We start from the raw sequence: 72,089 nt of genomic DNA on the forward strand, positions 1-72,089 counted from the left end.
CGCAATTGTCCTTTAAAGTAACGCAGTCCTGAATCGCAAAAATGGCCTGGTCATTAAGGGGGAAAATCTGCCAGGGCTGCGGGCATAGTGCAGGGGCTGCAGACATGGTACAGGAGATGCAGGGGTTGCTGGAATTTGCAGGGGCTGCGGACCTGGTACATGAGATGCAGGGGTTGTTGGCATGGTGCAGGGGCTGCAGACATGGTACAGGAGATGCAGTAGTTGCAGGCATAGTGCAGGGGCTGCAGACATGGAGATGTGGTGCTGCGGGCATGGTACAGGCATGGTACAGAAAATGCAGGGCTGTGGGCACTGGGCAGCATGTTACAGGAGATGCAGGGCTGTGGGCACTGGCAGCATGGTACAGGAGATGCAGGGCTGTGGTCACTGGTCACTGGCAGCATGGTACAGGAGATGCAGGGCTGTGGTCACTGGTCACTGGCAGCATGGTACAGGAGATGCAGGGCTGTGGTCACTGGTCACTGGCAGCATGGTACAGGAGATGCAGGGCTGTGGTCACTGGTCACTGGCAGCATGGTACAGGAGATGCAGGGCTGTGGTCACTGGTCACTGGCAGCATGGTACAGGAGATGCCGGGCTGTGGGCACTGGCAGCATGGTACAGGAGATGCAGGGCTGTGGGCACTGGCAGCATGGTACATGAGATGCAGGGCTGTGGGCACTGGCATCATGATACAGGAGATGCAGCAAGGCTGTGGGCACTGACAGCATGGCACAGGAGATGCAGCAAGGCTGTGGGCACTGGCAGCATGGCACAGGAGATGCAGCAAGGCTGTGGGCACTGACAGCATGGCACAGGAGATGCAGCAGGGCTGTAGGCACTGGGCACTGGCAGCATGGTACAAGAGATGCAGCAGGGCTGTGGGCACTGTGACTGAGCAGCATAATATAAAAGATGCAGGGCTGTGGGCAGCATAGGCAGCATAGTACAGCCGATGCAGGTGCTGCGGGCATGGTACAGGAGAATATCCTGTACCATGCCCGCAGCACCGGCATCTGCTGCGGAGGAGTCCGAGTCACTTACCTTGAGGCGCCTTCCATTTAAAAATGGCGCCGCCCGGCGCCATTGCGTCACCGCGCAGGCGCCGCCTGCCCGGGAATAGCCGAACATCATGTTCGGGTTTTCCCGAGCGGCGGCGGCGGCACATGCGCAGTGCGCATGTCGGGCCGCCGCGGCTTTTTTTTTTCTTTCAGGTTCAGCGGTGGAATCGGGGGGGTTTTCATGCAGGGGGTCGGCTTTTTTGCCGCCCCCCCACAAAGTGCCGCCCTAGGCCTAGGCCTTGTCGGCCTAGGCCTAAATACAGCAGTGCCCACACCATTACACCATCACCACCAGCCTGAACCATTGATACAAGACAGGATGGATCCATGCTTTCATGTTGTTTATGCCAAACTCTAACTGTACCATCTTAATGTCGCAGATGAAATTGAGACTTATCAGACCAGGCAACGTTTTTCCAATCTTCTATTGTCCAATTTTGGTGAGCCTCGGTTTCCTGTTCTTAGCTGACAGGAGTAGCACCCGGTGTGGTTGTCTGCTGCTTTAGGCCATCTGCTTCAAGATTCGAGAGATGGTATTCTGAATACCTTGGGTGTAACGCGTGGTTGTTTGAGTTATTGTTGCCTTTCTATCATCTGAAATCAGTCTGACCATTCTCCTCTGTCCTCTGACCTCAATAAGGCATTTTCCTCCACACAACTGCAGCTCACTGGATATTTTCTTTTTTTCGAAAACCATCCTCTGTAAACCCTAGAGATGGTTGTGTGCGTAATTCCAGTAGATCAGAAGTATTTTTAAATACTCAGACCAGCTGTCTGGCACCAACAACCATGCCATGTTCAAAGTCACCTAAATTCCCTTTCTTCCCCATTCTGATGCTCGGTTTGAATTTCAGCAAGTCGTCTTCACCATGTCTAGATGCCTAAATGCATTGAGTGGCTGCCATGTGATTGGCTGATTAGCCATTCGTGTTGCCAAGCAATTGAACAGGTGTACCTAATAAGGAGGCAGTTAAATGCTGGCTTCTCTGTTCACGAGCCTATTTAGCAATAGGTTTAGCAGCTCTACTCAATGTCAAGCAGCAGCTGCAAAAGTAAATTAAATCTTGGGGTGTTAAACAGGAGAAAAAAAAATGTGTGATGCTAATATAGTATTTTCTCTGTACAATAAACTTCTAAGGCCACATCTAGGACAACAGGTCCAGGTTTGGAATTTTGGAGAGGTTTCAAAGGCAACTAAGGAATATTAGAGATGGAAAATCTTGCAGTGAAAGATTAGATAAACCAGGTATGTTTTGTATGGAAAATAATATATCTTAGCAGCAACCTGTTTAAATATATCCAAGGTACGTCTAAAGATTTGGCAAAAGAACATTTCACACCAAGAACTGTAAAGAGGTCAAGAGGACACCCGTTGCGTTTGGAGGAAACAAGATTTTCCATCAATTCAGGAAGTATCTGAGATACTTTTTATTACTTTCCTTATAGTGTTAGCCAGGGCTTTTTTTCAGCGGGAACGCGGGGGAACGCAGTTCCGGCACCTCCAGAACTGAATGTATGTAATGGCAAGGGGTGCTGGAGGTGTGGTGCAGGGTCTGTTGATGCTGGTTGCTCGGGATCTATTGTCACTGGAGGGAATCTATTATTGCAGGGGGGTCTGTTGCTGGGGAGATCTGTTGTTGCTGGCAGGGGATCTATTGTTGCCAAGGGTGGGTCTTATGTTGCTGGGGGGGTCAGTCATTTTTTCTGGGAGGGATCTACGGTTGAGGAAGAGGTCTATTGTTGCTGGCTGCTGTTGTTGCTTCCGGGGGTCTATTGTTGCTGAGGAAGGGGGTGGTATTTTCTTGAAGGTGGTCCATTGTTGCTGGGGGGGGGAATCTATTCTTCAAGAGGGTCTGCTGATGCTGGCTGCGAGGAGATCCGTTGTTGCTGCTAGGGAGGGGGTGGTATTTTCTTGTAGGTGGTCCATTGTTTCTGGGGGGGGGGGGAATCTATTCTTCCAGAGGGTCTGCTGATGCTGGCTGCGAGAAGATCTGTTGTTGCTGCTAGGGAGGGGGTGTTTTGTTGTGAGTGGTCCGTTGTTGCTGGCTGCAGGGGATCTATTCGACTTCTTTTCTTGTTATCATTAACAAGCTCAATACAAATTAGTTAGTGCTACAAATGTTACTGTATTATCTAAAAGGGGTGGTCTTGGGAGGTGGGTAATGGGTGGAACCAAGAAACGGTGCTCGGAGGTGGGTAGGGGCGGAGACAAGGGGTGACTTGAAAAGGGGGAGTTCCGGCACCTATTCTCTGAGAAAAAAAACCCTGGTGTTAGCTGTGACAAAAAGTCAGAAAAATGTGGAATTTGCATAGAAATACCAAATTCATTACGGGATTCCACGAGCCTCAATCCTATTGAGGCCATACTATACCCTAAGGATCCTCCTCTTCATTCCACGTCGCAATTTTATAAAGCACTTATCTCCCTGCAAGATCAAGCCTACCTGGACTTTATTCGCAAATGGGAATTGGACATAGGTACCCAGATCTCTGATGCTCGGAAAGATAAGATCTTGGCCTTGGCACATGTCTCCTCTGTCTCCACCAGAGTGGCCAAATCCAATTATAAGCTTCTTTCCAGGTGGTATTGCACGCCACAGAAATTGCCTATTATGTCTCCGGCCATCTCCCCGTTGTGTTGGAGGGGATGCGGAGACGAAGCTTCTCACGCACACATATGGTGGCACTGCTCAGAAAAACGGCCATTCTGGTTGGAGATTCTTCGCCTTATCCAAGTGATCACGGAGGATTCCATCCCACTGGACCCATGGATTGTTCTCCTTTATGTCACCACTAAGCCTTTATCTAAATACAAACGCTAAGTGATACCCCACATGCTTAACGCTGCTAAGGCCCTGATACCTGTCTACTGGGGCACCTCTACCATACCCACGATACGGCAATGGCTACGTAGGGTGGATGAGATATGCCAATTTGAAGAACTTACTTTTATCGCGCGAGGAAAAGTGGAGAGATTCAGGTCCATTTGGCTCCCTTGGTCGTCTTATAAGACTACTTCGTCCTACATTACCTTGCTTGCGGCTGACACCTCTGAGGGTTGATTATACTCTGTTGTTGGTCTCTGCTCTTTGTGAAAACTTCTTTGTATCTCCCATATTGCATGTGCATCACCCGTGGCCTACTCCCTCCCTTCCCCTCCCCTCACCCCACCTTCCTTCCCTTCTTCTTTCCTTCTACTTTTCCCTTCTCTCCCGTCTGCTTCCCCTCATCCTTTCTTTTACTTCTCCACTCCCTCTTTGTTTTCTCCGACATTGACTGTTCTCTGCTAAGTATATTACTCTTGTTATATGCTACTTATGGTTGGCGTTTGAATTTTTATACGATGTCTTCCATGCTTTGTGATGCTACTATATCATTCCATTGTTTGTTGGAATTCGTGGTGTCGGATTGTGTTGTTTTTGTTTTGTCTTTGTTTCTTGAAAATTTTTTAATAAAGAGAAATTAAACAAAAAAGAAATACCAAATTCTCCAGAATTTGCAATCCATGTCACTCTGCACCACATGCTACTCTTCACCCAGAAGGACTCCACTCACCAGTTTAGTCGACCTCGGAATTATAAGCGGGTCATATCAGGTTTGCCTCAGGACTTCTTCTCAAAGCTCAACAATGAGCTCCAAGACGCATGCATTGCCTGGTTAATAATGTACGCTGAACTGGTCATTATAAATTTCAACCATATATTTTATTTTTGACTTCAAGTAGAGTAATAAAATACACTTGACTCTATTACAGTCTGTAGGGCTTGCCTCTCATATGATATACTTCCCTCCTTGTAGACCGTTGAGGGGAAATTGACGCTCTGGGGCCGTGTGGTCTTATGAAAGATCGCTATGAAAATTCTGGCGGCGGTGATCGCTCTCCCAATAGAGATGACGTGGTGTCAGCTCATATAAAAACTCCCAATGGGAATGTTCCTACAACTAATTTATTCCCCCATAATTAAAAAAACGACACAAGTTCGGTGGGATGGAGCAGAAATCCCAGATGTTCTTAGTTTTACAGTCCATTATTAAACGTGTTCAGCTAATGAATAAACATAGTTTGATCCTCTAGCGGGATTTTTCTCCGGAACAGCTGCACCAACGCTCTACTCGCTGCACACTGATGGTTCCCTAATAACGGGGCAGAAAAAGGGAACAAGATTTTGTATATGGGTGGACTTTTACTATTTGAAACTGAATCCTATATAGCAGAGGTATCCAGATATTATAATTATTATCCTCCATTTATGAAATGCCGAAAGGAACACAATTTATAAACTGCAGAAAGGAACAAGAAAAAAAAAAAACATGACCAGATACAATAGGGAAGGGAAATTGTGCCTTAACCTCCCTGGCGGTATGATTATGTCAGGAATTATGTACCAAAAGCGGTACAATTTTTTGATATTTATAATTTATAATATATATTATATATATATATATATATATATATATATATATATATATTATAAAATATTTGAGGCGTATATGACCCTTTTCTTAGGGTCATTTGGAAGGGTTCCCATTTATGTCTTTGTGGCTGACGTGGCATCATGGGTCCTAACGAGTTAACTATGTTCATGAACTAGGTGAGCAAGATGAAAAAATGTTATCTATCAGTGCCCTGTTTTGCTTTAAGGCACTTATTTGAAAAAATTGCATATATAACAAATATTTATATGATACTGATATATATGTTCTCTTCTCTTTTCCTCGTTTGTAATTAGAGATTATATGTTCTGATCATATCGGTTCCTGAAGAAGCCATTTTGTATTTGGCGAAACGTGTCGAACTACATGACTGCATGAATGTTATGATTAGACCTATCTATGTCTACTTACCCCTGATTCTACCTATTAATGCTGTAATGTCTTTTTGCTTTGATTGATTTTAAGCAATAATAAAATGTATACCTTTTAATGTTTTGAATTGCTTACTTTATGCTTCACCGGTCCATTAAAGTCCTTTCACCATGGTAATCCATGCGGAGTTTATCCCACAACCCGCTGAGATTTACTTTTCCCTATTTTAATTATAAAATATGAATATATTATAAAATATAAATATTATAATATATATAATATATATATAATATATATTAATAATATAATTTATAATTTACAATTTATAATATTTGATATTTTTCTGATACTAAGGTGATACAGTGTAATCCTCTCAGATTACACCGTATCACCTCCTTTTTATGTGTTTGTGTTTTGTGCAACTTTTGAATTTCCCTCCCAGTTCCGCTCCCGTGCACCATTGCTGCTACAGGGAACGGAACCAGGAAGTCATCAGAGCGACGGACGAGCGGCGGGGATCTCGGGGGCGATCACAGCAATGGGAGATCATCGCTGGATTGCCAGGAGAAGGTAAGGAACCCTGCTGCAGGCTCTGCTCATCTACCCTGAGCGTGACTCGGGGATACTGATCCTAGCATGAAAAAAAACACCCCGAGTCACGCTCGGGGTTACCGCTAAGGGAGTTAAAGCATCCTAAAGAGGAACTAAACCAAAAAAAACAGTAACATTCCCAGCATGTCAAGATAGAATACTAACTGTCACATTTGCTTCTGCACTCAACCAAAATGTCAAACCATTAACCACTTTAAAGCGGAGTTCCACCCTGGATTTTTTTTTTTTTTTTTTAATACCCCCGGGACAGTCAGGGCTAGTGCATTCCACAATGGCTAGCCTCTGATCTGTCCCGGGTTGCACTTACCTGTTAGGACAAATACTTACCTTGCAAACGTCTTGTCCAGCGCTGCCATCTCAGATGTGGGCAGCTTGAAGCCAGCACGTCCTCTTCGGCGTCTTCTTCCGCCTTCTTTGGTCCCACGATGCTCTGCGCCGGCCCCGACGTCACTTCCGGGTCGCGCGCGTCATCCCTCCACAGCTTCTGGGCATGCCCAGAAGCTGTTTAGAAGGGGATGACGCGCGCGACCCGGAACTGACGTCGGGGCCGGTGCAGGCGCAATGATTCCTGGGAGCGATGACGTCCAGCTCCCAGGAATCATTGCAGAGCCAGGAAGTGACGACGGGCCGCGGCCGAGGAAGGAGGAAGAAGGAAGTAAGGTAAGTATATTTTCTTCGCTACGAGGTAAGTAAAAAAAAAAAAAATATGCGATTATCCATTTCTTTTTCAGGTGACCCGGAGCGAGAAGATGGAGGTAAGTATAAAAATAGGGTGGAACTCCACTTTAAGACGGGAAGGCTTTGCCCTCTTAATGACCAGGCCCTATTTTGCGATTCGGCACTGCGTTTCTTTAACTGACAATTGCGTGGTCGTGCAATGCTGTACCCAAACAAAATTTACATCCTTTTTCTCCCACAAATAGAGCTTTCTTTTGATGGTATTTGATCACCTCTGTGATTTTTATTTTTTGCGTTATAAACAAAAAAATGCAACAATTTTGAAAAAAACCCAATATTTTTCACATTCTGCAATACCACATTCCCCAAAAAAAAAAAAAAAAAAAAGTAAAAATTTTAATTTTTTAACATTTTAGGCTAATTTGTTTTCTGCTACATATTTTTGGTTAAAAAAATCGCAATAAGTGTATTTTGATTGGTCTGCGCAAAAGTTATTGTGTCTACTAACTACAGGAAAGATTTATGTCATTTTTATTGTTTTATTTTTTTCTAGTAATGGCAGCGATCTGCGATTTCTTGCGGGACTGCGACATTGCGGCGGACAGATCGGACCCCTAACTGACATTTTTGACACTTTTGGGGGGACCAGTGACATTACTACAGTAATCAGTGCTAAAAATATGCACTGTTACTGTAATAATGACACTGGCAGGGAAGGGGTTAACACTGTGGGTGATCAAGGAGTTAAATGTGACCCTAGGGAAGTGATTCTAACTGTGGGGGGGTGGCTTCTGAGATGACCACAGAGACATATGATCCTATATAGAAGGATCACAGGCGCTCTGTGATCATTCCAGGGAGAAGAACGGTCAGCTGTGTTTACAACAGCCAACCGTCCTTCTCTCTCAGCGGGGAGCGATCGCGGGTGTCAAGCGGGAATCAGAGCCGCCTGACACACACATCGGCTTCCCTGCTGACGATCGGGGGCGGGAGCACACCGCCGGCGGCACGCACTCGCCCCCTAGCTCCTCCCAGGCGAGCAACGTAGATCTACGTCGTTTTGCCTGTACGAGCCACCCTGCCGCAATAAATATAACGTAAGCGGTCCGGAAGTGGTTAAATGGCTGGTTTCATAACTGATCACATGGGCAGCATCATGGTGGTTACAGTTTAGGCCCATTTCACACTTGTGCGACATAAAAGTCACGCGATTTTACCACTATTTTTTGCCGCAATTTTACTGTGATTTTGCCACAAATATTTTGACGCGATTTTGACTGGACTGGAAGCAAAGCCTATGTCTATGGACCTCAAAACACATTAAAACCGACCCAAAGTCAGTGCAGGGACTACTTTGAAGTTGTTGCGACTTGAAGTCGTTCAGATATGAATGGTACTCATTGGAAATCATGGAATACGACCTGCTATGTGACTTTGCAGTCCCAAATCGCAGGACAAGTCGCACAAGTGTGAAAGGGGGCCTTCAACAGAGACAAAGATGGCAGCTCCTTTGCCTGAAAAGGATAGGATGGTTTTGTTCCGCTTTAACCACTTTAATACCGGGCCCTTTCACCCCCTTCCTGCCCAGACCAATTTTCAGCTTTCAGCGCTGTCACATTTTGAATGAAAATTGCGCGGTCATGCTACACTGTACCCATATGAAATGTTTATCATTTTTTTCACACAAATAGAGATTTCCTTTAGTGGTATTTAATCATCGCTGGGTTTTCTATTTCTTACCAAAAAAAAAAAGAAAAATACAGGAAATTTTGAAAAAAAAGAAAAATGTTTCTTATTTTCTGTGAGTAAAAATTCGCTGATGTGCGCTGAGGAGACGGCACTGATGAGGTGGCACTGATGAGGAGGTACTAATATGCCGCACTGATGGGCACTGATAGGCGGCACTGATGGGCACTGACTGGCAGCACTATGGGCACTGATTGGCACTCTATTTCACTTTTCTGTAATCAGGGCACTGATGATTAGTGCCCGGATTACCAGTCCTGTGAGGAGGAGCCGCTGATCAGCTCTCCTCACCACACACTCCGACAGTGTGAGGCGAGGAGAGCCGATAAACGGCACTTCCTCATTTATATTGGACACAGCCGATCACATGGGTAAAGAGTCATGTCAATTACTTTTTACCAAGATCGGGGTCGCGCCGTGTCCTAGAAACATGGCGCGGCCACGATCGCCGCTCTGTGCGCCCATGCGGGCGCGCGAGAGAGGGAGTTCTGGTGCGCCGTTATATGACGGCATCCCAGAACAATAGCTGCACAGCTCTGCCATCATTTGACGGTGGGCGGGTAGCAAGTGGTTAAAGAAGAGTTCCGCCCCGCCAGGAAAAAATTAAAAGTCAGCAGCTACAAATCCTGTAGCCGCTGACTTTTAAATATTAGAACTTACCTGTCCAGGGTTCCCGAGATGTTGGCACCCGAAGGCAATTTTCGTATCGGCTCTCAGGTGCTGCCGCCGCCTTTCAGGGTAAGGGAACCTGGCAGTGAAGCCTTTCGGCTTCACAGCTGGTTACCTACTGCGCATGCGCGAAGCGCCCTGCCGTTTCTAATTTGTCCATCGGCACAGGAAGAAGTAGGGGAGCTGAACTTTTGAGGGACAGCGCCGCGGTGCTGTCTCCTGAAATCGGGGAAGGGTACCTGTCAAAAACAGATACCCGTTCTCCCCTCCCCTCTGAAAGGTGCCAAATGTGGCACGGGAGGAGGGAGGAAGCATATAAGTGGAAGTTCAACTTTTGAGTGGAACTCCGCTTTAAGGTGATGGCATCTGGGCACGCTAGATACAGTAGAGAAGGTTGATGGCAGAGGGTGGAGGTGATGGCAGTTGGGTACACTAGATACAATATGGAAGGGAGATGGCAGTGGATGGAGGTGACGTCAGCCGGGTACGCTAAATACAATAGAGAGAAGGGGGGGTGGCAGTGGAAGGATGTAACGGCAGTTGGGTAGAGACTTGTGCGGTTAATTTCGTTTTAAATAAATATTTTGTAACTCAGAGATTTGTATATATCCGAATACCTGAATTGCAGTATAAACGAAGCTTACCAAATGCTCCAAATAAGGAAACAAAATTTGTCTGAATTTCGTAAATTCGAATGGAAATTCGAATCTAATTTTACATTGAATTCTAGTCGAATTTGAACTGTAAACATATTTCTGAAATCAAAGACTGTGTGTGTTATTAGAGTACCATTTCAAAATAATGCTGTTTTTGTTAAGCCAAAGATGACCAGGCCTATTTCTGACACATGTTGTTTACACTTTAAAATCAGTATTTTTAGCTAGAAAATTACTTAGAACCCCCCAAACATTATATATATATATATATATATATATATATATATATATATATATATATATATATATTTTAGCAAAGACTCTGGAGAATAAAATGGCTATTGTTGCAATATTTTTTGTCACACGGTATTTGCGCAGCGGTCTTTGAAACGCAATTTTTTTGGGAAAAAAAACATTTCACTGCATTAAAAGAAAGCCAAACAGTAAAGTTAGCCCAATTTTGTATATTGTGAAAGATGATGTCACACCGAGTAAATAGATATGTAACATGTTACGTGTTAAAATTGCGCAGTGACCCATGGCTGCAGGAAGAAAAATTGCATTATCTATGGCCTGCCTTATGATAAACCTGGTAATCCCCAAAATCATCAATAAGTAATAGCATTAAAAATCAGTGAACTCTGCACTCTGTGCATAGGGCACCTCTGGAACTACACTCTGCACAAAGCGCACCCCTGAACTCTGCACGCTGTATGTAGCGTAATCTTGAGCTCTGCACTCTGTCCATACCTCACCCCTAAACCCTACACTCTTTACACAGCACACACCTGAACTCTACACTCTGCACTCTGCATAGGGCACCTCTAAAAGTGCACTCTGTACAAAGCGCACCCCTAAACTCTGCACTCTGTACATAGCACACTCCTGAACTCTGCACGCTTTACGTAGTATACTCCTGAAATCTGCACGCTGTACATAGTTTAATCTTGAACTCTGCACTCTGATCATGCCTCACCACTAAACCCTGCACTCTGTACACAGCCCACCCCTGAACTCTGCACTCTGTGCACAAGGCACCTCTGGAGCTGCACTCTGTACAAAGCGCACCCCTGAACTCTGCATGCTGTACGTTGCATAATCTTGAACTCTGCACTCTGTCCTTACCTCACCCCTAAATCCTGCACTCTGTACACAGCACACCCCTGAACTCCGCACTCTGTGCATAGGGCACCTCTGAAAGTACACTCTGTACAAAGCGCACCCCTACACTCGGCATTCTGTACATAGCACACTCCTGAACTCTGCACGCTGTACGTAGCATACTCCTGAACTCTGCACGCTGTACATAGTGTAATCTTGAACTCTGCACTCTGTACATACCTCACCACTTATCCCTGCACTCTGTACACAACCCATCCCTGAACTCTGCACTCTGTGCATAGGGTACCTCTGGAGCTGCACTCTGTACAAAGCGCACCCCTGAACTCTGCACGCTGTACATAGCGTAATTTTGAACTCTGCACTATGTCCACACCTCACCCCTAAACCCTGCACTCTGTAAACAGCACACCCCTAGAATCTGCACTCTGTGCATAGGGCACCTCTGAAAGTGCACGCTGTACAAAGCACACTCCTAAACGCTGCACTCTGCACATAGCAAACTCCTGAACACTGCACGCTGTAGGTAGCGTACTCCTGAACTCTGCATGCTGTAGGTAGCGTACTCCTGAATGCTGCACACTGCACATAGTGAAATCTTGAACTCTGCACTCTGTACATACCTCACCAATAACCAATAAACCCTGCACTCTGTACACAGCCCACTCCTTAACTCTGCACTCTGTGCATAAGGCACCTCTGGAACTGCACTCTGTGCAAAGTGCACCCCTGAACTCTGCATGCTGCATGTAGCCTAATCTTGAACTTTGCACTATGTACATACCTCACCCCTAAACCCTGTACGTAACGCATCCCTCAACTCTGTACCTAGCACACTCCTTAACTCTGCACACTGTACTTAATGCACCCCTGAACTCTGCACACTGTAGGTAGTGCACACCTAAACTGTGCATACTGTAGGTAACACACTCCTGAACCCTGCACTCTGTACGTAGCGCACCCCAGATACATCCAGTCTTTAGGGCAACCATACTGCTGATGCGGCCTGCAATTAAATTGAGTTTGACACCCCTGCTTCAGACCTTCCCACCTTTTTAATGAGATTTTGTTGGTTATATCCTTAAAACAATGTGCTCTGCATTCTGGTGATCTTTGACCTCTTCCATGTTTGGGTAGATTTCCACCTCTCCAAGTTTGCCTACCTCTGATATAAATCATTAAAAACTATGAATAGAAAAGAAAGGTTTGTAAAACATTTTAATACATTGTTAAGATTTATACATTAAGCTGAACAAATTTAAATGTAAACCTAAAATTGCTGCAAGGAGACTAAATATTCCCTCTAACCTCGTCTTTGCCTTTCTGGTAAATCTCAATTTGAAGGTTTGACAAAAAAACAGAAAACGTAGTTCACGAAGTTGACCACTTACAGCGGATCTGTCTGCATAGTGTTTCATACAACTTCTGTACTAATAGGTGAAGGACAGCTCATGTAAATTATGTGCTTGTAACCCCCCCCCCCTCCCCATCCTGCCCCCACCACCCCACCCTGCCTCCCCCAGATTCAAAGGCTTTTCCTGCCTCTCCAGCTGCCAGGCCGGGGACTGAGCATAGCCGCAGCTATTAAGGGAAGATTTGTGGGCTGGAAGGGGGATTAGGGTCTCATTTTGTCTCTGTGAGGAGCCTGGAGCTGGAGGGAGAAGCAGGATGTATCACAAATCCAGCCTTCCAGCTGGAATCCATTGGAGGGAGCTGACCTCAGTTCCCCTCTCTCACACCTATGTATTCTATACATTAGAAAATTCAGTGGGGAACATAGCTCTTAAAGGAGCAAATCCAGCCCAACAGCCAAAAATGTAAAACAAAATAACAAATACTGGAACTCTACTTGCAAGGATATTTGTAGAATTATAAAGTTGAATAGTATTGTTGTATAGTTACATGGTTACATAGTTACATAGGGAGGGTGCCATCACTTTCCAGATCATGCTTTTCGGCAAGCCTCAAGTTCCTGTCTGCACTCACCTGAGCTCTCCTTCCTGCTCACCTGAACTCTCCTTCCTGCTCACCTGAGCTCTCCTTCCTGCTCACCTGAACTCTCCTTCCAGCTCACCTTAGCGCTTCCTCCTGCTCACCTGAGCTCTCCTTCCTGCTCACCTGAGCTCTCCTTCCTGCTCACCTGAACTCTCCTTCCAGCTCACCTGAACTCTCCTTCCTGCTCACCTGAACTCTCCTTCCTGCTCACCTGAACTCTCCTTCCAGCTCACCTTAGCGCTTCCTCCTGCTCACCTGAGCTCTCTTTCCTCCTCTCCTGAGCTCTCCTTCCTGCTCACCTGAGCTCTCCTTCCTCCTCTCCTGAGCTCTCCTTCCTCCTCTCCTGAGCTCTCCTTCCTGCTCACCTGAGCTCTCCCTTCTGCTCACCTGAACTCTCCTTGCTGCTCACTTGAACTCTCCTTCCTGTTCACCCGAGCTATCCTTCCTGTTCACCTGAACTTTCATTCCTGTTCATCTGAGCTCTCCTTACTGTTCACCCGAGCTCTCCTTACTGTTCACCTGAGCTCTCCTTCCTGCTCACCCGAGCTCTCCTTCTTGCTCACATGAACTCTCCTTACTGCTCACCTGAGCTCTCCTTCCTGTTCTTCTGAACTCTCCTTCCTGCTCACTTGAACTCTCATTCCTGTTTATCTGAACTCTCATTCCTGTTTATCTGAATTCTCCTTCCTGCTCATCTGAACTCTCCTTTCTGCTCACTTGAACTCTCCTTCATGCTAATCTGAATGCTCTTTCCTGCTCACCTGAGCTCTCCTTCCTGCTCACCTGAGCTCTCCTTTCTGCTCACCTGAACTCTCTTTCCTGTTCACCTGAACTCTCCTTCCTGCTCACCTGAACTCTCCTTCCTGCTCACCTGAACTCTCCTTCCTGTTCACCTGAGCTCTCCTTCCTGCTCACCTGAGCTCTCCTTCCTGCTCACCTGAACTCTCTTTCCTGTTCACCTGAACTCTCCTTCCTGCTCACCTGAACTCTCCTTCCTGCTCACCTGAACTCTCCTTCCTGTTCACCTGAGCTCTCCTTCCTGCTCACCTGAGCTCTCCTTATGCTCACCTGAACTCTCCTTCCTGCTCACCTAAATGTTCTTTCCTGTTCACCTGAACTCTCCTTCCTGCTCATCTGAACGCTCTTTCCTGCTCACCTGAACTCTCCTTCCTGCTCATCTGAACGCTCTTTCCTGTTCACCTGAACTCTCCTTCCTGCTCATCTGAACGCTCTTTACTTCTCACCTGAGCTCTCCTTCCTGCTCAACTGAGCTCTTCTTCCTGCACACCTGAACTCTCCTCCCTGGTCACCTGAGCTCTCCCTACCAATTATGGATAGCCACTCCCACTACCAGCATGATTTTAGCTTTCAGCTTGGTTGTGTCAGCTCTATAAAAACGTATTACTTAGACCAGGTTCACACCTAGTGTTTAGTGAATGCATGTTTTTGTGCGTGTTTTTAGTGCTACATGCATACAGCAGCCAATTTATTTCAATAAGCTGCCCTACACGTGACAAGCACGCCAAAGTAGCTTTATAAATCTTTTTGGGCATTAAACTTTGCGCATTATTTACCTCGTTTGTTGCACATTTTGACACATGCAAAAATGAGTGTCTGCTTGCTGCGTTTGTGGTACCCCATAACAATAAATGGCACAGCAAGAGCAGCACATGTTATTTGCATGTTTTGTGTACAACCCCCCCCCCCCAAAAAAAAAAAAAACATTCGCTTTTGCGTCCTCACAGAACACTCAAGTGTGAACCTAGCCTAACAGATGAATACACCCATACATAACAGCTAGGTTCACCCCTGAGCATTCCCAGATTTGGGGCCTCTGTGCCCAAACCAGCAATAACTGCCCCCCCCCCCCCCCGATTCTAAGCAGAAGATTATAAACAGCCTAAAACAACCTAATGCTGGTGTCTACTGCTGCTTTGTGTAAATCTGTTTCTTAAAATGTCTTTCTCTGATTGTATAATTCCCCCATTGAGTGCCTCCTAAGTGTGAATTCCCATTGTTAATTGAGTCGCCTATTCTTTCTGTCTGTCTGTCTGCTAATCCTCTTGGAGATGTGAATAGCATTGTGCCCACTTTACCTTGTTACCAAACTATTGTGGAATGTTTATGTGTTTATGTTAGCTGTTCATTAGATGTACTACTAGATGTACTGATTATATGACTGTTTACAGTTTACATTGTTTAGGATAATGTGATCAAGCTCTTATTTGATTTTGTGTGGTATATATTCTGTGTGAATTTACAATAAAGTGAGTTCCAGTTTGCACCTAAGCTAGAGTTGTCTAGTTCTTGGGTGCAATGCTCAGCTATAATACCTGGTTCCTAGTTTCAGACTTGAGGAAGCTGTATCTTGGCGGAAGGAGCTAGGCTGGGTACCAGACGGTCCGTCACGCAATGATTGTCACACATGTGGTGCCATTCATTGTTATTGCAACAGACATGTTTTTTAACACGTGTCAAAACACATGACAAAAAAAAACGCACATCCACATCGCAGGTCTACATCCAATAAGGTATATAAGCTACTTTGACACATTTGTTGCACATAGGGCAGCCCATTGAAATGAATGGGTTGCCCTATGCATGTAGTGTGAAAAACGCGCAAAAAGAAACATGCAACAAATGGGCAATAATGGATTGCTAGTGTGAACCAAGCCCTAAAGTAGAACCAAGCCCTAGAGTAGAGGTTTTAGAACGTCTTTTACGTTTTTATTGCTGCTAGACTCCCAGTTGGAGATATTTTCCCCACTTCCTGCCCCAAAAACGTGTCAGGAAGTAAGAGGAAATCTCTCTCAGTGGATCAGGTGTCCCCATTGGATGATTTTTCCTATATATTCTTGATCTAGCTGCAACTGCAATGTTTTGGATTAAAATAGTCCACTGCCCTCTTGAAATTTTTTCCCCTCTTACCTTGACATACAAATCCACCCAGTGAATCTAGTATTGTGTGGTGTAAGCCGGCACTTTGTTGCAGCACTCTGGGTCCTGTGCCAGCATCTCTCTTGTGATGTAATCAGGAGGCTGGCTGGCTCTTCGAGATCCATTGAGCTGGCCCCCTCATGAAGCGCAGAAGGCAAGCTGTCTTTTCTGGATTTTTTCAGCTGATCCCCTGATGAAGCGCAGTGGCACATTCACAATATGGCATAGATTGACTCAGAGCCTCCTGGAATGCGTGATGTCACTCTGTGTTAAATATTACTGACCTCTGCACTCTGCATTACCTACTCCTGATCTCTGCACTCTGCATTTAATACTACTGAATCCTGCACACTGTTTTGCATACTACTGACTCTGGCATTCTGCATTACATACCAATGACCTCTGCACTCTGTGTTACATATTACTGACCTCTGCACTCTGTGTTACGTATTACTGACCCCTGCACTTTGTGTTACCTACTACTGATCTTGGAACTTTGTATTACTTACTCCTGACCTCTGCATTCCAAACTACTGACTCCTGCACACTGTGTTGCAGACTACTGACTCAAGCATTCTGCATTACATACCAATGACCTCTGCACTCTGTGTAATGTGCTACTGACCTCTGCACTCTGTGATACATACTACTGACCCCTGCATATTGTGTTGTGTGCTACAGACCCTGTCATTCTGCATTACATGTTAATGACCTCTGCACTCTGTGTTACATACTACTGACCCCTGCACATAGTGTTACATACTACTGACCCCGGCATTCAGCATTCCATACTACTGACCTCAGCTCAGACATCCTAATGACCGCTGAACTCTATTATGTACTACTGACCCCCTGCACACTGTGTTACATACTACTGACCCCAGCATTATGCATTACATACTAATGACCTCTGAACTCTGTTACATACTACTGACCCCTGGGCACTGTTACATACTACTGACCCCAGCATTCTGCATTCCATACTACTGACCTCTGCACTCTGTGTAATGTATTACTGACCTCTGCACTTTGTGTAACGTATTACTGACCCCAGCATTATGCATTACATACTAATGACCTCTGAACTCTGTTACATACTACTGACCCCTGCATATTGTGTTGCATGCTACTGACCCTGTAATTCCACATTACATATTAATGACCTCTACACTCTGTGTTAAATACTACTGAACCCTGCAAATTGTTTTACATACTACTGACCCCGGAATTCTGCATTCCATACTACTGACCTCAGCTCTGTGTGTTGCATACTACTACTGACTCCAGCACACTGTTGCATACTAATGACCCCGGTATTCTGCATTACATACTAATGACCTCTGCACTCTATGTTGCATACTACTGACCCCTGCACACTGTGTTACATACTACTGACCCCGGCATTCTGCATTACATACTACTAACCTCTGAACTCTGTGTTGCATACTACTGCATTGATTGACTCAAAGCCCCCTTGGGATGCATGACACCAATTCATCCTGAGGCTTTGGGCAGCAAGGGGGAGATTAGTGCGCTATTCTCACCTAGGCAAGAAAGCCAGAAGTTTCTGGCTACGAAATGCTGAAGAGGTACTTTTACTGCTCTACCCCTTCCCCCCAGCTCCCCCTCCCAAAAAAAAAAAAATAAATAAATTTCCATGGTATAATGAGGAAAAGTGGGGTTTTGGGGGGGGGGGGGGGTTTGGTGAAGGTGTAAGACGAGGGTAAAGGTCCACTCTAATGACCATATAATAAACTCTGTTACACCTTTAACAAGCGCTGCATCACAACATGCATTTATTTAAACAAAAAGTGATTACAATGTCAATAAAAAAGAATAATTAAAAAAATAAAGTGTAATAAAAACATCCATTTATTACACTTAATAAAAAAACAAACTAAAAACATCCCCTCATTTTCCCAAAGCTGTAAAACTTTTCCCCTTACCTTCATATACAGTATATACAGTAAATGTTCATTTCACATGTATTGGAACCTTTATATAGTATAAAAGGGTAGTTGCTGTTTATGAATCCAGGAATGTAAATTAATTATTCCAGCATAAAGTTACATTTATACATTTTATACGCTTGTGGGTTAAAACGTATGTAAACTCCCGCCTTGTAAAACATCCTATTAAGTTTAAAACAGAACTGAAAGGCAAAACATTTTTGTATAGATATATATATATATAAAAAAAAAACATTATAAATACCTTTTTTCCCTTTTTTTATAAGTAATCACATTCCCTCTGTTCTCAGCTGCAAAGGAGCTGGGGGGAGGAGAAACAACAGAACACAGAACTTCCCAGTGAAAGGCTGTGCAGGGGGTGGGGGGCAAATCAGGACAAGTCTGATCATTGGAGGAGATCAGGCTGAGTTCCCAGCATAGCTAAGAACTTACCAACATGCTTAGTGTGGTCAGTTTTTAAAAGGAAAGCAGAGGGACTGGCAGGAACACCAGGGATTTCACACAAAGGAAGGCACATATCAGGTATTTGAAATGTTGGGTTTACATTTTTCTTTAATCCTAAACCAGAGGCGTAACTAGAACATTGGTGCAAGAAACTATAAAGGGCCCCCTTGACCCAAGCTGGGTCCCTTTCCTAAAGACCCTTTACAGAGTTCCCCTTTACATCATACTCCACAGAGTTGCATCCTATATCAGAGTCAACAGTGTTCCCCCTTACATTAGAGTCCTCCCTTACATCAGACTTCCCAGCGTTTCCAGATCCCGCTTTACATTAGAGTTCCCTTTTACAGTACATCATAGTCTGCAGGGTGCCCCCTTACAGTGCAAGGGGGAACTCTGTGGAAACTAATGTAAAGGGGTAAAGGGTCTGATGGTCAGCATCCTTCAATCCACTTTCTTTGGGCCCATCATCCCGGACGAGCCCCCATTTCCAGCCATCAAGGATGGTTCACCTTCCGTTACTGTTGCTGATGGCAACTTAGTATTGTGATATGCTTTTACCAAGAACTCATTTGTGAGTATTTTATCCATTTATTTAATAAAGCCTTTTATGGAGGATAATGCGCTAGGCCGGTGCGCCCTTGTGTTTGTTTTTTGAGTACAGTGATAAGTGACTTTGATCCCTTTCACGTTACTCTCTGCGTATCTCTTGTCAACCCATGAACTAATTGGCCCAGTGTGCTGCTTTTTTCTCTCACCTTTCCACCCTGCTGTACAGGGGCTACAGGTGGCTGATACCAGGTTAGATTCAGGTATTTATACTTATGATGAAATAATGAATACAGAGCTGCAATCATTTGTCTAGAGTGTGTTTTTGCATTAGATGCATCATATGGAAAGTCTTACCTAGTCTAGCTGCGTTTTGCTGCATGTGGGCTTTCCATGTAGTTTGCACTATAGGGAGTACTAGTGGTGACCCACAGGTAAACTTGCCTTAAAGCAGTTGTAAATCTCTAAAATGGAAAATGATATCCTTCTCATACTCAGACTGGTCTGAGGTAGTAAGCGGGGTCCCCCAAGGCTCAGTCCTAGGACCAACCTTGTTCAATTTATTCATAAACAGCATTGAGGACGGGATCTGTAGTTCAATATCAGTTTTTGCAGATGACACAAAATTAGGCAGGACAATAACTGCACAGCATGAAGCAGATATCCTACAGAATGACCTGGACAAAATAACGGAGTGGGCAACGACTTGGCAAATGAGGTTTAATGTGGAGAAGTGTAAGGTTTTGCACTTGGGGACTAGCAACATAAAAGCACAATACACGTTAGGAGGGGAACCCCTGGGAGAATCAAAAATGGAGAAAGATCTGGGAGTCTTGGTGGATGATAGACTAGGCAACAGCATGCAATGTCAAGCGGCAGCTGCCAAAGCTAGCAGAATATTAGCATGCATAAAGAAAGGGATGTATTCCAGAGATAAGACTATAATCCTTCCACTTTATAAAACTCTGGTCCGACCGCATCTGGAGTATTCCGTCCAGTTCTGGTCGCCAGTCCTCAGGAGGGATGTGTTGGAGCTGGAGAGGGTCCAGAGAAGGGCAACTAAACTAATTAGGGGATTGGAGGACCTTGATTATGAGGAGCGTCTGCAATCGCTTGATTTATTCTCCCTGGAGAAGAGACGCCTGAGGGGGGACATGATAGCAATTTTTAAATATCTCAATGGGGATCTAGGCTTAGAAGAAAAGCTGTTCAGTCGCAGGGATTGCATGAGGACTCGGGGACATACAATGCGATTAGAGGAGAAGCGTTTTAACCTCAGGCAACGCGGGGGGTTCTTTACTATTAGGGCTACAAGATTGTGGAATTCTCTACCACAAGAGGTGGTTTCTGCAGGTAATATGGTGGCTTTCAAAAGACTTCTAGACGTACATCTCAAGGATCAGAACATTCAGGGGTATGCAATATGATTACAGCCACACACACCTACACAGGTTGAACTGGATGGACTATTGTCTTTATTCAACCTCACCTACTATGTAACTATGTAACTATATTCTTCTGAATGTCTGAGTGTGTACTCGCCTCTATCCAAAGCACCGAGTATGATATCTGTCTTCTCTCTCATTTCTATGCTATCTGCATGAGTCAGTCTAATAGTCTTTGCAGACACCAGACAAGCCCAGGAGACAAACCTGTCCCTCCAGCACACAGCCTGTGGTTGATAGCCTAAGCTGTGCAACTTTCCTTATGAGCAGGGCTTTTTTTCAGCGGGAACACGGGGGAACGCAGTCCCGGGGCCTCCTGCTCTGAATTTATGTAATAGCAAGGGATGTGCCGGATGGCCTATTGATGCTGGCTGCTGTGGGATCTATTGTTACTGGTAGGGATTTGTTTTTGTGTCAGGGTCTATTGTTGCTGGTTGGAAATTTATTGTTGCTGGGGGGGGGGTCTTATGTTGTTGGTAGGGATCTACTATTGAGGGAGAGGTCTATTCTTGCTATATGCTGGAAACTATATTGATGCTGGCTGCCGGGAGATCTGTTGTTGCTGCTGGGGGGGGTCTATTGTTGCTGGGGTGGATCTTTTGTTGCTGGGCATGGTATTTTGTTGTGGATGGTGCATTGTTGCTGTGTAGGGGAGGGTCTATTGTTGTGTGGGGGATCTGTTGTTGCTTGGGGGGACCTATTATTGTTGGGGTAGGTTTCACTGTTGCTGGGGGAGTCTATTGTTGTGTGAGGGATCTATTGTTGCTGGGGGATATATTGTTGCTGGCTCCAGGGGATCTATTTTACTGCTTTTCTTGTAATTGGGCAAGAACAAATTCCATGAAAATTATTTATCACCCCAAAATGATACTTGGGGCAGTACTGGGAGGTAGGTAGGGGGTGGAACCAAGGGACGGTGCTCAGAGGTGGGAAGGGCACAGGGACAAGGGGGGAGGGGGGGGGAGTTCCTGCACCTATTCTCTGAGAAAAAAAACCCTGCTTATGAGACTGTGTAGAGGGGAGGTGCATCCATTCCCTCCTCTCAGGTCTCAGAACACATTTAGCTCCCTGCTCTATGTTGTGCAGTGTGTGACCTCAGATCCCTGCCCTCCGCTTTGCAGAGCTCGTAAATGCTGTGTAAATTCTGTACTTTGAATGTCTGTAGAGGAGAGAGGGTTGCATATAAACAGGTACAACTTATGTAGGAGAATTTGCTTCATCTCTGTGTATCACCTGATATCTGTGGGGGTCTACAATCACTTTAAATTCATTTAAAGGGTAACTCCACTTTGGTGGGGAAAAAAATAGCAAATAAAGAAAAAAACAATATATCGTATACAATTGCGGCACAAATCATATTGTAATTGAATGTTATTAAAAATGACCTTTCCTTTTCTATCTGCAGCTGTTGTCATTTTCTGAAAATGCAATGCAATATGGCCGCCTGGAGCTGTTCTGTACACAGAATGTATACTGACCACAAACCCAGGAACATCATTTCCTGCTTGTGTGATCGGCTCACCAATTTTCCCAGAAGTCTGCACTAAAGGCCCGTACACAAGTGCAGATTGTCGGCCGAAAAGATTCGGCCGACGACCGATTTTCGGCTTGTTAGTATGATGCTTCCGACAGCCGACAGCGCACTTTCGGCCGAACACAATCTGTCGTGCAAGCATTAAAATTTTTGTATGCCGACACCAGAACGCCCGATTGTTCGCCAGTCAGTACAGAATTCGGCCGACAGACAACAGATTTGCAAGACTGGGCATGCTCAGAAAAGAAAAAACACATGGAAAGTTAACCATCACATGACATCACTTCTGCAGTCGGCTGTTGTTGGCCGACAAAATTCGTGTGCAGTCTTTTGCAGTTTTCAACAGACACGACAGCCCTGGACAAAAGACGGCCGATCGTTCGGCCGACGATCGGTACGTGTGTACAGGGCTTAAGATACAAGTCAGATTTCTGGCATCCCCTGCAACAAAAATGTCATTTTTGGTGAGATACTCCCAATAGGAACACGTCTAAAGGGATGCAGGCCCAGCAGATTTCCTCATTAGAGCCCTGCAGCTGCCACAACTGATAGATAAATATGAAACCACTCCCATTAGACCATCTCAGCACAGAGGAACAAACAATGAATTTCTTCAGAATAACAAAAAGGTAGAAATCTGCAACAAAGTTTGTTAAAATCCCTGCAATGTACAGAGATCACCCAGAGGGGAATGTTTTTTTTCCTCAACAAAAGTGGAGTTACGCTTTAATGCTTATCCATGGCCCACTGTTGGCACTCTCATAGAATAGAGGAGGACTGCACCATGGGGATGCCGATGTCCAACTTCCTTTTACAGGTATGCTGTAATCTCTGTTGTGACATTTGCAACAAAGTTAGACAGGTCCTCTTTGCTGATTTGCTAGGATGTGTGCCGGGAAAGTTTGGTGGATGGTGCAGTTGATAAATTGTGTTTATCCAATCTACGATTTAAATTCATGGCCCAGCTTGCTCTATTTCTAGAAGATTACACCGGCCAGGCGTGTGAAGGATGATGTCGGATCTCTCGGATGAGTTTATTCCCCATTTGTAGGTGAAGAAGAAGCCTGTTTGCACCTCGTTAGGTGCTTCTGGTGATTTATGTTCTGCAGAATCGCAGGTGACACGTTCCTATTCTAAACGGCGTATCGTTGACTCGGCTCCAGCCATGGGGCCCCAGTCTCATTTGGTGGTCTTTATCTTGGATGGGCTAAGAGAGATATATATCAGAATGAACCAAATTACCCGAGACAGTGTCATATTGTATCTTATAGCTTCATATTAGCAACGTGGCCCCGATAAATCTTCCACCCCATGAGAGATCAGTCCATCCTGAGGGTCGGTGAGGTGCTTCCAGGCTGAGATTGATGCCAGTAAAACTCCATAAAAAATGTCCAGCATGGTCATTGCACCCCAAAGAGGGGGGGGGGGGGGTCTGAAAAATCTTCTGCTGGATAGCGTGTCTGTTTTTAGTTTTAACCCCTTCATGATTAAAGTAAAACAAATCCTAACGCATGAACACAACTTTGCAACTTTGAAATGTGTAGTAAAACTGTATATATCACAACTACTTAGTGTATCTCAGTAAATTATGCCGGGTTTTTCCGGGTACAAATCGGGCTTTCATTTGGCGGTAAATGGTAATGGATATCGTTTTTTTTTTTTTTTCTTTTTTTTTATATCAAAGGAAAATTAGCTCTAAATAGTAAATAAATATATATTTTTTAACCACTTATGGACCACAAGGATTTGCCCCCTTAACCACTTGCCGACTGCCTAACGCCGATCTACGTCGGCAGTCAGCCCCTCACAGGCAAAGTGACGTAGGGCTACGTCACTAGCTTGTGAGGGTCTAGGGAGCGAGCGCGCGCCCCCGGAGGCGCGCTCCCGCTCCCGCGTGGTCACGGACCCCCCCCCCCGCGCGTGTGACCAGCGGATCCGATGTCTGCCGGTCACTCGGCGATCGGCGGGGGAGAGGGAGAATGTCAGGCAGCTTGTGTAAACAAGCCACCTGTCATTCTCCTCGCTGTAAAGACACTGATCAAACGGATCTAGTATGTAGATCCATTGATCAGTGTCCTTACAGCTCAAGCCACAGCCAATCACAGTAGAAGGCACGCCCCTAGGGATACACACAGCCCCTCCCTCCCAAATAAAGTTAACCCCTTCACAACCAGTGTATTTTTACAGTAACAGTGCATATGTATAGCACTGATTACTGTAGAAATGTCACTGGTAACCCCAAAAGTGTCACAAATGTCAGTCAAGGGTCCGATCTGTCCGCCCCAATGTCGCAGTACTGCAAAAAAAATCGCAGATCGCCGCCATTACGCGTTAAAAAAAAAAACAACAAAAATGACAAAAATCTTTCCCTTTGTTAGTAAACGCGATAACTTTTGCGCAAACCAATAAAAATACGCTTTTTGCAATTTTTTTTACCAAACATATGTAGCATAAAACAAATTGGCCGAAAATTTTAAAAAATTTTGATTTTTACTTTTTTTTGGGGGGGAATTTCATATAAAAAAATGTGAAAAATATTGTTATTTTTGCAAAATTGACGCTCTTTTTTTGTTTATAGCGCGTGATCAAAAAATCGCACAGGTGATCAAATACCACCAAAAGAAAGCTCTGTTTGTGGGAAAAAAAGGACATCAAATTCGTTTAGGTACAGCGTCGCACGACCGCGCAATTGTCCGTTAAAATCACGCAGTGCCGAATCGCAAAATACCCCCTGGTCAGGAAGGGGGTAAAATCTTCCGGGGCTTAAGTGGTTAATGACCATGCCATTTTTTGCGATTCGGCACTGCGTTACTTTAACAGACAATTGCGCAGTCGTGCAACGCCGTACCCAAATAAAATTCATGTCCTTTTTTTTCCCCACAAATAGAGCTTTCTTTTGGTGGTATTTGATCACCTGTGTGATATTTTTTTCTTTTTTTTGCACTATAAACAAACAAAAAAAAAAACGACAATTCTAAAAAAAAAAAAAAAAAAAAAACACAATATTTTTTTAAATTCTGCTATATAACATTCCCAATAAAAATATTTAAAAATCACATTTTTTTTTATCATTTTAGGGCTCTTTCACAAGGACGGTCCAATTAGATCCGCCTGTCAGTTTTTTAGGCGGATCTGATCGGATGCCCCATTCAGCCCTATGGAGCAGCGGATGTCAGCGGTGACATGTCCGCTGACACCCGCTGCCATTCGCATCCGATCCTGTCCGTGAAATCCGGACGGATGGAAACCCTATTTTCCATCCGTCCTGGGGATCGGATCGGATGGGATCGGATGAGAGCGGACAGGCGGTCCGCTCTCATCCGATTCCCCATAGAGAGCAGCGGATCCCCGCTGAGCAGCACGGATCCGCCTAGGGAGGCGGACCGTGTGAAAGAGCCCTTAGGCCAATTTGTATTCTGCTACATATTTTTGGTAAAAAAAAAAAAAATCGCAATAAGCGTATATCGATTGGTTTGCGCAAAAGTTATCGCATCTACAAACTAGGGGAAAGATTTATGTCATTTCTATTTATTTATTTTTTACTAGTAATGGCGGCGTTCAGCGATTTTTAGCAGGACTGCGGCATTGCGGTGGACAGATAGGACCCCCTAACTGACATTTTTGACACTTTTGGGGGTACCAGTGACATTACTACAGTAATCAGTGCTAAAAATATGCACTGTTACTGTACTAATGACACTGGCAGGGAAGGGGTTAACCTAAGGGTGATCAAAGGGTTAAATGTGAGCCTAGGGGAGTGTTTTCTAACTGTGGGGGGCGTGGCTTGTGAAATGATCATAGAGACCTGTTATCCTATATATAGAAGGATCACAGGCGCTCTGTGATCATTTCAGAGAGAACAGTCAGCCCTGTTTACAACAGTTAAGTGTGAGCCTAGGGGGGTGTCTTCTAACTGTGTGTTTACAACAGCAGACCGCCATTCTCTCTCCATGGGAAGTGATCGCGGGTGCCTGGCGGCCCCGTGGATCAGCTTCCCCGCTGGCAGATGGGGGGTACGCCGATTCACATAGCCAAGCCAGCCTGCCGCAGTATATCTGCAGCGGGCGGTCAGCAAGTAGTTAAGTGACACCTCCCATCCCCCTGATGAAGAAGAGTTTCTGCTTTCTGAAACGCGTCGGGTTGGGGAAGTTACAACTTCATCATCGCATCCCTTCACAGTTGGTGTAGTTGCAGTCCATCGTAATATGTATACATTGTGTCCTGTGAACATTATCATGTATTTTTTGTGTATGTAATAACCAATTTTTTTATCATGTATTAATAAAATAAAATATATAATTGTTTTATAAACATTTTTTCATCTGTATGATCAAACATAAAAGTGCCCAAAAAGTCCCAATATTCAGGGGAAACAATTTTGTATAGTTCATGAGGGGTGTGGCACAGGCAGAATTTAACCACTAATATTTTGATGATACGGTATATTTATTGCTTTAACCACTTGCCGACCGCCCGCCGCAGTTTTACTGCGACAGGCTGGCTCAGCTGTGCGAAACAACGTAGCCCTACTTCGGTCGCGCGTGTTGCTGGGGGCGGCTCCCGCCCCCACTAGGCAGCGGGGAGGCTGATCCACGGGCTAGGCAGGCCGCGACTGCCGCTGGGCACCCACGATCGCTCCCCGCTGAGAGAGAACAGCAGTCTGCTGTTGTAAACACAGCAGACGGTTCTTCTCTCTGAAATTATCACAGAGCTCCTGTGATCCTCCTATATAGGATCACAGGTCTCTATGATCATTTCACAAGCCCCTCCCCACACAGTTAGAAAACACCCCCTAGGCTCACACTTAACCCTTTGATCACCCCTAGGTTAACCCTTTCCAGAGATGTATAGTAACGAAGTAGAACTACTTAAGTACTGTACTTAAGTACCGAAATGCGGTATCTGTACTTTCCTAGAGTAGAATTTTTTTCTCCTACTTCTACTTTTACTTCACTACATTTTTTCGATGATTTCGATACTTCTACTCAAGTATTTTTTTTTTGTGCTGCATAGTTACTCGTTACTTTAAAAAAAATTACCACTGCTAACAAACACAGGTTAATCATTTGAATAAATCATTTGAAATAATAAAAAACAATATGATGTTCAAACTTTTGACTTCTTTCTTTAATAACTACATAACACAGTACTTGTACTTTTACTTTCAGTACTTAAGTAGAATTTTTTTTTTCAAAACTACTGGTACTTTTTACTTTTAGTACTTAAGTAGCACATTTTTTGAAAAAACTACTTGCAATACTTAAGTAAAAAAAATGTTGAATACTTTAGTACTTCTACTTAAGTAACTTTTTCTGCGAGCACTTCCACTTCTACTCAAGTCACTTTTTGATCGAGCACTTGTACTTTTACTCAAGTAGAAATTTCGAGTACTTTATACAAGTCTGACCCTTTCCCTGCCAGTGTCATTATTACAGTAACAGTGCATATTTTTAGCACTGATTACTTTAGTAATGTCACTGGTCCCCCCAAAAGTGTAAAAAATGTCAGTTAGGGGTCCGATCTGTCCGCCGCAATGTTGCAGTCCTGCTAAAAATCGCAGATCGCCTCCATTACTTGTAAAAAATAAATAAAAAAATTACATAAATCTTTCGCCTAGTTTGTAGACGCCATAAGTTTTGCACAAAACAATCAAAATACGCTGATTGCGATTTTTTTTTTTTTTTTTACCATAAATATGTAGTAGAATACAAATTGGCCTAAATGGATGAAAAATTTTGATTTTTAATTTTTTTTTTTTTTTAGTAATGTTATATAGCAAAATGTGAAAAAAATATATATTTTTTTTTTTTCAGAATTGTCGCTCTTTTTTTGTTTATAGCGCAAAAAATGAAAATCGCACAGGTGATCAAATATCACTAAAAGAAAGCTCTATTTGTGGGAAAAAAAGGACATCAAAACAAACAGCATCGCGCGACCGCGCAATTTTTCGTTAAAATAACGCAGTGCCTAATCGCAAAAAAATGGCCTGGTCATTAAGGGGGCGAATCCTTTCCGGTCCAGCACTGGTTAACCATAACCTACTGCTAAGGAGCAACCCAAAATAAAATGTTCCTGCTCCTGATGATTGCAGCCATACCGCATACTCTATGTGTATGTTATTTGTTGTTTGTACCGGTAGTTGACTCGGAAACAATGGTGCGCATTTTACTTGTGTTATCCTGCCTAAAACACACTGACACTTATTGACACCGATACTAATTAAAAACATTTTTAATCCTGCCTACAACACCATGCCCCCCATCTTTGACCTTGACCCTAACTCTAGCCCTGACATTGACCTAGATCAAACCCTGATCTAGCCATTGTTTCTTTTTTTTTTTGTTATTGACCCTGATCTTTGTCTCAGACATTGACCTTTGACCTTGACCCTAAGGGACCTTTCACAAGACTGCCTCTTGGAAGAAGAAGGTTAGGATGAAACGTAGGTCAGGCAAGGCACAGGAAATAGCCAGCAACCTCCGCATGCCCTTGGAGGGTAGAGGGCGGATTGTGTCTTTTTCAATGCTTGTTTTTGTCCTCGCTGCTGTAAGTAGATTTTAACCACTTGCCAACCCCCCTGCCGCAGATATACTGCGGCAGTCCGGCTCGGCTGCGCCAATCGCTGTACCACACTTTGGGGGAGCGCACGCATGGCGATTCGCAAGAGGGGAAGCTGAACTGCGGGGGCCGGCAGCCGCCATTGGCGCCAGGACACCCGCGATTGCTCAACGTGGCAAAAGAACGGCGGTCTGCTGTTGTAAACACAGCAGACCGTTGTTCTCTCTGGTATCAACACAGAGCTCCTCCTATTTAGGATCACAGGTCTCTGTGTTGATGTCACAAGTCCACCCCCCCCCCTACAGTTATAAAACACCCCCTAGGCTCACATTTAACCCTTTGATCACCCCTGGGTTAACCCCTTCCCTGCCAGTGTCATTAGTACAATGACAGTGCATATTTTTAGCACTGATTACTGTAGTAATGTCACTGGTACCCCAAAAGTGTCAAAAATGTCAGTTAGGGGTCCTAAAATTAGTTCAAAATAGTAAATAAATATACATTCTTTTAATTATAGTCCAAGACTATAATGAATGTGCTCAGGTTGTGTGTTTCCAACCGATGACACCTTACTACACACCATCCTGTTTCCGGGGAATTCAATGCTTGAATCCTACCTGAGCACATTCATTATAGTCTTGGAGTTTCAGGGATGGAGTCCTTTAGGTCTCAGTGACACCAATTTTCCACATTTGTGGCTGTTTTACCACAAAAAAAAATTCAAAAATTCTAAAATTACAACTCCCCGCCATTATTTTCCTATGAACAAGCCTGGGTTACCCCCTTCCCTGCCAGTGTCATTAGTACAGTGACAGTGCATATTTTTAGCACTGATTACTGTAGTAACGTCACTGGTACCCCCCAAAAAGTGTCAAAAATGTCAGTTAGGGGTCCGATCTGTCCGCCGCAATGTCGCAGTCCCGCTAAAAATAGCTGATCTCCGCCATTACTAATAAAATAAATTAAAAAATAAATAAATAAATAAATCTTTCCCCTAGTTTGTAGACGCGATAACTTTTGCGCAAACCAAAATACGCTTATTGGGATTTTTTTTTACCAAAAATATGTAACAGAATATAGACGCGATAAATTTTGCGCAAACCAAAATATGCTTATTGGGATTTTTTTTTAACCAAAAATATGTAACAGAATACAAATTGGCCTAAAATGATGAAAACATTTGATTTTTTCTTTTTTTTTTTTTTTTTTTTTTGGGGGGGGGGGGGGATGTTTTATAACAGAAATTTAAAAATATTGTTTTTTTTTTTTTTTTTTGGGGGAGGGGATGTTTTATAACAGAAATTTAAAAATATTGTTTTTTTTTTTTTTTTTCAGAATTGTCCCCCAAAAGAAAGCTCTATTTGTGGGGGAAAAAAAAGTACATCGATTTTATTTGGGTACTACGTCGCACGACTGCGCAATTGTCCGGAAAAGTAACGCAGTGTCAAATTGCAAAAAAATGGCCTTGTCATTAAGGGGGTAAAACCTTCCGGTCCTTAAGTGGTTAAATAAATAAATAAATAAATAAAGCCTCTATGATTTTACTGGATGTTGCGCAGAGAGCTTCTTTTCTCATTGTTACATGGAATCATCTTGCCTGAGACTGTCCTGGCTGAGCCTGTGAGGCGCTACCCAGCATTAAAATTAATAAGTCCCACGAGCAACCAAATGATAAAAGAATTGCTGCAAGCAGTCCACTATCTCACACAGTGTAACTGATATATAATATATAATAAATGCTGCGCAAAAAATTCATGTATAAAAAATAGATTTCCAATATATATGTGCATAAAATAGACTTAAATAAATATGTTAAATGGATACGTCAAACCAATAAAAAATTAAATATATATATATGTGAGGTGCAATACCAAATAAAGTGCCCAGTAGAAAAAACAAATATATATTTATAAGCCTATGAAGTGAACAAACCAATGGCAGCGGACGGGATCTCTAAAATAGGTGCCAACAGTGCTAAATAAAACTAGAATCTGTGCAAAGTAATTTGGTGAAAAAAATCATTCATTAACCACTTTCAGACCGGAAGGATTTTCCGCCTTAATGACCAGGCTGTATTTTGCAATTCGGCACTGTGTGAATTTAACTGACAATTGCGCGGTCGTGCGACGCTGTACCCAAATAAAATTGACGTCCTTTTTTCCCCACAAATAGAGCTTTCTTTTGGTGGTATTTGATCACCTGTGCGATTTTTATTTTTTGCGCTATAAACCAAAAAGGAGCGACAATTTTGAAAAAAAAAAAACAACAACAACATTTTGCACAATCGCGGCAACATCGCGCAAACAAAATCGCGGGACGCAATACGCTCCAAAGAAGCTCTTGTACTTTTTTGGAGCGTATTGCGTCCCGCAATTTTGTTTGCGCGATGTTGCCGCGATTCGGCGGGCGTAAATCGCGGCAACATCGCTGGGCGTTTGGGGGGCTATTGCAAATCAACGGGCAACGCTAGGCGTCCCGCGATTTGCAATAAATCTCCGAATCGCGGGCGGAACCGCGGCGGTTCTGCCCGCGATTATAAGCTGACATGTGAAGGCAGCCTAACATTCCCAAAAGAAAAAATTTAAAAATCAAAATTTTTTTAACATTTTAGGCCAATTTGTTTTTTTTTTTTGTGCGCTATAAACAAAAAAAGAGCGACAATTTTGAAAAAAAAAAAAATATTTTTAACTTTCTGCTATAAGACATTCCCAAAAAAAAAAATTAAAAAATCAAATTTTTTTAACATTTTAGGCCAATTTGTTTTCAGCTGGTAAAAAAAAAAAATTGCAATAAGCGTATTTTGATTGGTTTGCGCAAAAGTTATTGTGTCTACAAACTACGGGAAAGATTTCTGTCATTTTTATTGTTTTTTTTTTTTTTTACTAGTAATGGCGGCGATCTGCGATTTTTTGCGGGACTGTGACATTGCGGCGGACAGATCGGACCCCTGACTGACATTTTTGACACTTTTTGGGGGTTCCAGTGACATTACTACAATAATCAGTGCTAAAAATATGCACTGTTACTGTAATAACGCCATTGGCAGGGAAGGGGTTAATACTATTGGTGATCAAGGGGTTAAATGTGAGCCTAGGGGAGTGATTCTAACTGTGGGGGGGCTTTTGAAATGATCATAGAGACATGTGATCCTGTATAGCAGGATCGCATGGTCTCTGTGATCATTGCAAGGAGAAGGACAGGCGGCTGTGTTTACATCAGCCATCCGTCCTTCTCTGTCAGCGGGGAGAGATCGCTGCCTCTGCACTGAGAACTGAGCCAACGAACACCGTCGATCCCTTGGTTCTGACAGCTCCCTGAGCAGAGAGCCGCTGACTGTCAGTCAGCGGCTCTCTGCTCAGCCCCCACCCCTCGCTCATTGGAGCGCTGGGCTGTGGAGGGGGCAGAGCAGCCGACTCAGCCTCTCTCAGCAGCTCACTGATAGGTTTGTGAAATGATCATAGAGACCTGTGATCCTACATAGAAGGATCACAGGCGTTCTGTGATCATTCCAGAGAGAAGAACGGTCAGCTGTGTTTACAACAGCTGACCGTCCTTCTCTCTCAGCGGGTGGCCAGTTGCAATCAGCACCCCCTCAGCACCACGCGCGTGACCGACGTAGGGCTACGTCATTTCGCACTGCCAAGCCAGCCTGCCGCAGTAAATCCACGGCGGGCGCTCGGAAAGTGGTTAAAAGAATCTGTGAATTTTATTATGCAACTGTGTACGCTTCTCTCAATGGCCTTTACAATCCGAACTTTTTTCGGGGGTTTCCCTGTTTTTTCTTTCTTAGGTGAATAACACTTTTTCTTATCTTGTGCATTATATTCCTACATTCACACTGCATGATTATATTTGTTTTTTTGGCATTCGAATTAATGTTATAATTATTGGTTTATATGACATTTATACACGTTTGAGTTGTGTATTACGGTCGCTTCACACTATGGCGACACGACTTCGGGGCGACTTGAACAAGTCTCCGTGCACCGCGACTTCGGCGTGGCTTGCACGGACTTCACATAATGGAAGTCAATGCAAGTCGCTCCAACTTTGGACAAAAGTAGTGCAGGAACTATTTTCTAAGTCTAAGATTTGAGTCGCTCCTATTAGAACGGTTCCCATTGCACAGAATGGAGCATGACTTGGAGTAGTGTGAACCGGCACTTATACACATATGGCAGCACAACACTGTGACATTTCTATTTGCTATTATTGGTGTGTTCAATATTGTGACTGCAGCTGCTTCAGCTCACTAATTATTAATCATTATTTATTTATTTTTATTTTTCAAACCTTTCACATGGGTTCCTTCTGCTCCGATCAGCAGGGGATCTGTCTGCTGGTTGGAGCAGAGATGACAGCTCCATGCCCACTCAGTTTCTGCAACCAGAACCCAAATGATGGGTGCCGCTCAAGGCTCCAGCTGGGTCCTCTCCTGTGCTAGGGAGTGCTGGCAAGGACGGATCTCATCCCAGCTCCAGTAATGCAAGTGAGAACAAAAATGTCCCATTGCTGCATGACCCTGTGAAAGTTTTAATGACAGCCCCAGTCCGGGGTCCATCCCAGCCACGGCTCCAGCCCCGGGGCTTAGTCATAGTTTCTGTTGAGCGTATACGGACAGGAATGGGCATCCACAGAACTTTTTTCGGGGGGGGGGGGCATAATTTTAAGGTCACCCATGCTCCGCCTTTTTCGCCCCCATAGATGCCCCTTTAGAGCAGGCCAGGGTCCCTTATAGATCCCCTTTAGAGCAGGGTGCCAATAGATCCCCCTTTAGAGCAGGCCAGGCCAGGGTCCCCCATAGACTAGTGTCAGTGTGCGGACACCTTGTCGATCCCTGATTCCAGGGGGGGCACTTGCCCCCCTATATGGATGCCCATGCAGACAGGGCCAGCTCTGCTCTTTAGGCGGCCAGGTGCATCCCTGTTCACTGTTTCAGGTCCGATTTCAATCCAAATTTTTGGCTGAATTCAGACCTGAAATGGACCAGAAGACACACAGAACTCCTGTGCAATTCGCACTGGAGCCGCCCGGAGATATGTGAACCGACTCCATAGAGATCCGGTCACAATCTCCTGACATGGGAATTGGATGCCGGAAAATCTGCATCCAATTCGCAATAGTGTAAACCCAACCTTAAACATCACTCCCTACCTGAGTATTGTTGCTGACCATGTCCATCCCTTTATGACTACAGTGTACCCATCTTCTGAAGCAGACAGAACAGGGAAGGGGATCAGTGTCAGATAAGCACTTACAGGAACGATGCCCGGTGTCTGTGTCTTTCCCTGCAGCAGCTCAAAGCTGGCAGGAGGGGGAGAAACTGGCTTTCAGCTGCTGCAGAGAGCTGCACAGGGCTGCCTTCTGTAATTGCACCTCCGCCCAACCGCACCAATTCCCTGTGTTGTTGGGGCCTCCCTGTATGCCAGGACTCCCTAGAGGAGGACTGGTGGTCCCCCTATCAGCGGTCCTGTATATGTGTTTCTTTATCCTCTTCGATGGGAAGAGGATAAAGAAACACCAGTGCTAAAATAAAAGTGGTTACAAATGTGGCCCTTGCAAAAGAAGATATGGAATACTCACCTGTCCTGCTGTCCACATTGTATAATCCTTTAGAGCCGGTTCACATTAGCGCGACTTGTCAGGCGACTTGTCAGCCTGACAAGTCGTGCACCGTCGCGGTCCATTGACCGCTACAGGACCCGTTCTAATAGGAGTGACACAAGTCGCTCCGACTTAGAAAAAGGGTCCTGTACTATTTCAGGGCGACCTCGGAGCGACTTGCATAGACTTCCATTATGTGAAGTCCCTGCAAGTCGCTCCGAAGTCGTGGTGCACGGGACTGAGAAGTCGCCTCCCGAAGCGCATACTCAGACTGGTCTGAGGTAGTAAGCTGGGTCCCCCAGGGCTCAGTCCTGGGACCAACCTTGTTCAATTTATTCATAAACAGCATTGAGGTCGGGATCAGTAGTTCGATATCAGTTTTTGCAGATGACACAAAATTGGCCAGAGCAATAACTGCACAGCATGAAGCAGATATCCTACAGAATGACCTGGACAAAATTACAGAGTGGGCAACGACATGGCAAATGAGGTTTAACGTGGAGAAGTGTAAGGTTTTGCACTTGGGGACTAAAAACATAAAAGCACAATACACGTTAGGAGGGGAACCCTTGGGGGAATCAAAAATGGAGAAAGATCTGGGAGTCTTGGTTGATGATAGATTAGGCAACAGTATGCAATGTCAAGCGGCAGCTGCCAAAGCCAGCAGAATATTAGCATGCATAAAGAAAGGGATGTATTCCAGAGATAAGACTATAATCCTTCCATTTTATAAACTCTGGTCCGACCGCATCTGGAGTATTCTGTCCAGTTCTGGTCGCCAGTCCTCAGGAGGGATGTGTTGGAGCTGGAGAGAGTCCAGAGAAGGGCAACTAAACTAATTAGGGGATTGGAGGACCTTGACTATGAAGAGCGTCTACAATCGCTCGATTTATTCTCCCTGGAGAAGAGACGTCTGAGGGGGGACATGATAGCAATTTATAAATATCTTAATGGGGATCCCAGCTTAGAAAAAAAGCTGTTCATTCGAAGGGATTGCATAAGGACTCGAGGGCATACAATGCGATTAGAGGAGAAGCGTTTTAACCTCAGGCAACGTGGGGGGTTCTTTACTGTTAGGGCTACAAGATTGTGGAATTCTCTACCACAAGAGGTGGTTTCTGCGGGTAGTATGGTGGCTTTCAAAAGACTCTTAAGGCCCGTACACACGTACCGATCGTCGGCATACAAACGTCGGTGGACGAAGGATCTGCCGATTGTACGCGTGTTAGTATGGTGCCTCCGACAGATGTCTGCGCACAATCCGCGGACAAAAGTCTTTCTTGCAAACATGAAAATATTTGTATGCCGACACCAGAACGGACGATTGTTCGCCTGTCAGTACACAATTCGGCCGACAGACCGCAGATTTGCAAGACTGGGCATGCTCAGAAAATAGAAAACACAGGGAAAGTTAACCATTACATGACATCACTTCTGCAGTCGGCGGACAAAATTCTTGTGCTGTCCTTGTGCTGTCTTTGCACTTTTCAGCAGACACCGACATCCCGGGGAGAAAAGAGGAACATTTGTAAGCCGACCATCGGTACGTGTGTACGGGGCTTTAGACTTACATCTCAAGGATCAGAACATTCAGGGGTATGAGAGATGATTACAGCCACACACACCTACACAGGTTGAACTGGATGGACTATTGTCTTTATTCAACCTCACCTACTATGTAACTATGTAACTATGTAACTATGAAGTCGTGCAGAGTCGTGTCGCCCCAGTGTGAACCGACTCTTAGACTCTACTGTAACCGGGTAAGCAACATTGTATTTGTTGCTAAATAAAACCTTCTAAGCCATAATGATATCTCTGGATTCTAACCACCTCCCAGCCCGCACTTCTCCTAATAATAATAATTCCCAAGACTGAGCGGCTCTAATTTTTACCAAATGTATAAAACCATCTTCTCCGCTCCGTAATCTTATAATGGGCTCTGGGCTTAGACGGACTCCGGACCCGACCTCAGTGAAAGGATCCTTTATGTAGTAAATTCTAATTTCCTGCTGCAAGGAGCGCGGCCTCACATCATCGGCGTTATCGGCACCTGTTAGAGCCGTATTTTATGAAACCCGAGAAGAAAAATCCACGGAGGAACATTAAATATTGAGCCACTAAGTGTCTGATGGAGGAAGATTATTATCCAGGTATTTGGCCGCTTCATTCCAGAAGACAGAAAATATCTGAGCCCCGGGACGTATATTATTCTTCCAGGGTTTAATGGGCCATGATAATGACCACACGTTTCCAGTTCTGCCTCTCGGCGCTGGTTTTTTCTATTTCCAGCAAGCACATATTTGAAAGTATTATTGGAGATGGAACTCGGAATTTGTAAACATTTTTCTAAAGATTTTTTTTTCTTCCCATAGAGGTTTATTTAGGCATGGACCCTGCTGTGTGCACTGGGCGCTCTAATTCATCCCAAAGGTGTTCTATTGGGTTGAGGTCAGGACTCTGTGCAGGCCAGTCAAGTTCCTCCACCCCAAACTTGCTCATCCATGTCTTTATGGTCCTTGCTTTGTGCACTGGTGTGCAGTCATGTTGGAACAGGAAGGGGCCATCCCCAAACTGTTCCCACAAAGTTGGGAGTAGGAAATTGTCCAAAATGTTTTGGTATTCCGATGCCTTAAGAGTTCCCTTCACTGAAACTAAGGGGTCAAGCCCCCCCTAAAAACAACCCCGCACCATACTCCCCCCCTTCACCAAATGATTTGGGCCAGTGCACAAAGCAAGGTCCATAAAGACATGGATGAGCAAGTTTGGGGTTGAGGAACTTGACTGGCCTGCACAGTGTCCTGGCCTGAACCCAGTAGAACACCTTTGGGATGAATTAGAGTGGAGACTGTGAGCCAGACCTTCTTGACCAACATCAATGCCTGACCTCAGAAATGTGCTTCTGGAAGAATGGTCAAACATTCCCATAGACCAGTGATGGCGAACCTTGGCACCCCAGATGTTTTGGAACTTCATTTCCCATGATGCTCATCTACACTGCAGAGTGCATGAGCATCATGGGAAATGTAGTTCCAAAGCATCTGGGGTGCCAAGGTTCACCGTCACTGCCATAGACACACTCCTAAACCTTGTGGACAGCCTTCCAAGAAGAGTTGAAGCTGTTATAGCTGCAAAGGGTGGAGCCAACTCAATATTGAACCCTTCGGAGTAAGACTGGGATGCCATTAAAGTTCATGTGCGTGTAAAGGCAGGTGTCCCAATACTTTTGGCAATATAGTGTAGGTAAAATGAGGAAAAAAAGCCTAAACCAGTCTGTCACTCAATTTATTCTCATTAAACATGTAGCCAGGTTCTTGTCTAAAAATGGAGGGTGAGAGAAACACTGGCTGCAGCTGCTCCCTATAGCTGTGACCCTGTGGTGCTGAACTGGTTAATGTGGAAGTAAACTGCTGGGTGTGTTTTTCTTTTCTAACCTGAAAGGCAATGTCATAATGTGCTGGTATGCATCGCATACCAGCACATTATGTGACACTTTCCTGAAAACGCAGCCTTCCAGCGCCACACTGTCACCGCTGTAGGCACTTCCATATTCACTCAGTCTTCCTTCCGGGTTCACAGACTCCAGCTGTGTGAGTGGCTGGAGCCGCCATAATGCCACTGTAAAGGAATGGCCCAGGTGGCCGTTCCTTCAGAGCGCATGCGCCGGTGACGTCACCTGCTGCATGTACAGTACATATCTCCTAAACAGTCCACATTTATGAGATATTTACAGTACCTATAGGTAAGCCTTGTTATAGGCTTACCTATAGCTAAAAGTCAGAGATGGGAATTTACTCCTACTTTAACAAGAGGAGGGCACTGCTAAGCAGGAAGAGTTCCATAGACTGAGTCAGGCAGCACTGCGCTGTGGGAACTGTAGTCCAGAGGAGAGAGACTCTACTGCAGCCTTTCTCAAGCTTTTCAACACAGAGGAACCCTTGACATAAATTTCTGGTCTCAGGGAATCCCTGCTAAATATTTAAAATCTACAGCTCATGACACATTAGTGTGACAGTCAGTGGGAAGAATGCTCCTTACTCTTGTCATCATTGGGAAGAATTACCCCCCTTACAGATAGCTAAAAGGAAACTTTCATTGGAAACTTACAGTATCTGAGAGGCAGAAATTGCCCATTGCTCAAGAAACCCCTAGCAACCTCAGTAGGAACCCTGGTTGAGAAACCCTGCTCTACTGTAACTAAGAGCTTTAGAACTACATTTCCCAGAGGGAGATTGCCAGGAGGACTGAAAAGAGCTGCATTGTCTTAGGCTGCATAGGACACAGCTTCCTCTTGCCACGAAGGAGCCTGGAGAGTGCACATTGCTGTCCAGTGTGCACCAACACTGCTGCATATTGGCAGCCTGAGCGGGATCCGGAGTGCTGAGTCCAGGTGTGCCGACAACCAAAGTCACCTGGGTGCAGAACAGAGAGTGGAGTAATCGCTGTGTGAGCAGATGGTGAGCAGAATTATCACTAGGACTGGTGAGCTGCTGCTGTGGGGATTTACTATGTGATGCTAGAGAGACTGAGCCCTTTAGGAACTGACCATACAGCCATCTAGTAGCTCTATTGCTGCCGGCAGGCTTGACTGGGACTATTCTCATGTGCACTTGAATATCCCCCATAGAGAGAAAAATCATCATTTACCACTTCTGGACCGGAAGGATTTGCCCCCTTAACGACCAGGCCAATTTTTGTGATTCAGCCCTGCGTTATTTTAACTGACAATTGCGCGGTTGTGCGACGCTGTACCCAAATAAAATTGATGTCCTTTTTTTCCCACATATGGAGCTTTCTTTTGGTGGCATTTGATCACCTGTGCGATTTTTTTTTTTTGCGCTATAAACAAAAAAAGAGCGACAATTCTGAAAAAAATATATATATTTTCACTTTCTGTTATCTAACATTCCCAAAAAAAAAAAAATTAAAAATCCATTTTTTTCATCATTTTAGGCCAAATTGTATTCTGTTACATATTTTTGGTAAAAAAAAAAATCCCAATAAGCATATTTTGATGGGTTTGCGCAAAAGTTACCATGTCTACAATCTAGGGTAAAGATTTATGTCATCTTTATTTATTTTTATTTTTTCTTTCTAGTAATGGCGGCGATCAGTGATTTTTAGCGGGACTGTGACATTGCGGCAGACAAATCAGACCCCTAACTGACATTTTTTACACTTTTGGGGGGATCAGTGAGATTGCTACAGTAATCAGTGCTAAAAATATGCACTGTCACTGTACTAATTACACTGGCAGGGAAGGGGTTAACCCAGGGGTGATCAAAGGGTTAAGTGTGAGCCTAGGGGGTATTTTCTAACTGTGAGGGGTTTGGGCTTGTAATATCAACACAGCGACCTGTGATCCTAAATAGGAGGAACACAGGTGCTCTGTGTTGATAGCTGAGCTAACAATGGTCTGCTGTGTATACAACAGCAGACCGCCGTTCTCTCTTCACGGGGAGCGATCACGGGTATCGGCTCCATGCCTCGGCTTCCCCCACAGAATCGCTCCCGCAAACTGCCTCCCGGGAACCTGCCGACCTGCCGCCGTATAACTGCGGCGGCTGGACAGCAAGTGGTTAAAGGAGAGTGACAGCATACACTTCATTTTATAACATCAGCATTGTAATAACAATCCAATACAGTTCTATTTGACTATCCAATATAATATTACCTCCTTTCATGCATTGAGTGCTGCCTGTCTACTAGCCGTCTCCTTCCACAACTTCTTGGATTCCCAGCATGCTTTGAAGCTTCTCCTAAAAGGACTACATATCCCATGGTATCGTGCTGTCTGCAAGCAGTATTCCTCCACTGACTCCGCCTCCTGAAGCTCCTCCTCTCAATCAGAAGGCGGACTCTGTGAAATGTGTGACACAGCAGTGCCTACTCACAGGACATCGTGATTACAGGTCACAGAATTCAAGGAAATAGATGTGCGGGAATCTTCACAAAGTAAGTTTACAACTTTAAGATGATTCCAATAATTAGGAGTAGGCTAGGAATATTGATAGTCAGGCTTGGATCTAGGGGGGTGCTGGGGTGGGCTGTGCCCCCCTCCCCCCCAACTCAGAGAGTGCATCCACTGATCCATGAGACGGCCTAAAGAGGCATTAGATGTAAGGGGGGCACTCTGATGGGGGACACCTGATATAGGGGGGCATTTTAGTGGGAGACAATAGATGTAAAGGGACACTGTGATGAAGACACCTGATATACGGGGACACTCAGATGGTGACATCTGTTGTAAGGAGGCACTATAATGGTGATAATAGATGTAAGGGGAACTCTGACGTGTGTAAGTTATGTAAAGGGGTACTGTGATGCTGGCAATTGATGTAAGGGGGGGCCCCCTGATGGAAGTGGGGACTCTGGTGGGGACACCTTATGTAAGGGAGGGCTCTGGTGGGGACACCTGATGTAAGGGGGGACTCTGGTGGGGACACCGGATGTAAGGGGGGAACCCTGATGTAAGGGGGAACTCTGATGAGGACACCTGATGTAAGGGGGGACTCCTGATGTAAGGAGGAACTCTGATGGGGACACCTGATGTAAGGGGGCACTCTGGTGGGGACACCTGATGCGAGCGGGACTCCTGATGTAAGGGGGAACTCTGATGGGGACACCTGATGTAACGGGGGACTCTGGTGGGGATACCTGATGTAAAGGGGAACTCTGATGGGAACACCTGATGTAAGGGGGAACTCTGATGGGGACACCTGATGTAAGGGGGGACTCTGATGGGGACACCTTATGTAAGGGGCAAATCTGATGGGGACACCTGATGTAAGGGAGAACTCTGATGGGGACACCCAATGGAAGGGGGGACTCTGGTGGGGACACCTGATGTAAGGGGGGGACTCTGGTGGGGACACCTGATGTAAGGGGGGGCTCAGGTGGGGATAACTGATGTAGGGGAGAACTCTGATGGGAACACCTGATGTAAGGGGGCACTCTGATGGGGACACCTGATGTAAGGGGGGACTCTGGTGTGGACACCTGATGTAAGGGGTATCTCTGATGGGGGACACCTGATGTAAGGGGGGACTCTGGTGGGGACACCTGATGTAAGGAGGAACTCTGGTGGGGACACCTGATGTAAGGGGGAACTCTGGTGAGGACATCTAAAGTAAGGGGCAAATCTAATGTGGACACCTGATGTAAGGGGAACTCTGATGGGGACACATGATGTAAGGGGAATTCTAATGGGGACACCTGATGTAAGGGGGAACTCTAATGGAAACACCTGATGTAAGGGGGAACTCTGATGGGAGCACCTGATGTAAGGGGGGACTCTGGTGCAGACACCTGATGTAAGGGGGAACTCTGATGGGAACACCTGATGTAAGGGGGGACTCTGGTGGAGACACCTGATGTAAGGGGGAACTCTGATGGGAACACCTGATGTAAGGGGGGACTCTGGTGGAGATACCTGATGTAAGGGGGAACTCTGATGGGAACACCTGATGTAAGGGGAAACTCTGGTGGAGACACCTGATGTAAGGGGGAACTCTGGTGCAGATACCTGATGTAAGGGGGAACTCTGGTGGGAACACCTGATGTAAAGGGGGACTCTGGTGGAGACACCTAATGTAATGGGGGGGAAATGATGGTGACACCTGATGTAATGATGTAATGGGGGGGGGGGATTCTGTTTAATCATCATAATCTAATGACAGCCTAATACATACTAGTGTTCCCTGCGCATTCCCGCACCCTCTCCGCACTGCCTGTCAGACTTTACTTGAATGAATGAATGAGGAATACTGGTTCCCTGCATCTCTGTCACACTATTGACCCTGCTCTCTCCATCCCTTCCACTTCCTGTCCGTGTGACAACACTTCCCTCTTCTCTACAAAACTCCATAATAAAGTTCTGCCTGAGGTCTGCACTGTATTGGAATGATCTGGTCCTGTCGCCTAACTGTACATGAACCATGGTTGGCCATAAGCTCACAAGACTTTACATTGGGGGCAGAAAAGGAAGATCAGGCGATCCCGAGGACGTCGGTTTGGTTCAGCGCAGAGTTCCTGGCAGGCGTTCAGCTCTCCGCCGGTCTGGAAGGAGTTTTCTTAAGACGTCTTTAATGGGGAGGATTGAAGAGGTGAAGAGCGATGGGGGGAGATATAAAGCAGAATTGCTGAAAGATGGTGACAGGGAAGATGAGGAGGATGAGTGAGCGATTGTACGGAGGTGTCACCCAGCAGACAGGAGGAAGAAGAGAAATGAGGATGAATCAGACAATCTGACACACAGATTACCGGAGATGGAAACCAAATTGTTACAATTGTATATGATATTTAACCAATTAAGGATTTTCCCCCTTAATGACCAGGCCATTTTTTTGCAATTCGGCACTGCGTTAATTTAACTGACAATTGCGCGGTAGTGCGATGCTGAACCCAAATAAAATTGATGTCCTTTTTTTCCCACAAATAGAACTTTCTTTTGGTGGTATTTGATCACCTCTGCGATTTTTATTTTATGCACTATAAACAAAAAAAGAGCGACAATTTTGAAAAAAATAAATATATATATTTTTCACATTCTGCTATGTAACATTCCCAGTAAAAAAAATAAATAACCACATTTTTTTTCCTCATTTTAGGCCAATTTGTATTCTGCTACATATTTTTGGTAAAAAAAAATCCCAATAAGTGTATATTGATTGGTTTACGCAAAAGTTATCGCGTCTACAAACTAGGGGAAAGATTTATGTCATTTTATTTTTTTGATTTTTTTTACTCCGAAAGCATTTTATTAACCACTTAACAACCGCCTACCGCAGATTTACTGCGGCAAGCAGCTGCTGCTCCTGGGCAAAGCGACGTAGGCCTACGTCGCTCGCTCTCAGGAGGCTAGGGGGCGAAGTCGATGCGTGTGTCAGGCGGCTCCAATTGCTGCCTGACACCTGCGATCGTTCCCTGCTAAGAGAGAAGGACGGCCGGCTGTTGTAAACACAGCCAACCGTCCTTCTCCCTGAAATGATCATAGAGATCATGTGATCCTGCTATATAGGATCACATGTCTCTATGGTCATTTTAGAAGCCACGCCCCCCCCCCCCTCCACAGTTAGAATCACTCCCCTAGGCTCACATTTAACCCCTTGATCACACATAGTGTTAACCCCTTCCCTGCCAGTGTCATTATTACAGTAACAATGCATATTTTTTGCACTGATTACTGTAGTAATGTCACTGGTCCCTCCAAAAGTGTCAAAAATGTCAGTTAGGGGTCCGATCTGTCCGCCGCAATGTTGTAGTCCCGCAAAAAAATCACATTACACAAAAAAAAAAAAAAACAATAAAAATGACATAAATCTTTCCCGTAGTTAGTAGACGCGATAACTTTTGCGCAAACCAATCAAAATACGCTTATTGTGATTTTTTTTACCAAAAATATGTAGCAGAAAACAAATTGGCCTAAAATGTTAAAAAATTTAGATTTTTACATTTTTTTTTTTTGAGAATTTCATATAGCAGAATGTGAAAATTATTGTTTTTTTTTTTTTTTTCAAAATTGTCGCTCTTTTTTTGTTTATAGCGCAAAAAATAAAAATTGCACAGGTGATCAAATACCACCAAAAGAAAGCTCTGTTTGTGGTACAGCGTCGCATGACCGCACAATTGTCCGTTAAAAAAGGGCCTGGTCATTGAGGGGGCAAATCTTTCTGGTATTAAAGTGGTTAAAGCATTCATTTAAAAACAAAAACAATTTTCATAGTTTTGGATGGAGGGTGCAGGGGTCAGAACCCTTTAGGTTTCTACTATCTGGTGCTCCAAGAGATTTTGCCTCGCTTCCTGTCCTGACAACACTTATCATGTAGGAAGTGGATGGAAATCTGCACCTCCTCACCAATCTAGTACTCAACCATCAAAAATTCAGGGTTTCACCCTGTGTAATAGCACCGCAGCCAATCAGCAAACAGGCACCACCCTAAACTACATTAGAGCAATGTGTCGCTTCGCCTGAAGCCAAGAAGCTGTGGCCTTCTGAGACATGCCTGCACCCTGCATTTTAGACACCTCCATGCACCACAAGTTTATATGTTCCGTCATGTCCCGTGCCTCCTATGTGCACTTCAGCTGCACCTTTGTGTCTCCAATGACTCCAGCATCTTCTAGGACCCCTGTGCTTTTATGTCTCCAGTGACTCCTAGAAATCAGTGTCTCAAGTGACCCCTGAACTCTTGTGTCTCCAATGACTCCTGGAACCCAGCATCTCCATGGGCCCCTGCGCTTGTAGGTCTTCAGCAACTCCAGGATCCCTATTTCACAAGTGACCCCTGCAGTCTTGTGCCTCGAAAGACTTCTGGTCCCCAGCGTCTTCTTGGACCCCTGCACTTTTATGTCTCCAGTGACTCCTGGAACCCAGTGTCTTAAGTGAACCCTGCACTTTTTGCCAGCAAAGACTCCTAAACCCCAGCATCTTCAGGGACCCCTGCACTCTTGTGCCTTCAAAGACTTCTGGTCTCCAGCGTCACCTGGGACCCCTGCACTTTTATGTCTCCAGTGACTCCTGGAACCCAGTGTCTTAGGTGACCCCTGCACTCTTGTGCCTCCAAAGACTCCTGAACCCCAGCATCTTCAGGGACCCCTGCACTTATGTCTCCAATGATTCCTGAAACCCAATGTCTCTAGTGACCCCCTGCACTCTTGTGCCACCAATGACTCCTGGACCCCAGCATCTCCATAGACCCCTGAGCTTATATGTCTCCACGACTCCTGGAACCCAGGATCTCAAGTAATCCCTGCACTCTTGAGTCTCCAGTAACTCCTGGACCCAGCATCTCCAGGGCCCCTTTACTTATATGTCTCCGATGACTCCTAAACCCCATTGTTTCAGGTGTCCCCTGCACTCTTGTGCCTCCAAAGACTCCTGGACCCCAGCATCTCTAGAGACCCCTTCACTTTTATGTCTCCAGTGACTCCAGGAACACCATGTCTCTAGTGACCCCTGCAGCCTTATGCCTCCAATGACTCCTGGACCCCATTATGTCCAGAGACCCCCGCATCTTTATGTCTCCAGTGACTCCTAGAAATCAGTGTCTCAAGTGACCCCTGAACTCTTGTGTCTCCAATGATTCATGGAACCCAGCATCTCCATGGGCCCCTGCGCTTGTAGGTCTTCAGCGACTCCAGGATCCCTATTTCACAAGTGACTCCTGCAGTCTTGTGCCTCGAAAGACTTCTGGTCCCCAGCGTCTTCTGGGACCCCTGCACTTTTATGTCTCCAGTGACTCCTGGAACCCAGTGTCTTAAGTGAACCCTGCACTTTTTGCCAGCAAAGACTCCTAAACCCCAGCTTCTTCAGGGACCCCTGCACTCATGTGCCTTCAAAGACTTCTGGTCCCCAGCGTCACCTGGGACCCCTGCACTTTTATGTCTCCAGTGACTCCTGGAACCCAGTGTCTTAGGTGACCCCTGCACTCTTGTGCCTCCAAAGACTCTTGAACCCCAGCATCTTCAGGGACCCCTGCACTTATGTCTCCAATGATTCCTGAAACCCAATGTCTCTAGTGACCCCCTGCACTCTTGCGCCACCAATGACTCCTGGACCCCAGCATCTCCATAGACCCTTGAGCTTATATGTCTCCACGACTCCTGGAACCCAGGATCTCAAGTAATCCCTGCACTCTTGAGTCTCCAGTATCTCCTGGACCCAGCATCTCCAGGGCCCCTTTACTTATATGTCTCAGATGACACCTAAACCCTATTGTTTCAGGTGTCCCCTGCACTCTTGTGCCTCCAAAGACTCCTGGACCCCAGTATCTCCAGAGACCCCTGCACTTTTATGTCTCCAGTGACTCCAGGAACACCATGTCTCTAGTGACCCCTGCAGCCTTATGCCTCCAATAACTCCTGCTCCTGGACCCCATTATGTCCAGAGACCCCTGCGCTTTTATGTATCCAGTGACTCCTTAGACCCAGTGTCTCCAGTAGCTCCTGCACTCATATGTCTCCAGTGAATCCTGTTCCCCAGCTTCTCTAGGGACCCCTGAGCTTTTTTTGTCTTCAGTTACTCCTAGAACCCAATGTCTCAAGTGACCCCTGTGCTTTTATGTCCCCAGTGACTCCTGGACCCCAATTTCCCAAGTTACTCCTGCACTTGTGTCTCCAGTGACTCCTGGTTCCCAGTGTCTCGAATGACTCCTGCACCCTTATTTCTCAAGTGACCTCGGCGCTCTCCAGAGACTTCTTTTTATGCAGTGACCCCAGCATCTCCAGTCACCCCTGCACTCTTGTGTCTCTAGTGACTCCTCTGTCTACGGTGACCCCAGACCCTCCTAGTGACCCCAGGGCCTTCAACATCACCCAGTGACTCCACAGCAGCCACTGGCTTCCATTGAGCATCCTGTGACTCCAGTGAGTCATAAGCACCACTATGAAACCAGTGTCTTACCACAGCCCCTGTATTTCCTGGACCGTCCCCCTCTTAGTGAATGTAGACTGACAAGAGGGATGCAGACAAAAATAAAAAAATCTCTTTTTAGTAGAGAAGGGGTAGGCTAGAACCCCCATCAGATTATTCCTGTCTGTGTCCCTGTTGCAGGGAAGTGGGGGGAAATCATTCTAGAAAACCCTTGATAGTAAACATGCAACAAAGGTTCTAATTCTTCCCCACACCATCCAAAACTCTAAAAAATTAGTAGTACATACATTTCAATCACACAGCAACACATCATATTACATAGCGGCAGTATATAAATCGCCAGCAACAATGTATCATAAAGCAAAGTTTTGCATGGCACAGCAATGATATAACCCATCACTCAGACATTGTATAATGATGTATATCACTGAGATGGAGAGGAAGAAACAATCACTCTGCAACCGTATCAGAGATTTCAATCATTCATCAAATTGTTGTTATTTTTCTAACAGGTACCTGGCAGGCATTGCTTGTCCCAATTATCTTCTGTTTGTTGCAGCATGTCAGTAACGGAGGATGGCAGCTTCTGCTGTTACCTGCGTGAGAGTCCCATTTCTAGGAAATGCCCGCACCCTTATTACAATTTAATTCCATTAAGTTCTCCTTTCTAGGAGGTTCCTGTACCCTCACTCTAAATCCATTCCATGAGATTCTCCTTTCTAGGAGGTCCTCATACCCTCACTCCAAATCCATTCCATGAGATTCTCCTTTCTAGGAGGTCCCGTACCCTAACTCCAAGTCCATTCCATGAGATTCTCCTTTCTAGGAGGTCCCGTACCCTCACTCCAAATCCATTCCATGAGATTCTCCTATCTAGGAGGTCCCGTACCCTAACTCCAAGTCCATTCCATGATATTCTGCTTTCTAGAAGGTCCCCATACTCTAACTTCAAGTCCGTTCCATGAGATTCTGCTTTCTAGAAGGTCCCCGTACCCTAACTCCAAGTCCATTCCATGAGATTCTGCTTTCTAGGAGGTCCCCATACCCTAACTTCAAGTCCATTCCATGAGATTCTGCTTTCTAGGAGGCCCCAATACCCTAACTTCAAGTCCATTCCATGAGATTCTCCTTTCTAGGAGGTCCCAATACCCGAACTTCAAGTCCATTCCATGAGATTCTCCTTTCTAGGAAGTACCCATACCCTAACTTCAAGTCCATTCCATGAGATTCTGCTTTCTAGAAGGTCCTTATACCCTAACTTCAAGTCCATTCCATGAGATTATGCTTTCTAGAAGGTCCTCATACCCTAAATTTAAGTCCATTCCATGAGATTCTGCTTTCTAGGAGGTCCCCATACCCTAACTCCAAGTCATTCCATGAAATTCTGCTTTCTAGGAGGTCCCCATACCCTAATTCCAAGTCCATTCCATGAGATTCTGCTTTCTAGGAGGTCCCCATACCCTAACTCCAAGTCCATTCCATGAGATTCTGCTTTCTAGGAGGTCCCCATACCCTAACTTCAAGTTCATTCCATGAGATTCTGCTTTCTAGGAGGTCCCCATACCCTAACTTCAAGTCCATTCCATGAGATTCTGCTTTCTAGAAGGTCCTTATACCCTAACTTCAAGTCCATTCCATGAGATTATGCTTTCTAGGAGGTCCCCATACCCTAACTTCAAGTCCATTCCATGAGATTCTCCTTTCTAGGAGGTCCCCATACCCTAACTCCAAGTCCATTCCATGATATTCTGCTTTCTAGGAGGTCCCCATACCCTAACTTCAAGTCCATTCCATGAGATTCTGCTTTCTAGGAGGCCCCAATACCCTAACTTCAAGTCCATTCCATGAGATTCTACTTTCTAGAAGGTCCTCATACCCTAACTATAAGTCCATTCCAAGATATTCTGCTTTCTAGGAGGTCCCCATACCCTAACTTCAAGTCCATTTCATGAGATTCTCCTTTCTAGGAGGTCCCCATACCCTAACTCCAAGTCCATTCCATGATATTCTGCTTTCTAGGAGGCCCCCATACCCTAACTTCAAGTTCATTCCATGAGATTCTCCTTTTAGGAGGTCCTCATACCCTAACTTCAAGTCCATTCCATGAGATTCTGCTTTCTAGGAGGTCCCCATACCCTAACTTCAAGTCCATTCCATGAGATTCTCCTTTCTAGGAGGTCCCCATACCCTAACTCAAAGTCCATTCCATGAGATTCTGCTTTCTAGGAGGTCCCCATACCCTAACTTCAAGTCCATTCCATGAGATTCTACTTTCTAGGAGGCCCCAATACCCTAAATTCAAATCCATTCCATGAGATTCTCCTTTCTAGGAGGTCCCCAATACCCTAACTTCAAGTCCATTCCAGGAGATTCTGCTTTCTAGAAGGTCCTCATACCCTAACTTCAAGTCCATTCCATGATATTCTGCTTTCTAGAAGGTCCTCATGCCCTAACTTCAAGTCTATTCCATGAGATTCTGCTTTCTAGGAGGTCCCCATACCCTAACTCCAAATCCATTCCATGAGATTCTGTTTATAGGAGGTCCCCATACCCTAACTTCAAGTCCATTCCAAGATATTCTGCTTTCTAGGAGGTCCCCGTACCCTCACTCTAAATCCATTCCATGAGATTCTCCTTTCTAGGAGGTCCCAATACCCTAACTCCAAGTCCAATCCAAGATAGTCTGCTTTCTAGGAGGTCCCCATACCCTAACTTCAAGTCCATTCCATGAGATTCTGCTTTCTAGGAGGCCCCAATACCCTAAATTCAAGTCCATTCCATTCTTTTGTTTTCTAGAAGGTCCTCATACCCTAACTTCAAGTCTATTCCATGAGATTCTGCTTTCTAGGAGGTCCCCATACCCTAACTCCAAGTCTATTCCATGAAATTCTGCTTTCTAGGAGGTCCCCATACCCTAACTCCAAGTCCATTCCATGAGATTCTGCTTTCTAGGAGGCCCCAATACCCTAACTTCAAGTCCATTCCATGAGATTCTGCTTTCTAGAAGGTCCCCATACCCTAACTTCAAGTCTATTCCATTAGATTCTGCTTTCTAGGAGGTCCCCATACCCTAACTCCATGTCCATTCCATGAGATTCTGCTTTCTAGGAGGCCCCAATACCCTAACTTCAAGTCCATTCAATGAGATTCTGCTTTCTAGGAGGTCCCCATACCCTAATTCCAAGTCAATTCCATGAGATTCTGCTTTCCAGGAGGTCCCCGTTAGATATGTGCAGATCAAAAAATTTGTTTAGTTTAATTTCAATTCCTTATTTGCATAAATTCGTTTAGTTACATTTGTTTAATCCATTTAATTTGTTTTCGGAATTTGTTTCCTTTTTGGTATTCGAATATATTAAAATTTTCCAAATTCGAATTTGAATAGTTTTCAAATTAATTTTGAATAGTTTTCGAATTTGAAAAGTTTTCAAATTTGAATTACCGTATTTATCGGCGTATAACATGCGCCGGCGTATAACATGCGCCGGCGTATAACACACACCTCAATAGTTGGAGAGAAATTTCAGGAAAAAAGCTTAAATTTAAAATAAACCGTTTTGAACTCAGAACATTTTTTTTTTTTTAATCAAATGACATCTCACCAGTGCCCATGAATGCAGCCTCATCAGCAGTGTCCAGCAATGCATCCTCATCAGCAGTGTCCCTATATGCATCCTCATCAGCAGTGTCCCTATATGCAGCCTCATCAGAAGTGTCCATATATGCAGCCTCATCAGCAGTGTCTATAAATGCAGCCTCATCAGCAGTGTCTATATATGCAGCCTCATCAGAAGTGTCCATATATGCAGCCTCATCAGCAGTGTCTATATATGCAGCCTCATCAGCAGTGTCTATAAATGCAGCCTCATCAGCAGTGTCTATATATGCAGTGTGACGGTGTTCACCGTCACTGGAATTTAAGGACAGGTGGGTGATGGTTTGGATTGCTTCATATTTGTCAGCAAGGTCTCCATGTAGAAATATTGAGATGTGTTCCCATTTGCCATGAGGTCTTTTGACCAGGAAGTACAACTCCTAATATGGTCATTCCAGGAAGTTCAATGAGGAGACTGACTGTCTAACAATGTTGCTTTTGTCTGAGGTGGTTTTCCATTCACCTATTGTCGGGTGTGCTAATGAACCCACCTGTTGTCTGCTAAGGGATGTATTGACACTCAGAGTAATGTGTATTAGGGGGGCTCATTATGGAACCATTGTTCCTTGTCTGGCTATTGTGTACATTGATTGTCCCCTGGGGGCTTCTGTCTCATTACACATAACAGTCCTTCTGATCAAGCTAACGGGCCAATCCCTGCTGACTCATTTTCAAGTCCTCATTTGCATGGCTAAGGAGGACCTGAAGGAGAACGGCATGTACTGTGCAATTGACCAATGGGAAAGCGGTTGTTGGGGGCAGGATGTTCCAAATTCTGTATAAAAGTGTGTTGTGTACTTCCAATAAATTGTCTTCCTGTTTGAACTTACATACAGCCTGCTTGGTGTTTGCTCTAATGGATTCCGAACGGCACATAGCTGTAGTTCGGATCCCGGAGCCTTGGTTGACCGAACCATCAGACGTTGCGATCTGCAAGCTGACTCACTAGAAACAGAAGAGTGTCGGGAGAGCGGAAGCGAGCGAGCAAGGGTCTCGTTACATGCAGCCTCATCAGCAGTGTCTGTCCATATATGAAGCCTCATCAGCAGTGTCTATTTTTGCCGCCTCATCAGCAGTGTCAATATATGCAGCCTCGCAAGCGCAGTGTCCATATATGCAGCCTCGCAATCGCAGTGTCAATATATGCAGCCTCGCAAGAGCCACTGGAACTATCCGAATCTGTTTTTAAAAAAGACCGGGAAGTCCCGCCTCCTCTGCCGAGACGTGTGACGTCTGTCATAGGCGGGACTTCCGATGACTGCGCTCGCTCGTTCTCCCTTCTCCTCGGCCCGGCCCGCCCCCTTCTGCTCTTATGACAGCTCCTCCTTCCTTCTTCTCGGCCGGCCCGCCCCTTCTACTCTCGGCGCTGCTTCCTGGACTTTTTTTTTTTTCATAACGGCGTATAACACGCATTGCTGCTTTTTCCTCCATTTTTATGTAATACGGTAGAAACGTTTTCAAATTCGAATTCAAAAAGTTTTCAAATTCGAATTCAAAAAGTTTTCATATTGAAAAAGTTTTCAAATTCGAAAATTTTCAAATTCGAATTCGAAAAGTTTTAGAATTTGAAAAGTTTTCAATTTCTTTTCCAATTTCCAAAGACAATATAATAGAAAAGAAGATAAAGGAATAGAATATAAAAAATATATAATAGAATATAAAAGAATATAACCATTTCCAAAAATTTAAAGAGAATCAATTTGCATTTGAATAGAATTGAAAAGAATAGATTAGAATAGAAAGAATATAACCATCTTCATATTCTAATCTATTTTTTTCTATTCTATTTAAATTTGAATTGATTCTATTTGGATTTTGGAAAATGGTTATATTCTTTCTAGTCCATTCTATTCTATTGTTTTTTTAATTCTTTATTTTTCTATTTTTTATTCTATTCTATTATATCCTATTCTTTTCTATTCAAATTCAAATTTATTCTATATAAAAATTCAAAATTCGGAAGATGGTTATATTCGGTCTATTCTATTCTATTCTAGTCTGTTTTTTTCTATACTATTCTGTTATTTTCTATTCTATTCTAATCTATTATTTTCTTTTCCATTCAAATTCGAATTGATTCTATTTGAATTTTGGGAAACAGTTATATTTATTCTAGTCTGTTCTATTCTATTCTATTCTATGTTTTTTTATTCTATTATTTTGTATTCTATTATAGTCTATTCTATTTCTTTCTCTTCTATTCTTTTCTATCCTACTCTTTTCTTATGTATTCAAATTCAAATTTATTCTTTTTTAAATTTGAATTTCAGAATGCGATTATATTCTTTATATTTTATTCTATTCTTTTTTATTCTATTCTATTCTATTTTTTTCTATTCTATTTTATTCTCTTTGGAAGCTGGAAAACAAATCAATTCAAATTTCATCTGAATTTTTTTTGTTATTTTTCGGATTTGTTTTAATTCGGTACTATTGTAATTCGAAAGTTTGAATACATCAGAATTTCCGAAAAATTAAAAACTCGTCTGAATTTCAATTTGGATCAAAACAAACTGCACAAGTCTAGTCCCCGTACCCTCACTCTAAGTCCATTCCATGAGAGTGTCCTTTCTAGGGGGTCCCCGTACTCTTACTTCTAGTCCATTCCATGAGATTCTCCTTTCTAGGAGGTGCCCATACCCTCATTCCAAGTCTATTCTATGAGATTCTGCTTTTTAGAAGGTCCCCATACCTTTACCCCATGTCCATTCCAGAAGGTTCTCCTTTATAGGAGGTCCCTGTAGCCTCACTCTGAGTCCATTTCATGAAATTCTTCTTTCCAGGGGGCCCCCATACTCTTACTCCTAGTCCATTCCATGAGATTCTCCTTTCTAGGAGGTCCCCGTACTCTCACTCCTAGTCCATTCCATGAGATTCTCCTTTCTAGGAGGTGCCCAAAAACGGACAGGTGGACCTGATCAGTCCAATCGCATGAAAGGGGCCTAACAGTATTTGTTTTTCGGCTCCACTGCGGATCCATCACAGGACCTCCCTGGGTGCTGGTTCGGGTCATTCCACTCTGGAAAATCAATCAGATTAGAAAAATGGCTCAATGCACTCTGAGCTCTGGCAGCTTTCCTTATTTATTGCTTAGCACAGGGTCACTTCCGACAGGTTTGGCATTGAAAAGCATTTTTTCAAAGGGTGTGAGTAGATCTGCTGTTAGAAATCACGGGGCCCCATACAGCCAACCTGACAGCGCCTCTCCCCCCGTCTGGCCAAAAGTGACTGAGGACATAGATTTATCAGTCCCTTTCTCTGCAGCCTTAGCTGCACTGGTGAATAAATGGTAAGCGCCAGTGCTGTATTTTGGCCTAGGCCAACAAGGCCCAGGCCTAGGGCGGCACATTGCAGGGGGGCAGCAAAAAAGCTGCCCCCCCTCCACCTGAGACTCTATTGGCCACTGGTTGCTAGAGCCCCCTCTCTCACCCCCCTCTCTCTCTCTCATCCCCTCTCTCTCTCTCTCTCATCCCCCCTCTCTTTCATCCCCCCCTCTCTCTCTCATCCCCCCTCTCTCTCTAACTCTTTGATTCCCCCCTCTCTCTCACCCTCCTCTCTATCACCCCCCCTCTCTCTCCCCCTCTCATCCCCTCTCTCTCTCCCAGCCCTCTCACCCCCCCCTTCTTGTGAGATCTCAGGGGTTCATGCTGGGACTTGTAGTCCTTCAATTTTGGAGAAAACATACTTTAAAAAAAGGAGTGGGGCAAATTTACATGGGGGGGGGGGGGGGGCGCCCAATTTTAGTCTTGCCTTGGGCAGCACAAAACCAAAATACACCACTGGTAAGCGCTCTGAGGCTTATTGCTCATTCACAAACTGAAGCATGGTAAACATAGTTTATCATTTTTTAATGGTGAATGGACACAGGAGTGATTGGTACTGATCCCTCACTGTGTTCATTCAAGAAAGAATGGGGCCAATACATTATATTTTAACGGGCCCCTTCCCCCACTCCTTATCCTGAAACATCCCCCTGTGTGCCCGCAACAGCTGCCGGCAGGAGAGGAGAGGAGGGAAGCTGGCAGTGCTGTAGGGAAAAAAGGCACACAGGGGGGCCTAGACAGCAGATGGAAGGAGCACATGTGCAAGAACCAATCCCCCTGCGGTGAAGCTGGAGGGAGAAAGAGGAGGAGAAGCTGGCATCGCTGAAGGGAGAGGCAGAAGAGGATCGGTGTCTGCAATAAGACAGATCAGCTTGCTATCCTGTCCAGCAAGGCGTCCGGGCCCCCCTTTTGAACTAATGGGGTCTGGGCCCAGTACAGGAGGGCTGGCTGTACTGCCTTATCAGTGGCCCTGGGTGTGAGCACAAGGAGGTGACCCCCTGCTACTGCTCAATAAATAAAAAAAAAGTTGCTGCAGCCCTCTTCTAAGTACCGTATATACTCGAGTATAAGCTGACCCGAATATAAGCCGAGGCAGCTCATTTTAACAAAAAAAACTGGGAAAACTTATTGACTCGAGTATAAGCCTAGGGTGGGAAATGCAGCAGCTACCGGACCCAACTGGACCACCACGAGACTCAAAACATGGGCTGCGGGCATGGTACAGAAGATGGTTCAGGCATGGTACAGGATATGGCACAGGTCATGGTATAGGCATGGAACATGTCATGGTACAGTCATGGTACAGGCATGGCACAGGCGATGGTACAGGCATGGCGCAGGTGATGGTACAGGCATGGCACAGGTCATGCTACAGGCATGGCACAGGTCATGGTACAGGAGATGGTATAGGCATGGCACAGGTGATGGTATAGGCATGGCACAGGTGATGGTATAGGCATGGCACAGGTGATGGTACAGGCATGGCACAGGTCATGGTACAGGCATGGCACAGGTCATGGTACAGGAGATGGTACAGGCACGGCACAGGTCATGGTACAGGCACGGCACAGGTCATGGTACAGGAGATGGTATAGGCATGGCACAGGTCACGGTACAGGCATGGCACATGTCATGGTACAGGAGATGGTACAGGCATAGCACAGGTGATGGTATAGGCATGGCACAGGTAATGGTATAGTTATGGAACAGTATGTACAGGCATAGCACAGTAGGTACAGGCATGGCACAGTAGGAACAGGCATGGCATAGGAGATGCAGTGCTGCGGGCATGGTACAGGAGAATGTCCTGTACCATGCCCGCAGCACTGCATGAGGAAATGCAGGGGCTGCGGAGGAGTCTCACTTACCTGTCAGTGAGGCGCCTTTGATTTAAAAATCGCGACGCCCGGCACCAATACGTCACCGCACATGCACCGCCGATGCTCGGGAAAGCCCGTACACGTTCGGCTATTCCCGGGCATGCGGCGCATGCGCGGTGACACGCCGGCGCCGGGCGGCGCCATTTTTAAAAAGACAGTGAGCCAGTGACTCGAGTATAAGCCAAGGGGGGCTTTTTCAGCATGAAAAATCATGCTGAAAAACTTGGCTTATACTCGAGTATATATGGTAAATGTTGGGGTCACACCTACTTTAGCACAGATGCAGTGTTTGCTGGATAGCATTAACAATTATCTACTTGGCTTCACTTGTTGCGGAATTGCTGCTACAAAATGTTGTTTGGTGGATCTCTCAATTCTGCCGATTGCTTTGAGATTATTGTCTAGGCCCCCCCCCCCCCTTTCTATCGAGGAAGCAGGACTGGCCCTACCATGAGTCCTGCTGGGTCCATTGGACCCAGGCAGCACTTGGAGAGGGGCTGAAAATTGACTCCCAAGATTTTTTTTCCAGTAGTTTTGTGTGTCATCAGTTTGCGGCGCGTTACGAGCGGCATTTCCCCATCTCATACTGCGTAGTGCAAACTCAAGAGTATGAGGAGGCAAAGTGTCTCCTCCGGGGAACGTCCCTCACGCGATCGTGGTGTGCGCAATGACGTCAGACATCAGCGCACTCCATCTCAGGCAGAGCAGGCTGGATCTTTTGGGGCGGTGGGCGCTGCAGACACAGGAGTGATAGGAGGACTGAGGACAGACAGTGGGTGTTTGGTGGACCCGTCTGGTGGTGAGTTATGGAAGAAGATAACAGTGTATACAATATTTTCAAAATGTTATTTTTATATAAAAATAATGGATGTGGGGGCTTTTTGTTGGGCGTGATTTATTTTTGGGGGGGGGGGCGGCATTTAATTCTTGGACCCAGGCAGGGCCGGCCCTACCATGGGTCCCGGTGGGACCATGGGTCCCAGGCGGCACTTAGAGAGTGGCGTCCCCCGGACGCCTCTTCTCTTCTAAGCCTATCGCAAAAAAAAAAAAAAAAGGTCCGCGGCTGGCCCGACATGCACACTGCGCATGCGCCGCCGCTCGGCAAAGCCCGTAAATGTTCGGCTATTGCCGGGAATAGCCGAACATGTATTAGCTTTCCCGAGCGGCGGCGGCGGCGCATGCGCAGTGTGCATGTCAGGCTGGCCGCGGACGTGTTGACGTGTGGCGCCGGGCGGCGCCTTTTTAAATTCTAAAGCGCCCTTTAGGAACAGCTAAGTGAGACTGCACACTACCTGTCATTATGCGGGACTGCAGGCATACTACAGAAGATGCAGTGCTGCGGGCATGGTACATGCCCACAGCACTGCATCTCCTGTAGTATGCCCACAGCCCCGCATTCTCTTGTACCATATCCGTCTCCTGTACCATGCCCACACACTCCTGCTGTCACTCCATACACACTCACACTCCTCTGACTGCTTTCATAGTCCTATAGAATGTGGGGGCATCTTGGAGGGCGTGAATTTTTTTATTTTTTTGGGGGGGGGGCAGCATTTCATTCTCAGACCCAGGCAGCACAATGTCTTGGGCCAGCCCTGCAAGGAAGGTTCATAAGGGACGCGGTTTGACTTGACAGCACTATTGAGGAGCCCTACCTGGATTGTTGGCAGAGCAGACGCAAGTGTAATGTTTATCTTTTTTGGCAGGACGGGATTTAATTTCAGCTGACTTTTTGCATCTCAGGTTCTTACAGTACTGTAATCCCCCCCCCCCCCCCCCCCCATCCATAATAGTGTGGGTATTGCTCAAGCGCTGGCTTGGTTTCCTGGGTTGCTTAGCCAGGAGGGTACAGTGCGGGTCCCAGCACGGCATGTGGTTATCCACAGGCCCTTGGCACGCACCTTAAATACTATTTTATGTATATGAGCTGGCAGCTCGTTGTTTTGTAATCATTCTGTTTTCGGAAGAGGAATGTGAAGCCATAAGCACCTTGGAACAAACCTTTATTTTCTCATCCGTCGTTGTCCCCGGGCAGATTTATTTATTTAAACTTTAAAGCCCAGTTAAACATTTCAGTTTATATCGGCTGAATCCATTCCAGGTACATCAAAACAAAAAGGTGTGCAAAGGCTTAGTTGTGTTTTTTACTTTCAGAAAGCAGCCACAGAGTAGAAAAGGCTGTTGCCTGCCAGCATGCTGTGGGGAAGCAGTGGTCTCCCTGCAGAGGTCTATAATGTCCCCCCTGTGCTGAGTCACATCTAGATTGGAGAGTTCTACCTCTGACTCAGTGATGGTCCAAATGTGTCTGGGTCCGGTATCAAGGGGGAAAAACATTCAGAACCACTTGAGCTCCGGAAGATTTACCCCCCTTTATGACCAGGCCATTTTTTTTTAATGTGATACGGCACTGCATTACTTTAACCACTTGCCGACCAGCCACCGTAGTCATACAAGGGCAGGACAGCCCTAATACGCGGAACGACGTACCTGTGCGTCGTTTCGTGTAGCAGATAGTGGGGGGCGCGCACATGCGCCAAATGCTAGAGGGGGAGCCATACAGCAAGGGTGTGTGATCACTTATTAAAAAAAGGGAATAAAAAGGTATTTCTAATGTATTTTATATCTATATACAAATGTTTTGTCTTTTCATTTCTATTTTAAAGCGGAGTTCCACCCAAAAGTGGAACTTCCGCTTTAGGGAGTCCTGACCCCCCGACATGCCACATTTGGCATGTCATTTTTTTGGGGGGGGGGGGGGCGGGTACCTAGTTTTGACATGTACCCGCTCCCACTTCCGCTCGGAGCGCCGCGGCGCCCTGAGCGGAAGTTCTCCTCTCCCCCTCCCTCCCTGCAATCTTCTGGGACACGTCAGAGGTCCCAGAAGATTGCCGGCCAATCACGGCGCGCAGCGCGACTCGCGCATGCGCAGTGGATACCCGGCTGTGAAGCCGCAAACTGTAACAGCCGGGTGCCCACAGCAGTGATGCCGGGCCGAGGGAGAGGATCGAGGCTTCGGGCGGCCGCATCGCTGGACCGTTGGACAGGTGAGTGAATGGCTGGAACTCCGCTTTAAGGGTTGTTTTACAAGGTGATCGTTTACAATCACTTTAATCCGAACCCTATAGAAGTCTATGGGGAGGGGGAATCCTGCAAACCAGTCGTGGTTATTTTCAATGCTAATAGGCAAGGGATGGTCAAGCAAATGCCAGGGAGGGGATCGGCACTGCCATGGAAACAGTGCAAAAAAAAAAAGTTCAAATAATAATCAAATAGGTCTTATTAACTACTTCTGGACCGGAAGGTTTTAGCCCCTTAATGACCAGGCCATTTTTTTTGCGATTCGGCACTGCGTTACTTTACCAGAGAATTGCGCGGTCATGCGATGCTTAACCCAAAAAAATTGATTTGATGTCCTTTTTTTTCCCACAAATAGAGCTTTCTTCTGGTGGTATTTGATCACCTCTGCGATTTTTACTTTTTGCGCTATAAACAAAATTCTGGAAAAAAAAAAAAAATTCCCAAAAGAAAAGGTTAAAAATATTTTTTTTCATTATTTTAGGCCAATTTGTATTCTGCTACATATGTTGGTAAAAAAAAATCGCAATAAGCGAATTTTGATTATCGCGTCTACAAACTAGGGGAAAGATTTATGTCATTTTTATTCTTTTTACTAGTAATGGCGGCGATCTGCCATTTTTAGCGGGACTGTGACATTGTGGCGGACAGATCGGACCCCTAACTGACACTTTTGACACTTTTGGGGGGACCAGTGACATTACTACAGTAATCGGTGTTAAAAATATGCACTGTTACTGTAATAATGACACTGGCAGGGAAGGGGTTAACCCAGGGGCGATGAAAGGGTTAAGTGTGAGCCTAGGGGGTGTTTTCTAACTGCATGGGGGAGGGACTTGTGGAATCAACACAGAGACCTGTGATCCTATATAGAAGGAAAGAACCTGTATGACTGAGTTTGCAACACACAGAGATCGTGTGATTTGCAGAGCATATGTGTGAACCGGCACTCACTGCTTGCTGATACGTACCGAAGTGTTGGCTTTCCAATGAAGTTAAAGGGGTAACAGGCGACGGTGGTATGGGACAAGCTGTATCTGGTGGCAGGTGGCAAGTGACATGCTGTATCTGGTGGCAGGCGATGGTGGCATGTGGCAGGCGACGGTGGTATGGGACAAGCTGTATCTGGTGGCAGGTGGCAAGTGACATGCTGTATCTGGTGGGAGGTGACGTGGCAAGTGACACGCTGCATCTGGTGGCAGGTAACAGTGGCAAGTGACACGCTGTATCTGGTGGCAGGCAACGGTGGCAAGTGACACGCTGCATCTGGTGGCAGGCTATGGTGGCATGTGACACACTGCATCTGGTGGCAGGAGATGGTGGCAAGTGACACACTGCATCTTGTGGCAGGTGACAGTGGCAAGTGACACGCTGTATCCGGTGGAAGGTGACGGTGGCAAGTGACACACTTTATCTGATGGCAGGTGGCAGGCAATGGTGGCAAGTGACATACTGCATCTTGTGGCAGGTGACAGTGTCAAGTGACACGCTGCATCTGGTGACAGGCAATGGTGGCATGTGACATGCTTTATCTGGTCACAGGCAATGGTGACATGTGACACGCTGTTTCTGCTGATAAGTGGCAAGCTGCATCTGTTGGTAGGCGATGTGGCGTATGACACGCTGCATCTGGTGGCAGGTGATGGTAGCAAGTGACACGCTGTATCTGAAGGCAGGCGACGGTGGCAAGTGACACGCTATATCTAGTGGCAGGCGACGGTGACAAGTGACACGCTGCATCTGGTGGCAGACAACGGTGGCATATGGCACTTTGCATCTGGTGGCAGGAGAAGCTGGTTTGGGACATGCTGCATCTGGTGGCAGTTGATGGTGGTAAGTGACACACTGCTTCTGGTAGTAGGCGATGGTGTCAAATGACACTCTGCATCTGGTGGCAGGTGACAGTGACAAGTTACATGCTGTATCTGGTGGCAAGCAACGGTAGCAAATCACACATTTGCAGAGCATATGTGTGAACCGGCACTCACTGCTTGCTGATACGTACGGAAGTGTTGGCTTTCCAATGAAGTTAAAGGGGTAGTAAAGGTCCTCTCTTTACATGTACCTACAGGTAGGCTTACAATCAGGTTTACCTCTCCCAAACGTGCACCATTTAAGAGCTATTCACATCGGCAATAGCCACGTATGCGCAGTGGCGCTCTGCAGTCCATGGCATACAGTATGCCATAGAATGCAGAGTGCCGTGCCACGCCCGAGGCTCCCGAGTGCCAACATTGGAGTGATATCATTGCTCCTCCGGCCATGCAAACAGCTGGAGCCCGTGAACCTGAAAGAAAGACCGGGTGAAGAAGAAAACGCTGTGCTGGAGGGCTCAGTTTGCAGGAAAGCTTGTCATAATGTGCTTATCTGCAGTACATACTAGCACATTATGGCATAGTGCTGCAGGGGGCCCAATTTTTTTCTTCTATTGGGGGCGGTTTTCTACCGCTTTAAGTGGTTGTATGAGGCTTAAAGAGGCAACAGTAAATTCCTTCAAATAACATGCTTGGGGGAAGCCTTAAAGCAGGGGTCCCCAAGCCCCAGGACATGGACCGGTATCAGTCTGTGCCCTGTTTGCAGCTGGGGTGCAAAGGCTGCACTAAAAGAGGTGTGGCGGGCGAGCAGAGAGATGACATCATCTCTCCCCGCCCACATCGCATCAGAGCTGTTGTGCTTTCTGACAGTCATAATATGGCAGTATAGCTACTGCGCATGTGACGATTTCCCAGTCCCTGAATGCGGGATGCTGCAGATGCTGTACCACTGGGGAGAGGCTGCAAGAGAATACACGAAAGCTGCATCTAGGGGCAGGATAGTGACAAGCGGCGATGGTGGCAAGTGACATGCTGCATCTGGTGGCAGGCATCGGTGGCAAGTGACACGCTGCATATTGTGGCAGGCGACAGTGGCATGTGACATGCTGCATCTGGTGGAAAGCGACGGTGGCAAGTGACACGCTGCATCTGGTGGCAGGCGGTGGTGGCATGTGACACGTTGCATCCGGTGGCAGGCGATGATGGCAAGTGACACGCTGTATCTGGTGGCAGGCAACGGTGGCAAGTGACACGCTGCATCTGGTGGCAGGCGATGGTGGCATGTGACACGCTGCATCTTGTGACTGGTGACAGTGGCATGTGACACGCTGCATCTGGTGGCAGGCGACGGTGGTATGGGACAATCTGTATCTGGTGGCAGGTGGCAAGTGACATGCTGTATCTGGTGGAAGGTGACGGTGGGAAGTGACACGCGGCATCTGGTGGCAGGTGACAGTGGCAAGTGACACGCTGTATCTGGTGGCAGGCAACGGTGGCAAGTGACACTCTGCATCTTGTGGCAGGTGACAGTGACATGTGACATGCTGCATCTGGTGGCAAGCGACGGTGGCAAGTGACACGCTGCATCTGGTGGCAGGCGGTGGTGGCATGTGACACGTTGCATCCGGTGGCAGGCGATGATGGCATGTAACACACTGTATCTGGTGGCAGGCGATGGTGGCATGTGACACGCTGCATCTTGTGGCAGCTGACAGTGGCAAGTGACACGCTGTATCTGGTGGCAGGCGATGGTGGCATGTGGCAGGCGACGGTGGTATGGGACAAGCTGTATCTGGTGGCAAGTGGCAAGTGACATGCTGTATCTGGTGGGAGGTGATGGTGGCAAGTGACACGCTGCATCTGGTGGCAGGTGACAGTGGCAAGTGACACGCTGTATCTGGTGGCAGGCAACGGTGGCAAGTGACACGCTGCATCTGGTGGCAGGCTATGGTGGCATGTGACACGCTGCATCTGGTGGCAGGTGACGGTGGCAAGTGACACACTGCATCTTGTGGCAGGGGACAGTGGCAAGTGACACGCTTTATCTGGTGGCAGGTAACAGTGACAAGTGACACGCTGTATCTGGTGGCAGGCAACGGTGGCAAGTGACACGCTGCATCTGGTAGCATGTGACACGCTTCATCTGGTGGCAGGCAATGGTGGCAAGTGACATGCTGCATCTTGTGGCAGGTGACAGTGGCAAGTGACACGCTGCATCTGGTGACAGGCAATGGTGGCATGTGACATGTTGTATCTGGTGACAGGCAATGGTGGCATGTTTCTGCTAATAAGTGACAAGCTGCATCTGTTGGTAGGCGACGGGGCGTATGACACGCTGCATCTGGTGGCAGGTGATGGTAGAAAGTGACACGCTGTATCTGAAGGCAAGCAACAGTGGCAAGTGACACGCTGTATCTGGTGGCAGGCGACGGTGGCAAGTGACACGCTATATCTGGTGGCAGGTGACGGTGACAAGTGACACGCTGCATCTGGTGGCAGACAACGGTGGCATATGACACTTTGCATCTGGTGGCAGGAGAAGCTGGTTTGGGACATGCTGCATTTGGTGGCAGTTGATGGTGGTAAGTGACACACTGCTTCTGGTAGTAGGCAATGGTGTCAAATGACACTCTGCATCTGGTGGCAGGTGACAGTGACAAGTGACATGCTGTATCTGGTGGCAAGCAATGGTAGCAAGTCACATGCTGTATCTGGTGGCAGGCGACAGGTGCAAGTCACACGCTGTGCCTGGTGGCAGGCGATGGTGGCGAGTGACACGCTGTATCTGGTGGCAGGGGACGGTGTCAAGTGATACCCTGTTTCTGGTTGCAAGCAACGGTGGCAAGTCATATGCTGTATCTGGTGGCAGGCGATGGTGGCAAGTGACATATTGTATCTGGTGGCAAGTGACACAGTGCATGTGGTGACAAGTTTTCATGGTGTCCATTTTTTTTACACTGTTAGCTGCCAGCTGAAACCGCTGGCCAACCATTTGTTCAGCCATTTACACAGGAATCTCCATAGACTCCATAGTGTACACAGGTCTCCTTCTTATTACTTCCCCTTCTGTTCAAATATTCTTAGCAGTGGTCTCCAAACTCCGGCCCAGGGGCTGGATGTGGCCCTTTGTTTGCCTTTACCTGGTCCTTGGGGGTACTATTCCTTCCACTGATACGAGGCACTATTCCTCCCACTGACACCAATGATAGGGTAATATTCCTCCCACTGACACCCGATGATAGGGCACTATTCTTCCCACTGATACCAACGATGGGGCACCATTCCTTCTACTGAAACCCAATGATAGGGCACCATTCCTCCCACCAACACCAATGATGGAGCACTATTCCTCCCACTGACACCACAGATGGGGCACTATTCCTCCCACTGACATCAATGATGGAGCACTATTCCTCCCACTGACACCACTGATGGGGCACTATTCATCCCACTGACACCAATGATGGGGCACTATTCCTCCTATTAACACCAATAATGGGGCACTATTCCTCTCACTGATACCAACAATGGAGCACCATTCCTTCTACTGACACCCAATGATAGGGCACCATTCCTCCCACTGACAATAATGATGGGGCACTATTCCTCCCACTGACACCAATGATGGGGCACTATTCCTCCTACTGACACCCAATGATGGGGCATTATTCCTCCCACTGACACCAACGATGGGGCACTATTCCTTCCACTGATACCAACGATGGGGCACTATTCCTTCCACTGACACCAACCTTGGGGCACTATTTGTCCCGCTGACACCAATGATGGGGCACTATTCCTCCTACTAACACCAATAATGGGGCACTATTCCTCCCACTGATACCAACGATGGAGCACCATTCCTTCTACTGACACCCAATGATAGGGCACCATTCCTTCCACTGACACCAAGGAAGGGGCACTATTCCTCCCACTGATACCAACAATGGGGCACTATTTCTATTACTGATACCAATGCTGGAGCACTATTCCTCCCACTGACACCAATGTTGGGGCACTATTCCTTCCACTGACAGCAACGTTGGGGCACTATTCCTTCCACTGATACCAATGCTGGGGCACTATTCCTTCCACTGACACCAATGATGGGGTACTATTCCTCCCACTGACACCAATAATGGGGCATTATTCCTTCCACTTACACCAAAGTTGGGGCATTGTTTACTCCCATTGATGCCAAGGCATGTTTTAGTCCTACTGGCCATAGTCCTGTCTGCCTAAAGTCTGAAGGACACTAAACTGGCCCTTTGTTTAGAAGGTTTGGAGATCCCTGGCCTATAATGTTAGGCCATTTTCTCTATTGGTAAATGTTCTTAAACCATTATTGTCAAATGTTCTTATGGTCATTTTTTCCTAGGATCGATGTTAGAGATTGCTACATTCGACAAGGTGAAAGGCAACAAGTAGACTATGACATTACATACTTACTACAAAGGTTAATGCCCCGTTCACATTAGGTCGCTCCGACTTAGGGGGGCGACCTGTGAAGTCCTGTGCACCGCGACTTCGGCACGACTTGCACGGACTTCATAAAATGAATGTCTATGTAAGTCGCCTCCAGGTCGCCCCGTAGTAGTACAGGACCCTTTTTCTAAGTCGGAGCGACTTGTGTCGCTCCTATTAGAACCGGTCCTGTACTACTCAATGGACCCGACGGTGCGCGACTTGCCAGGCTGACCAAGTCGCCTGGCAAGTCGTAATAGTGTGAACCGGCTCTAAGGGTATTATTCTTTACGGTTGATGATGAGACATTTGCAAAACAATTTTTTTTTAAAAAAAAGAGCCCCCTTAGTGTTCAGTATGATTGTTGGCTTTCCAGTCCATCATCTGTGTTATGAGTATCAGTGCCATACGTATAGGAGACAAAACCTCATGCCAGAATCAGATTTTGGACTCACAGTCCTGATAGGTGTCCCAGCTAAGTCATGGTTCATGGAATGTCATGGATGCCTCTCGTCACTCTCGAGTATCACTTGTGAAGTCTCAGTGTGCTGAGTGCGCAGAATGGGCCCACCAGAAATCCACCTGAACGCGGTCTAGCCAATAAAAATACCTCGGAGTCAATAAATTGAGTTCCGAGAGTTCACCTCTGACAGGACAGCACTTCCTCCTCTCCGCCAACACTTGAAAGCTGACATAGAATTACTTTGATAAGATTCTTATCGGCCTGTTGTAGATGGAGATAAGGCTGGAGGAGCTCTTCACATCAGCAGAATTGTATGTGCCCGTCTGAACGGCCCTCTGTTCTCATGCCATTCATGCTTGTCCCCCGGCCAAGGTATTTTTTATTGACAAAAGGATAAGGGGCTGCAAACAAGCGCATAGCTTCATACTGCAGGAATATGGGGCAATGTCTGACGCTAAGTGCCGCATCAACATACCGCATTGTCCTTGACAGAGCCACTTCAAGGCATAAGCTGGCCCGGGGAAAAGACTACTTGAGCGAGCCCTTGCCAACATAAAATAATTTTAAATTAGGACACCAGCCTAAACTTTTTTGAATCACTTTGAATGTAGTGGAAGTGTTGGGGTATCTGTCCATTTTTTTTTATTGCATTCTACATTCTTTTCTTGGTGACCACATAGGAACTGAGGTGCTCCCCCCAACAGGACCAAGATCTACAATAAGGGTTTTACCTTTCATCCCTAAAAAAAAAAAGTGCTTTTATTGCAGTCTGCTTCACCATGGCAGAAAGCTGGTGCCCTTGATTCTGTCCAATTTTTAGTTTTGAAGTTAGAGATGGATTTGGGATTTTACCATTATGTTAAAGCTTCGAAATTGCACCTCGTGATATGTAACGGGGTGTTATCTCAATTCCCAGTTTGGCCACTGAGTGGTGCCTTCTAGTAACTTATATTGTCACAAGTTAGCCTATAGTTTTGTCTGTATATTCTTACCTCCTTGCTGCAGTGCTTCTGTCTTGCTTCCCTTCACATGTGCTGTTTGGGCTTCTATGGGCGTTGCCTGCTCCACTGTGGGTTATATCCTGTTCCTGTCAATTACTTCCTGGGTCACCTCCCTGTATGCTTCCCTATATATGCACATGCTCAGTGCACCTTGCTTGAGCAACATTGCTGTTCTCTGAGCTCCCATCCTTGTATGCCTTGGTTATTGTATCTGATCTCCTGTGTACCGACCCGTCCTGACCTTGGTATGCTGCCTGTCCTGACCTTGGCTTGTCTCTTGGATCTCCTTATAGTCTCCTGTATACCCTGCACATGCCAGCGGTCTCCACATCCTCAGCTGGGCCTACCTGGGGGCCATGACCTGGTTCCAGTCTGCTGCAAGTCCATCCCCACCATCAGGGGCCCTGGTGAAGAAGCAGGCTGGGGCTTAGACTCCGCGCCCTGGGGAATCCTGACCTGGGGATCTATAAGGGCTCACTACCACAGACTCGTTGACATAAATTATTTTGTGTAGAGCAGCTATTCTCAACCGGGGTTCCTCCAGGGGTTGCTAGGGGTTCCTTGAGCTGTGACTGCTTAACCTCCCCGCTGAAGGCGCGTGCATAATTGTGGGTCCAAAACCACTTTACAGAGCCATTGGCATAACACCAGTGATATTTTAATCTGTCTGGAAGGGTGGCATTCTGACCATCAATGTAAGAAGGGCATTCTTCTCATATCACCAGTGTAAAGGGCATTCTTTCCACTGACCCCCAATAAATTAATTTTGGCTAGGGTTCCCCGAGACCTCAAAATTATTTCAAGGGTTCCTCTGGGGTAAAAAGGTTGAGAAAAGCTGGTGTAGGCGTATAAGAGAAAGGAGGTAGCTGCATGATTTGGCCCTCATGGGTTTGGTTGGGGTCCTATTCTTAGCCATGTAGCCTGGAAGTAATTCCCCGGCCAGGCAATGTGTGAAGAGATCCTGGAACTCTAATGGGGAGTAGTTGCTGGTTCAGGACAAAGTATGCCCGACTTAGGGATGGTACTGCCAACCACCGCCAGAAATGTAAGATCTTGTCTGCCAAGACGTTCCTCAAGTAAAGCATTGGAAAAAAGCCGAACTTGACTCCTCTTTATTCCTGGTATTCTGATTTGGAACCTGATTCAGCTAGGTGAAGGGCCGTGGCATGGTAATGAATATGTGCTGTTGAACTGTACACGTTTTATGCTTGTAGGCAGGTGCAGTCTACTTTCTCCACTGCAGGTGGCATTCAACCGCAGCAGCATTGCAGAGGGAGAGGAAGTCAAGAGGAACATGGTTCCTCTATGGCTTCCTAGGTCACTGGGGAAGCAATCGGGTTGGATGCTGCTGCCCCATGTAAATCTGGCAGCCATCTTGGGTCGGGTAGAGTCTGTTTAAGACCCTGGCTCCCAGGCATGGCGCACATTTCGTATGTGGGTAGTGTAGGGGCATGTCTCATCTGTCAGGGAGAGTGAATAGCGGTGGAGAAAGTTTCCAGAAGAGTAGGGAAAGGATAGGAACACCTTCCTGGAAGCCTCCCCATTTGGGCATTTGGGTATGGACTGGCCATCAAGACAGTTGGACAAGCTCTGCTACCCATCATTGTTACATCCTGTGAATGTTCCCAGTCAGGTGCCTTCCCGCTTGGCTTGTTGTGAACTTTAATGTTAATGCAAGTTCTATTTCTGAAACGGGATTCTGAGTGGTTACTCCCGCTGTGCCACGCTGCATCTCCCCACATGCTCCTTAAGGGAGGGGGTGCTCACACTAACACAGAAAACAGGGCAAAAGGCCTGTTAGTGGTACCTGGGAATGAAATCAAATGGCAACATTCTTGGCCCTGTCTACATGGAGAGCTCAAAAATATCACTTTTTTTTATTTGGGACCATCATAGCACTGTAGGAAGCAGATTTCTATTTCCATCCAATCCTGAGATTTACACATGCAGGGGCCATTTTTTGGTTTTCTATCATTTTGAAAGTGTCAATAATGGAAATAAAATCTAACTTTTGTTGACATATTATAAGAATGTCTAATCTGTAATTTGATGCCTTTTGGAGATTTTTCCGTCTTTCCTTGGCTTCTTTATGCACATTAATACACATTTTTACCTGGGGTGCCAAAACTTTCGATCCCCACTGTACAGCCATTGCTGCTTTGAGACATAGAAGCCCCAAATATGGATATGGAAGTTGAACCTCCGGTTCTCAGAGTCTGTGTGTTTTAGGGAGACATGAACTCGAATCACAAACAAGACCACTCCCCGGATTACCCAGGCATACACCTTCCAATAAGTAGCATTCCCTTAAATGCCAGGGCCCATAGTCAGTGGGTAAGAGGCTCCCTCCCAGTCCTCTCCAAAAGCCCCTGTCCCGGCTAGGTCTGTCACAAGATGCAGAAAACTGATGAGCTCATCTTTCGATCCCTCTGCTTTCTCCTCCTCTGAACATGCTCCTTGTTAGCATATGAGCAATTTAGCACAACTGACTGGCTGCTGTACAGGGGACTGCTAGAGGCTGATGCCAAGTCAAACCTACACTACTTACATTAAAAAACATAATAATACATTTGATATTAATGATATTATATAATAACAAACACAGAGCTGCATTAATTTGTGTCTTTTATGTCTGTTTTACGTCTTAGGTCTCCATTCTTTGTGTCAGGTCCTGGCATGGGTCGCAGCGTGAGAAGTGCCAGTTCTTTAGTGAAGGGACCATTGTTGGGTGGTGCTTCGAGCCTTGCCAAGCTTCTGCTGAACAAGTGACATTCAGGCCCTGGAAGTGGGACTCGCCATTCCTGTGTATACAGCTGTTTCTTGTCATTGTGCGGGAGATGAATGAGGACTCCTCCTTTTACTGTGTTCACAATGTCTGGAGAATGACGGAAGAGGAGGACGGGGGTCACCTCTATCTGTACCCAACAGGTCTGAATCATACAGACTGAAATATTTCCATCTGTAGTTTGTGCTGTGCCCAGGATGGTGCCAGTCTCTCCTACCAGCAGGACAAACTGACTGCAAGCTACCAATCTGATATGTTGGATACACGAGACCACAGATCCATTATATACATGCCAATTTAACCACTTAAGCCCCGGAAGGTTTTACCCCCTTCCTGCCTATTTTGCGATTCGGCACTGCGTGATTTTAACAGACAATTGCGCAGTCGTGCAACGCTGTACCCAAACAAATTTGACGTCCTTTTTTTCCCACAAACAGAGCTTTCTTTTGGTGGTATTTGATCACCTGTGCGATTTTTTGATCATGCGCTATAAACAAAAAAAGAGCGACAATTTTGCAAAAATAACAATATTTTTCACATTTTTTTATATGAAATTCCCCCCATAAAAATGTAAAATTAAAATTTTTTAACATTTTAGGCCAATTTGTTTTCTGCTACATATGTTTGGTAAAAAAAAAATCGCAATAAGTGTATTTTGATTGGTTTGCGCAAAAGTTATTGCGTTTACTAACTAAGGGAAAGATTTTTGTCATTTTTATTGTTTTTTTTTTTTAACGAGTAATGGCGGCGATCTGCGATTTTTTTTGCGGGACTACGACATTGCGGCAGACAGATCGGACCCTTGACTGCCATTTTTGCCACTTTTGGGGTTACCAGTGACATTACTACAGTAATCAGTGCTATACATATGTACTGTTACTGTAAAAATGACACTGGCAGGGAAGGGGTTAACTTTATTGGAGAGGGAGGGGTTAAGTGTGTCCCTAGGGGCGTGATTCTAACTGTGATTGGATGTGGCTGTGTGTGTAACAGCACAGATCTACGGTCCTACATAGCAGGACCGTATGATCTGTGTTGTTACACAGGGGAGATTGACAGGCGGATTTGTTTAAATTAGCCGCCTGCCTTTCTCCCGGTGTAACCGAGGATCGCGAGTGACCGGCGGACATCGGGTCTGCCGGTCACTTGCGCGGGGGGGGTCCGTGAGCGATCGGGAGCGCGCCTCCGGCGGCGCGCGCTCGCTCCCTAAAGCCTCACAGGCTAGCGACGTAGTAGTACGTCGCTATGCCTGTAAGGGGCTGACGGCCGCAGTATATGTACTTGCGTCGGTCGGCAAGTGGTTAAAGTGTAACTAAATGTAACCAATAACTAACGTAAAGTGTAGCCAATATGCTCAGATGAACAAGATCTATAGGAACTTTTTTACCTGGCACTATATTTATCACTCTGTACAGCCCCCGCCATACGCTATAAGCAGAGGGTAGCTCCATTCTTTAATACTACAACTCTGCATCTTCCAGGATCATCGCACCACTTCTAGCTTTTTGATTGGACAATTAATGAGCATCATTTAACAAAGTTCTCCCTTCGCATTTTAAGCTCTTGCAAGCTTCCTAAACACATTTCTCCTGAATCCAGTATAAAGATTTATGCACTGACTGTACAAAATCTGACCAGCTGCATTTCCTGATTTTAGTACAAGGAGGTATGAGGGTCCTGCTCCTTACAATTTACATCTAATAGATCAGGGTTTCCGAAACTTTTTTGGGCCGAGACCTACTTCTGAATACAGTTATTTTTCGGGACCCACTTGCTTGTAATTGAATATTGTTAAGCGCTACAGAATTTGTTGGCGCTATATAAATGCAAATAATAATAATGATGCATATTTTAAAGGGAGGGGGATGTTAGGGCATAACATTGGCACAACATGGCAATAAGCTTTAGGGGCATAGAATTGGCACATGGCACAAAAAAGGCATAAAATTTGCAAAACATTGCATAGAAATGGTTACTCACTGAGTGTAGATTCTGACAAACAGAAGTGTTGTGTCCCGCTCTTTCGTCCACCAGGCACCACATGTGATGCAAGGGCTGTGGACATGGTGCAGGAGATGCAGGGGCTGTGAGCATGGTGCAGGAGATGCAGGGCTGTGGACATGGTGCAGGAGATGCAGGGCTGTGGACATGGTGCAGGAGATGCAGGGCTGTGGGCATGGTGCAGGAGATGCAGGGCTGCGGAAATGGTGCAGGGGATGCAGGGCTGCGGGCATGGTGCCGGAGATGCAGGGCTGTGGGCATGGTGCAGGGCTATGGGCATGGTGCAGGAGATGCAGGGCTGCGGACATGGTGCATAAGATGCAGGACTGTGGGCATGGTGCAGGACTGTGGGCATGGTGCAGGAGATGCAGGGCTGTGGGCATGATGCAAGAGATGCAGGACTGTGGGCATGGTGCAGGACTGTGGGCATGGTGCAGGAGATGCAGGGCTGTGGGCATGGTGCAAGAGATGCAGGACTGTGGGCATGGTGCAGGAGATGCAGAGCTGCGGGTATGGTGCAGGAGATGCAGGGCTGTGGGTATGGTGCAGGGGATGCAGGGCTGTGGGCATGGTGCAGGAGATACTGGGGCTGTGGGCATAATACAGGAGATGCAGGGCTGTGGGCATGGTGCAGGGCTACGGGCATGGTGCAGGAGATGCAGGGCTACGGGCATGGTGCAGGAGATGCAGAGCTGTGGGCATGGTGCAGGAGATGCAGGGCTGTGGGCATGGTGCAGGGGATGCAGGGCTGTGGGCATGGTGCAGGAGTTGCAGGGGCTGTGGGCATGGTGCAGGAGATGATGGGCTGTGGGCATGGTGCAGGAGATGATGGACTGTGAGCATGGTGCAGGAGGAGTCTGTCTTACCAATCCCTG

The sequence above is a fragment of the Pelophylax lessonae genome (genome assembly GCF_965119305.1).
Source record: "Pelophylax lessonae genome assembly, chromosome: 3".
Lineage (NCBI taxonomy): Eukaryota > Metazoa > Chordata > Amphibia > Anura > Ranidae > Pelophylax > Pelophylax lessonae.